This window comes from Ovis canadensis, chromosome 2 (genome assembly GCF_042477335.2).
Source record: "Ovis canadensis isolate MfBH-ARS-UI-01 breed Bighorn chromosome 2, ARS-UI_OviCan_v2, whole genome shotgun sequence".
Classification (NCBI taxonomy): Eukaryota; Metazoa; Chordata; class Mammalia; order Artiodactyla; family Bovidae; genus Ovis; species Ovis canadensis.
Window position 1 is genome coordinate 241,227,322 of NC_091246.1, and position 60,948 is coordinate 241,288,269.

At 57.0% G+C, this 60,948-nt stretch overlaps 1 protein-coding gene across 8 annotated transcripts; it reads left to right on the top strand.

Annotated features, from left to right (window-relative positions):
• Nucleotides 1–7,171: 7,171 nt before the first annotated feature.
• On the top strand, nt 7,172–43,752 carry ADGRB2 (adhesion G protein-coupled receptor B2). Of its 8 annotated transcripts, none has more exons than XR_011254073.1 (30): nt 7,172–7,254; nt 14,051–14,876; nt 26,048–26,131; nt 26,401–26,565; nt 27,764–27,928; nt 28,531–28,695; nt 28,778–28,945; nt 29,020–29,121; nt 29,297–29,403; nt 30,177–30,371; nt 30,549–30,617; nt 30,695–30,803; nt 31,131–31,461; nt 31,842–31,947; nt 32,142–32,185; nt 32,452–32,578; nt 33,041–33,144; nt 33,260–33,362; nt 34,055–34,205; nt 34,417–34,486; nt 34,920–34,986; nt 35,120–35,205; nt 35,511–35,609; nt 37,682–37,853; nt 38,171–38,266; nt 38,619–38,654; nt 39,322–39,941; nt 42,271–42,306; nt 42,573–42,671; nt 43,263–43,752. XR_011254073.1 is itself a non-coding variant. In XM_069574770.1 (30 exons), the coding sequence occupies exons 2-30, from the start codon at nt 14,066–14,068 to the stop codon at nt 43,446–43,448; spliced, it is 4,677 nt and encodes a 1,558-aa protein (XP_069430871.1). In that variant the 5' UTR covers nt 7,172–7,254; nt 14,051–14,065; the 3' UTR covers nt 43,449–43,752. The 8 variants fall into 8 exon arrangements, 5 of the variants coding, with proteins under 5 accessions (XP_069430871.1, XP_069430872.1, XP_069430873.1 ...); XR_011254074.1 differs by having other exon boundaries at nt 42,576–42,671; XM_069574770.1 differs by having other exon boundaries at nt 38,615–38,654.
• The last annotated feature ends 17,196 nt before the right edge of the window (nt 43,753–60,948 follow it).

Consider the following 60,948-nt stretch of genomic DNA (forward strand, 5'->3'; position numbering starts at 1 on the left):
CTCCTGTCAACCTGGGGGGACTGTGTCTGAACGCAGCCTTGATCAGGAGGTGACAGGACTGATAGGTAAGCCAGACAGGTCTCTAATGCACCAGAGAAGTGGAGGAGGTCGCGTCCTGGGGTTGGGTGTGTGTGGTTAATTATATACCTGCGTGCCCTGGGCAAGTGTGTATGTCTGTGTGTCAGTGACTGTGTGTGGATGTAGTTTTTTCTGTATGTGCGTCTGTGTATGTGTATGTTTACAGGGACAAGGATGGCAGAAAAGGAACCAGGTCTTCCAAATAAGGAGAGGAGGTGCTACGGAGAAGTGGATCCGGACTGTTTCTTTACCGGAATCACATGTGCACACTGTCTTGGTCACATGCTGGCTCCAGCCGCCTCCTTCGCTGCAATGATTTTAGCAGATAAGAACTCCGGTTGATATGGGGAAGGTGAGGGGGGCATTGGGAAGGCTTCAAGGCCAGGGCCCCATTTTGTGTCATCTCCATGACCCAGAACTAGAACAGCCCACACCCCAGAGTAAGTCTGAAAGGGGCTCATATTTACACAGATGACACCTCCCCGCATCTGGCACTTTGTCTTTATTGTCTCACATGACTCACATCAGCTGTCTTAGGTTGAGATCATTATTTCCATTTTACAGAAAAGAAAACTGAGGCTCAGAGAGCATAAGTGACTTGGCCAAGGTCGCACAACCAGTGAGGAACAGAGGCAGGAGTCTAGATCTGTGTGATCCCAGGGTCTGAACTCCTTCTGGTTCATCACATGGGGAACTATTAAACACTTGTTTTACTGGGCAAGCATTGATTGAAGATCTCAGAGTGGAAGCTCTTTGAGGGTGGGGTCTATGCTTGTCCTTTCACCATTCATTCCCTCAACATTTATTATCTCCTATGTATCGTGCCCTGCTTATTTAACTTCTGTGCAGAGTACATCATGAGAAACATGGGGCTGGAAGAAGCACAAGCTGGAATCAAGATTGCCGGGAGAAATATCAATAACCTCAGATGTGCAGATGACACCACCTTTATGGCAGAAAGTGAAGAGGAACTAAAAAGCCTCTTGATGAAAGTGAAAGAGGAGAGTGAAAAAGTTGGCTTAAACCTCAACATTCAGAAAACGAAGATCATGGCATCTGGTCCCATCACATCATGGGAAATAGATGGGGAAACAGTGGCAGACTTTATTTTGGGGGGGCTCCAAAATCACTGTAGATGGTGATTGCAGCCATGAAATTAAAAGACTCTTACTCCTTGGAAGGAAAGTTGTGACCAACCTAGATAGCATATTAAAAAGCAGAGACATTACTTTGCCAACAAAGGTCTGTCTAGTCAAGGCTATGGTTTTTCCAGTGGTCATGTATGGATGTGAGAGCTGGACTGTGAAGAAAGCTGAGCACCAAAGAACTGATGCTTCTGAACTGTGGTGTTGAAGAAGACTCTTGAGAGTCCCTTGGACTGCAAGGAGATCCAACCAGTCCATTCTGAAGGAGATCAATCCTGGGTGTTCTTTGGAAGGACTGATGCTACAGCTGAAACTCCAGTACTTTGGCCACCTCATCTGAAGAGTTGACTCATTGGAAAAGACTGTGATGCTGGGAGGGATTGGGGGCAGGAGGAGAAGAGGGCGACAGAGGATGAGATGGCTGGATGGCATCACCGACTCGATGGACATGAGTTTGAGTGAGCTCTGGGAGTTGGTGATGGACAGGGAGGCGTGGCGAGCTGCAATTCATGGGGTCGCAAAGAGTCAGACACAACTGAGCGACTGAACTGAACTGATTTGTGCCAGGATATCCAATGGTGAATGGATGGACAAGGTCCCTGCCTTTATAGGACTCATAATCCAGTGGGGAAAACAGATGACATGTGGGGAAACAGACAACATATTTTCAGAGTAATGAGTGCTAGGAAGGAAATGCAGCAAGGCAATGGTATCAAGCTAATGGAGTAGGGTAGATGGGCCAGGAGGTGGGGGGTGGGGGTTAGGGGAGGGGACCTGCTTTAGAAGTGTCATCACGGAGGCCTCCAGGAGGAGGTGATAATAGAACTGTGATCTTCCTGATGAGGAGTCATCGTGGGAAGTGCTGGGAAGAGGAGAGTTTGGAGTTTTCCAAGAGCAGCAAGGAGGCCTGTGTCACCTGAGCTTTCTGTGGGGGTGAGGTAGTGGCTGTGGAGAGGCTTAAGGGCCAGGTCATGCAGGGCCTGGAAGGTCATGGTGCTCAGGGATGTGGGAAGCCACTGGAGGCTTTAAGAAGGGGTCCCTTGATTTACATGTTAAGAAGATGGCTCAAGGACTTCCTTGGAGGCCCAGTGGTTAAAACGCCATGCTTCCAAAGGATGCATGGGTTTAATCCCTGGTTGGGGAACATGGCCAAAAAAAAAAAAAAAAAAGGTGGTTCGGTGAGCTCCAGAAGAATGAGGAGTAGAAGTGGAAATCTGGAAATTAAATAAGAGAGAGTTCAGGTATCAGATATTGGCAACTTGGACCCTGGTGTTGGCAGTGGGGATGTGAAGAGTGAATAAATAGATCTGAGATGTTCTGGGAGGTAGAAGCAATAGGACTTGCTGATGGTCTGTATCTTGATATCTGAAGTGAAAGTCTTAGTTGTTCAGTTGTCTCTGACTCTGCAGCCCCGTGGACTGTATGTAGCCCGCCAGGCTCCTCTGTCCATGGATTCCCTAGGCAAGAATACTAGAGTGTGTAGCCATTCCCTTCTCCAGGGGATCTTCCTAACCCAGGGATCGAAGCTGGGTCTCCTGCACTGCAAGCAGATTCTTTACCATTGCCACCAGGGAATAATCCCATCTTGGTACCTACTACATAGTAAACACGCAGTAAATATTTGTTGAATGAGTGAAGGCATCTTCTTCATGCCAGGCTCTTGTCCACATCCTCCAGTATAAGACATGTGTGAAGACCCCCCAGGACCCTAACATTCTTCTCCATCCTCTGCCCCAGGGGCTAGAGGCCAGAGAATGCAACCCCAAGGATTGTACACAAACCAGACACTGACCTTCTGGAAAGATTTAGTTGTGCTGAATAAGTTGCTTCAGTTGTGTCTGACTCTTTGTGTCCCCATGGACTGTAGCCTGCCACGCTCCTCTGTCCATAGGATTCTCCAGGCAAGAATACTGGGGTGGATTGCCATTTCCTCCTCCAGGGGGTCTTCCCAACCCAGGGATCGAACCTGCATGTCTTCTATCTCCTGCATTGGCAGGTGAGTTCTTTACCACTAGCACCACCTGGGATTTAGCTAGACAGCAACTAATCCTCCCTTTTCTCCCTAACTTATAGCACCAAGAAAATGACAAACATTCAGCTTGGGTTGCCCCAGGATCCTAACTCTTTTGGCATCTGCAGCAGGAGAGATGGGAGCTAGATATGCAGGACATCTTGCAGGCAGAGAGGGTTGGCCCGTCCCATCTTTTCCAGGATACCCTGCCAGGATCCGTAACAGCCAGAACACTGAGGTATTTGTCACGTGACCTCTGGGACAGATCCTGGTAGAAGACTGTCATATAGAAGTGGGTGTCTTTGGGGACATGTTATGAGCTCCTGATAGGTGTCTGAGGTGGGCGTGGGTGTCTGGAAAGAGACTTTGGTATCCAGAATTCTGGATTGCTGTAGGTGCCTGGCTGGGTGGCAGTGAAGGGCAGAGGCTGAGGGAGGGTTGCTCCTAGGTCCCACCAGCTAGAAGGAAACCTGGCCAGGCTCTGGGCCAAATAAATCATTGGGAAGGGAAGAAGAACATTTTCTCATCTGTTTAAAGGGCAACGAAGCATAGCGGTGGTGGGCCCAGAGGGAGGCAGGGCTGAGACCAAGCACACAAGGCTGGGGTTGTTCCCCCCTCTACCCTCTGTCCCCTCCTGTGCTGTCCCACTAAGGACTGTGCTGTCTTTTGCCTGGGCCACTGGTGATGTTTACTGTTAACAAGGATACAAATTAATTGGTAATCAAAACTATTTTAAAAAGGCCCTCTTCAGGGGCAAAGCTCTTGCTAATCCATGTGTTTAATCCGAGCTCATTTATACCATTTCACAGATAAGGAAACAGAGGCTCAGAAAGCTGAAGGATTTTCTCAAGGGCCTCCAGCGTGGCACTATTAGAGCAGGCAGACTGCTAGATGCCCTTGTGGGATCAGCCCCCTCTATCCCATCAGAGGTCCCAGAAGGGGCCCCCATAGGGCTGAAGGGCTGTAGTCATGGTCCTTGTCAAGTCTGTGGGGTGGGCACCCATGGGAGATGTCTCTTCACCCTCCACAAGCCCTCTGTGCTCAAGCTCTGGCCGATACCCCTTACCTGGCCCAGGTTCTGAGCCAGGTTCCCTGCAGGCCCTCCTGGGGCTAAGACTTGTTCCCACCCCTGCCAGGGCTATTAGAGAAGTAATTTCTCTTCAACCAGCTGGATTTGAATATGGAAACGATTTGTAATTACTCCAAGTCCTCCTGGGTGGCATTATCACCAGCGTGAGTGTAGAAGGGCAGGGGCTCCCGGAAAAGGAGGTGGAAGCCCCAGTGCAGAGAGGCACCTTGAGAGAGCCTTCTGGAGGTTCCACCTAACTCAGCCTGCTTCTGCACAACACCTGGGAGGTCCTGCTCTCTCCACCCTGCTCCCAAAGGCCCTCCTGCCTTGCTGGTTTCCCCACCCTGCCCCAGTGAACCCCCCAAGTATAGGGTACCATCTCTGTCAGTCCCTCTCTCTGTCTGACCACCTGTCTCTCCTACGGCATATGTTTTGGTGGCTGTAAGAATGGGGTCAAGAACTCTGAGGGCTACGAAGCCACAGAGAAATAGACAAAAGCCTGCTGTCTCTCAGGAGCCAGGCCTCCCAATCCCCTGCACCCAGCTGCATCCTAGGGGAAGGGGGAGGGCCTCAGGGATCCAGCTGCATCACATCTGCAAGAGCCCTTCCCTGGGTTTCTCTGGGCTCTGGGGCTTTAGTATACTAATACTGTGAATATTCATAGAGAGGAAGGCAGGCTCTGGGTAGGAGTGAAGGGGCTGGAGCTGTGAAGGACAGGGGCCTTACCTCGTCGTGGGCATCCCGTGTCCTGAGCACTCTCCTTACCTTTGCCCATCTCCTTAGGACCTCAACTCCAGCCACCCCACTGCCCCTCTCAGTGCCCAAGTAAGGAGGCCCAGGATCACCCACTGCCCTTGGGATGGCTCTCAACACACCGTGCAGATGGCAAGGCCCGCTTGGGCATAGCTTTCCTCTCTGCAGCTGAACCTCCAAACCTAGAGACCTGGGGTGTGCTTGAGGGTGCCCAGTAAGAACCCAGGAGCCCTGCCTGCTGGTGCTAGGCCCAAGGCACAGGCCTCCTTGGGCTCTCGCTGGGAAAGGAAAGGTGCCAGCCCTCCTGCCGGCTTCATCCAACCTCATAAATTCCTTTAAGGTGACAGGTGAGATTCCTTCATCACCCCTTATTACCTCCTTCTATTAAAGTTGATAATCTCTCACAAACACTCATAACAAATGTCACGGAGACTGCTGGAGAGGCGAGAGACGGGGGGAGGGAACAGGGGGCTTTTTCTCTGGTACTGTCCCCTGGGAAGAAGTGGTCTTATCCTGCCCCATATCCAGGAGACACAAATTCAAGGTGCTCCCGCAGAGAAGTGGGGTTGGGATTGGGTGCACTGGGGACTTCCTTGCTCTCCAGGTTTGGCCTCCTCCTGGTCAGACAATCTTCAAAAAGTAGAGTTCCTGAAACCATCCCACCCTCACTGCAAAGCTGCCCCCTGCTGGCTACTCCTCTGACCAGAGCCCTCCGATTAACCTACTTGTCTTTGGCGGAAGTGGTGTGTCCCTGGTCTGCCCACCTTCCTGATGGCAACAAGCGCAGGCCACAAACCGCCCCACCAGGGCCCCAAGTGATGGGCATCTCCCTGAGTGCCATCTTTACCGTGTGGGCTCTGGCCCCACCCAACTGTTCCTGGGTGCATTGCCAGGATGGGGAGGGGGCGGGCCTGTAGGTTTCTGCTGCTTTTACACAAACAGATGCAACATGGGGGCGCCCCTGGCACAGGGAAAGGCACTTGAGGGAATAGACAGGCACTCAGGAAAACATGTAGCACACCGCACACGTGTAGCATCCCCGTGCCTAGGGACATGCAACACGGCCCAGTTTACACAAGAGTATGCACCAAACCGAGCACACTGCAGTGAACATGTGTGGCTCCTACATACAAGTGATGCGCAGCATTCAGCACATACGTGGCACTTGGAAGCTTGCACATATATAGCATCCTTACCCACAGGAACAAGCAACATGCATGCAGGACCTGAGCACACGTTAACGCACCGTGCCTGTGTGTGGCGGTTGCATGCAGAGTCAGGCAACATTGCAGGGCACACATAGGGCACCTGTATGCATAAGCATATGCAAAGTTCAGCGCACACGAGTGGCACCTGCATGCACAGGGATATGCAATTTGCAGTGCACACGGGGAAATGGGGGTGGTAACGCTTCAGCCCTCAGGGTCCCAGAGACTCTGGTTGCGCGAGATGCCTCGGGCCCGGGGTATCTCCGGAGTGGTGTCGCGGATCGCCTCATCCTGCGATCCAGGAGGCCGAGGGAGGGGCGGGGGCTTACCCGGGGCTTCTCCCGCGCCGGCGCCTGGGGCCCAGGGCGGGGAGGGGGAAGGTGCGCTTGGCTCGGCTGGCGCTGCTCCCCCTTTAACAGGAGGCGGCGCGCGTCGCCCCCACCCCCCTCACCCCCCTCCCGCCCCTTCTCCCGCGGCTCCTCGCGCCCAGCCCGGCGCGCGCCCCCTCCCGGGCCCGGCCCGCGCAGGCGCCGCGTCCCGCCTCGGCCGTCACTCGGCCCGGCGCGCGCTGCGGGCAGCGGCCGGAGCGGCCGGAGGAACCTGGTTTGGCCGCGGCGGCGCTCGGAGACCGAGGAGGATGCGGCGCCGGTTTTTAGAGCCCTGGGCTGCGGCCGCCGCCCGCGAATAGGAGGCGGCGCGCGGCGCGGGCGGTGCTCAGGGCGGGGGAGCGGGGAGCCGGGGGGTGGGGGGCGGCGTGGCGAGGAGGCGGCGGCAGGAGCCCGCGCCCGGCCCGGCGCCCGCCCGCCCCGCGCGGCTCCGCGGCGCCTTTTCTGCACCCGCCGCTCCGCGGAGCGGGAGCCTCGGCCCTCCGCGCGGCTGCAGCGAGCTGCCCCGCGCCCGGCCAAGCCCCCGCCTTAGGGATGGCAAACTTGCGCCCCGTGGCCGCCTCCGCCAGCGCCGGCCCCCGCTCCTGCTGCTGACGGCGCCCAGGTGAGTGCTCGGCCCCAGACCGCGACCGGGCCCGCACCGAGCCCTCCCGGCGCGGTCCCGATTTCCTCACCGGCCCGGACTAGGGGCGCTCCCCCAACCCACCTCTGCTGAATTCTCCCCCTCCCGAACTGAGTTCGTTCAGCATCTATTTACCCGCTTGCATCTCTTTGGGAACTTACAAGCCTGGGGCCGAGGTCCCCTTCATCTCTGGTGAGTCCCTTTTCTGTCCCCCTCCTCCTTACCCATCTCTGCCAAAGCCCCTCGCCCTCGTCCCCCAGCTCTGACCCAGACCTCCCCCATCGTTGCCTGGAGTCTTTTCCCAATCTGAGCCTCGATCCGGGGTTGCGCCCCCACCCTTCAATAGAATCCCTCTCTCCAACCTGCAACTCGACTGTGTCTCCCCCGTTAATCTCCCCTCCTCGTCTGGGGCTGAAGCCTGCTCCTCCTCTCCACTTCATCTCTGCACAGAGTCCTTCCCGTCCCCCGTCCATGTCTGCCCAGAGTTACTGCCTTTCCCGGCGCCGGTAACCCGACCATGCTTCCCCCTCTTATTTCTGCCCTGATTGCCCCCTCCCCCATATCTGCCCGGGCGTCCCGCTATCCCTCACCAATCTCTGCTGCAAGTCCCCTCCCCCTCAGCCTGGACTTGGGGCCGTGTCCCCCATGTCCCCCTCTGAGCCCCCTCCTCTCCAGCCTGGGATCTCGACTGGCCCCGCATCCCTGCCTCCCTTGTCCATCTTTGGTCAGAGTCGCTCTGTCCATCCCCCATTCCTCTCCTTCCACCCCCAGGGCATAGAGCTGGGCACCAAACGCACCCTCCCGCAGCCCCGGGGGCTGGCACAATGGCGGGGGTGGGGGTGCGGGTTGTAGGCTCTGAAGTTGGCGGCCACTCCCGCAGTCAGCTGGGTCCGAGGGAAGTCCTCCGCGCCACGGCCAGTGCGGAGCGGGCGAAGGGTCTGGTGCCCGTGGGGGGAGGGGCTCCCGGGCCAAGAGATGCTGCCCGCTTGCCCGCCTCGCCAGCTGCCGGCCGGGCCCCTGGGCGTCCTCTGGCGCCCCCTGCCCGCAGTCCTGGCCCCGCCGCCCCTTTTCCTCCCGCGGGCAACCCTAGGTTTCCGCAGCCCGAGCATCAGCGGTGGCTGCGGGACTGGCACTGGGAAGTCCCTGAGGAGAGGAGGTTGGTGGGCGAGGCCGGGTGCTCCCTCGTGCTAGCAGTGCGGGAACAGTCCTAGCTGTCTGGCCATATGCTCTAGGGATGGGGTGTGGGGTGGGCAGGAGGGCTTATCCCAGGAGCCCTGTGAGCCCCCAGGTACAGACCAGCAGGACTGGACCCTGGATTTGAGGTGGTCTGGTTGGGATTGTTTGGGCTTGGGCAGGTGTCCCCGGGGAGCCTCTGTCTGTCTACCCCATGGCAGTACCCACTAGGTGGCAGGGGAGGTGTGCCAAAGGTGGGCTCTGTCTTGGGCCTGAGGTAGGCAGTGGGGGGAATCCACCTGGCCTTGCCTGGGACAGAGAGGGACCTAGGGAGCATCCCTGGAGCTGCCACAGGGGTGAGGGTCAGTGTGGACCCTGCAGGGTGTGCCCTAGTTGGGGGAGAGGGGCTTGAGGGAGGGTCTTCCCTGGACCAAGATTGACAGATTTCTCCCCTCTTCTTCTCTTGTCTGTCTTCCCCTCCCCTTTTCTTTCCCCCTCCCCCATCACTCTTCAGAAGGAGCTAGGTCCAGTCTAGGGTGGGTGTGTGTGGCAGGCATTTCTCTAATCCACAGTGAGGTCCCAGCTAGTCCCTGCCCTCTTCTCTCTCTCCCAACCTCCAGGAAATGGAGCTGAGTAAGTAATTAGAAACTCAGCTTTTGGTTGGGTGGGTGACCTGGGTAAGCTATGTAACCTTTTTGAGTCTCAGTTGGCCCTCCATAAAATGGGTCAGTGATAACTGCCTCATATATCTAATGGTATCTAATGGTATTAGGTAGATTTGTATAGAGTCTAGCACCTAATAATGCTTGACAATGATAGGTGTGTTGGGCTATTTCCTCTTCAAGGCCAAGGTCAAGCCCCTCTCCACTCCACACCACTCCTAATCCCAGAGGAGAAAGGCAGGACAAGTTCTGTGACACTGTTCCAGCCTCCAGGATAATAAAGCCAGAAAACAGCTCCAGGGCCCACCATGATGGGTCCAGGGAGTCAGTGACCATTAGTCTCTCCTACTCCTCACCCATCCTTCAACATCCCTGCTAGACTCCTGTGTGATCAGAGGGGCATCGGTGAAAAGCCAAGGCCTCCGAAATACTGGCTCAAGTGCAGAGGCTAGGGAGGTGGAGGAACCCCAGCCAAGGTCCCCCAAGGTAGGCTGCCTCTTAGTGGGGGCCCACACGGGGAATCAGTCCCAGAGGAGCAAATGGGGGCACAGAAGAGCCACTACCTCCCCCAGAGGGAGGAGAGATGAAATCAGGAACTTTCCAGGGCAGATAGTGCTCCAGGTCAGAGTTAGGGGGCAGCTTGGCTAGAGGGCCCCCAAGAGCTGGAAGAGACCTGGCTTTGGCGGGCAAGGCGCAGAGAGAAGGCTCGAACCCATGACGTTCTGCTGGGCCGGAAGCCCTCTGGGCAGCGTGGCTGGGTCTGGGGCCCACCGGGGAATCGTAGCTTCCCGCCTGCCGGGGCAACCCTGACGTTGGGGAACAAAAGCTTTCGGTTCCTGTAGCAACGGCGGCTCCAGCTGCTGCAAAGTTCCGGGAGGCGGGCGGAGGGCGGCTGAGTCACCGACCCCTCCCCCGCCGCCTCCACGGCACCGCCACCCCCCGCCCGGGGGGCTAGGGGACCTCATCCTAGAGGTGTGCGGGAGGGCCCTGGAGCCCCCGCGTTCTCACACTCTGCCCGCCGAAGAGGGAGGGGCGGCACCGGGGAGGGTCGCCCCTCCCCTGAGTTTGGCCCGTCGGCTCTCGAGGCTGGATGGAGGGTGTGTGCCCTTCCGGGTGCCAGAGCTCCGCGAGAGGGGTCCTTGAAGACCCAGCCCCCGGCCGGGGCCAGGGCGGGGTACCTCGAGGCGCTGCGTGGGGGTCCCCGCCCGCGTGTCGGCCTGGGCTTGGCCGCGCAGCGAGCGCCGGGGAGGCGGAGGGTGAGTGACAGGCAGGCGAATTGGAGCTGCCAGGTGGATAAACGCGACGGATGTGCGCGCGGACGCGCCCCCTCCCCCATCCGCCGCCCCTCCCCCGCCCGCGGCCCGGGGCAGCCGGCTCCCACCACCCAGCGCCCCTGCTTCCAGCCATCGGGAGGTTAGGGGTCGATCCCAGGGATCCCGAAGACCCAGCTCTTTGCCCTGAGGTGCCCCTCCCCGCCGCGCTACCCACCATGCCCCCTCCCGCTCCAGTCTGGTCTTGGTCCTTCCAGCTGCTGGAAAAGCCTCAGATTCCCTCGCTGGTGCAGAAGGGACGCCCAGGCCTGTGGGGTCAGGGAGGAAGCGGGCCTGAGTGTGCTTGGAGAGAGGATGGGATTCTCACGTTTAGGGTGGCAGCAGGGAGCTGGTGGCTGGAGGAGGGGGTCCCTGAAAATGAGATGACTCCAACCAGCTCCTCACCCCTCTCAGCCCAGAGAGGTCTTGAGGGAGGTCTTGAGGGTCTTCAGCTTATCCCCTTGGTCAACCTCCGGACCCGGGAAGTTCTTCCTCAGAGCTGACCTCCATACTCCTCCTGTCCGCCTCTGTGCATGGAAGGTTTGGTGGTCTTCCTGGACTTGCAGGTGGCAAAGCTACCCTGAGATTTAACCCAAAGAGCCTTCAGAGGCAGCAACTCTACTCTCAGCAGGAAAGAGGAGAGACTGAGGTTCTGAGAAGGGCGGTAAAGGGGAAAAAGATGGTGTGAAGGGTCTCCCCCACAGACTGGCTCCAAGTTGGGAACCCCAGGGCAGGGATTGGGTCTCTGCTCCACAGAGGGAGAAACTGAGGCTCAGGGAGGCTACTCACAGCTGGTGACCATCTGAGCTGCCTGTGAGACAGGGGTCCTTCTAGGTCCCTTCCCAGGGGAGGCAATCTCTGACCCAGCTTAGAACTGGGCTCCTGGCCTTGTTTTGTGGGTGGGGAGTGATATAAAGAGGGACCCCTAAAAGGTCTTACGTCACTGCAGGAACAACAGGAGTCGTACACACCCGGGGTGAAATACCAGAATTGATGTGAGGGGAGGTGTCTGAAGGAGACTGACTGGAGTAGGGGGCTTGGGCAGGGTTTAGAGGTGGCTCAGTTCTGGAGAAGCCGGGCTGTGGCTCTGAAGGATAAGAGACGTAGTGCTTTTTAGCAAGTTGGAGCTTACGGAGTCTGCGGGAGCTGGGGAGTCTCAGGAGGGGGGACTGGAGGCCTGAGCCGCTGTTGCAGGAACACCAAGGAAGGAGCAGCAGGTCAGATCCTGCGTGCTACTTAGCTGTCATAGGCTGAGCTTCAAAGAACCAAACACCTGTGTGTGTGTTCACAGTAGAGAGTACATTTGCATCTCTATGCATGTGTATGAGTGTCTGGCTCTTGACAGCCTTGTACATGTGAGTGTGTGCACCTCGTGTGCATTGAGTTCACTCATCTGGGGTTTACGCTGATTTCTGTGCATGTGTTATCTTTTCACATGCAGAATGCCTGGCTAGACATGTGTCTGTGCATCCACGCTTTTGTGTGTATGTCTGCAGGGCACAGGGATGTTGGTGAGTTTGTGCGTGGAGATTCCCTGATCTGCTCTCAGTGGGGGAGACAAGGCCAGTTATAATGAGCCCCCTCCTCCCCTCTACTGAACAGTAGCCATGGCCTGAATTTTGCAGCCTGCTTAAAAATAACTGGGGGCAGCGGGGGGATTGGATGTCACTCACCGTCAGTCGCTGGCTTTTGCTGGGGCCTGGTGCTGCAGCAGGCTGGCTGGGCTGGACGGTTGATTTGGGACAGGCACAATGTGGAGCAAGAAGGCCAGGGGCCTGGTCCCTTTTCTAGCTCTGGGGGCAGGTGGAGTAGAGGCGCAGCCTATCCTGGCTTCTGCTGAATAACTCCAGGAGGGTCTTTGGAGGAGGGTTGGGGTGATTCCTCCCCAATCAATGCTCCTGCCTGGAACCTGCTTCCCCTCCTGTCTGTGGCCCAGGATGGGCAAGTGTGTGTCTGTGGTCGGGGCCTGGGGTCTGGCTCAGAGTGGCAGCACATGGGATCTGGGGCAGTGAGGCGTTCCCTGGAGGCTGCACAGGGTTTGAAGTTCTGGGGTTCTAATTCCTGTCCATAGCCCCCCACCCCCTCACTGCCTCTGGCCACTATTTAGACCCCTGAACAGCCACAGCTCCCTGGGGGAGCAGCTGTGTCCTGGGACAACCTAGCCACACCCTGTGAGTTATCCTAGGTTTGTGTAGAGCTTGGGCCTGAAGCCTGAGTAGCAGGGAAGGGGACAGAGCAGAAGGTTATGGGTGGATGTAGGAGAATCCGGGCTGGGGCCTCAGTTCCTAGACTCCAGTCTCAGCCTGGCTTCTTTGGGGGTGATCTTGAACATACTGCCTCCCCTCTCGGAGCCTCATCTTTTCTCCTCTAATGTGGAACAAGCAGACTCTAGGGGCCTATCCAGTGCTGTGAGCTATGCTTTGGGCATGGAGGAGGGAGGCAGTGTGGATCCCTTCTGGGGGCAGGGCTGGAAGTGGGTCTCAGGCAGCCCAGGTGAAGCCCTCTGCCATCTGGACAGCTGGGGTGGAGGCCGTGGGCAGTGGCTCTGCCTGACCTGGTAGGTGAGAGACACGTGCAGCGCCCCCACATCCCTTGTCCATAAGGGGGTGACTGCTTTGTGTGTCTGTCAACTCGGGTCCTAGTTACCGTCCCGTGCCTGGAGTCCATTCAAAGCTGCTGGGAGCTCAGCTTAGTGCTTTGGGGGGAGGTGGAAATCAACGAACTCTGGTCTCCCCACCTTGAGCTTGAAGTCTCATGAGATGAGCGAGCTAGCCCTAGGGAGACAGCAGGGGACAGTGGTCTCAACTGGATGACGCAGACTTTCAGGAAAGGGCTCTGGCAGCTAAGAGCAGGGAGACAGCTCGGTGGCCTCCCTGGGCCAGGCCCTAGCAGGCCAGAAGCCAGGCCTTGGAGGATAACCCTTGGAGGGGAAGAGGAGTTAGAGAGGAGCAAGGTACCCATTTTGCAGATGCCTCTCCCACTGGTTTCCAGCAGGAAGTCCACACAGCGGTAGTCATGACTTTCATGCCTGCGATGCCCTCCCATGGGCACGGCTCAGGCGGTGCTCAGTCCCTGGCACATGGGCGGTAACTCCTCCCCTTTCTCTCCCACTCAGTAAAGCAGAGTGAGTGAGAATGACATTGTTCCGGGAATAACCTTGATTTGCTCTGATTTATAAAAAAGCAAATCGTTGTCAAACATCGCTACTTTGACAATTACTGCTGGATTGTGTGTGACACGCCTCACAGCCGATCACGACACATTGCGACTCTGAGCAGCGCCGTGCTGGAGAATAATACAAGCTGCGTGGTGGGGCTGGGGCTGGGTCTAAACATCAGCTAAAATGCTGGCGGTGGATGGGACTGATGGAGGAACGGTATAGTCATAGTCACAACTAATGTTTCTTAGGGATGTATGAGATTCCAGACCATCTCCTGTATGCCTTGGTTTAAGAAGTCAGGGAACTGGGGCTCAGAGAGGTCAAGTCTGTTGGCTTAAGATCACACAGGTGGACCTGGGTGACTCAAAAGAACCTAGTCTTTGCCACGAGGCTACAACCTGTAGCAGGCCACAGGGGAGTCAGAGCCCATGCTGGCTGTGCTTGGGGCCACTGACCACTGTCTCTCTCCACAGGGCAAGGGACATAGGATGACCCCAGCCTGTCCCCTCTTACTATCTGTGATTCTGTCCCTGCGCCTGGCCGCTGCCTTCGACCCCGCCCCCAGCGCCTGCTCCGCCCTGGCCTCAGGCGTGCTCTACGGGGCCTTCTCACTGCAGGACCTCTTTCCTACCATCGCCTCGGGCTGCTCCTGGACCCTGGAGAACCCAGACCCGACCAAGTACTCCCTCTACCTGCGCTTCAACCGCCAGGAGCAGGTGTGCACCCACTTCGCCCCTCGCCTGCTGCCCCTGGACCACTACCTGGTCAACTTTACCTGCCTGCGGCCCAGCCCCGAGGAGGCGGAGGCCCAGGCGGGGTCGGAGCTGGGGCGGCCCGAGGAGGAGGAGAAGGAGGAGGAGGAAGCCGCCGGGTTGGAGCTCTGTGGTGGCTCTGGCCCCTTCACCTTCCTGCACTTCGACAAGAACTTCGTGCAGCTGTGCCTGTCGGCCGAGCCCTCCGAGGCCCCGCGCCTGCTGGCGCCCGCGGCCCTGGCCTTCCGCTTCGTCGAGGTCTTGCTCATCAACAACAACAACTCCAGCCAGTTCACCTGTGGGGTCCTCTGCCGCTGGAGTGAAGAGTGCAGCCGCGCGGCCGGCAGGGCCTGTGGCTTCGCCCAGCCGGGCTGCAGCTGCCCCGGTGAGGCGGGGGCCGGCCCTGCCACCACCACCACGCCTCCGGGTCCGCCTGCTGCCCACACCCTGTCCAATGCCCTGGTGCCCGGGGGCCCTGCCCCACCTGCCGAGGCTGATTTGCACTCGGGGAGCAGCAATGACCTGTTCACCACGGAGATGAGATATGGTGAGTCTGAGCAGGGCCCAGGTGAGGCGGGGGTGTCTGGAGGACTGATGATTCCCATCTCAGCAGATCCTGGGGTGTTCATGTGGTTGTCCACCAGTGTGCCCTCTGGGTTCTGCCTTATCCAAGTGTGGGAGTCACCAAAGTGGATTGGGGTGAGGGTCAGACCTCCCTCTGGAGGAGTTTGCAGTCTGGGTGGATGAATGGGGGCACAGATCAAGCAAAGGAGCATGATAAACCCAGGGAGGGGAGCCCCTAGCTGGGCAGTCAGGGAAGGCTTCCTGAAGGAAGGGATACGGGAGCAGAGATGAAAAGGACAAGTGGAAACAAGCCAAGCCAAAGCAGCGGTGAGGGCATTCCAGGCAGAGAGAGGAGCGTGTACAGAGGCTCAAAGCTGGGAATGACCGCAGCAGGCCTTGGCATTGCAGGCGGACAAGGTTGCCTGGAGGCTGGAGTAGGCAGGGTGCAGGGACATCTTCCTGCCCACACGGGTCAGTGAGTTTTGCCTGTGGCCCCAGGGTCAGGGCAGAGGAAGGAGCAGAAGAATGTGAAGAGGCCTAGCTTCTTCGAGGCTGCCTTGGAGGGCTGGCCTGGCTCAGCTCCCAGAATCCCCTGTCTTTCCCCTCTGGGCCCACGTCTTCTGGGACCAAGGCCGCCAGCTTCTGGAGCTTCCTGCTGAGTGGGCAAAAGCTCTCTGAGCCCTTGAGTCCTGCCTGCTGCCCCTCCCACCTCAGCTCCCGCAGCCATAGCCACCTTCTGCCGATTCTCCTTCCTGCAGCTTCAAGGCCCCAAGACCCTCAGCTGGGTCCCATATGTCTGCTGAATGGGTCAGGGACTGGCCAGGGGGCTCAGGACGTGGGGGTGGGAGGGAGGAAGATTTGGGATGTGGTTTCTAGCTCACTAACAAGGAGTTCCCCCACCCCCACCCCTTTCTGGGCCTCAGTTTCCCCATTTGGGATAACAAGTGCTGGTCAACCACTGGGAGGCTTCATGCATGGACAGAAGTCAGAAGGGACCTTCTGGATCAGGCTGAGAATATTGACAGGGAGACGAGGGGTCTTGCACGAGGGCTGCTGGGAGCATTGAAGGAGTAGGACTGTTCCCGTGCCTGCTTTGGAGACAGAGCCCGGAAGTTGGGAGCTGTCTTTGTTACATTGAGTAGATACTGTTTTACTTACATCAGTGTTTTTGGCCGTAAAATGGAAGATAGCCCTGGTTTAATTAGAGATGGTTTATCATGACAATGGCCTCTCCCAGGGCTCTGGGGGAGACGCTTCTCAGCCTCCCCCGTGAGACTTCTGGCATCGTGCCCATCCGTGGCAAGTGCCCAGTGGCCTTGCTCTGGCCTCTCCCCTAGGCCACCTTGGCCTCTCACAGCAGTCGATGAAGCCATCGGAGTGACAGCCAGTCCGTGGGCAGGCTACGAGCCCTGGAGGCTGGCCTGGGATTTAGTGCCTGCAGGAAGAAATTGAATTTCGCTTCTTTGTCGAACATCAGCAGAGAGCGCCAGGCGTATATCAGGAGGCTTATGGCTCCTCCTGCCTGGCCGCCACTGCCTGTCACGGTGTGGGGGCCTCCCCCATTGTGCTCGGCAGAGGGCAGGTTCTTTTGTCTGGCTTTCCCTGTGGTCCATAGGCCCAGTGGTCCGCAGTGGATGGAGAGAGGCTCTGCTCTCCTGGGCGGGCACCATCCGGGCAGGCTGCCATGTGGAGCACAGAGCCAGAAGCAGCCAGCTGGGCTTGGCTGAAGCCGGAAGCAGGAGTTGGTTGGTAGCTGGGGTGTCTTTAGGGGTCAGAGGGGGCCGGTGACGGGAAGGGCACCATTGTTCCCATCATTCTCTGAGCCTCTGCAGGGTCCTCTGGGACTGAGGATGGGTGGAGATTGGATGCTGGTTGTCTCTGGGCATGAAGCCTGATATTTTCTCTGAGTAGGCAACCCTGGGCTTCCAGCTCATGCCCCTTGCCCTGCTTGGCATGTTGCCAGGCTGCTCCATGGGATGGTCTGCAGGCAGGGCTCTCATAGGGAGTTGTATGGGGGAGGGGTGGTGATGTGGCATCAGCTCTAAGTGGACTCACAGGGCACACTGGTGCCCAGAGCTGGGGTGGCACAGCCCCTTTGTCTCTCTTGGTAGGCAAGATATTCTTCCTCTTCACCACCTCTTCCTTTGGGCTTACCCTCTCTGGGTCAAGAGATGATGGGCACTTGATTCAATTGGTTCCATGGGGCGGGGGGCATCTGAGTTGCCCAGCGGCAACATCAGGACCCAGAGCACTCTGTGCCCAGTGGTGGCATCACCTCGGCCAAACCCTTGGCCTCACCTCCATGCTTCCCCTCACCTCCTCCCCACTGGGCCAGGTGGATACTTGGACCAGCTGCAGGAGAACTGGCTGGCACACATGGGGCTCCTGGCTTGAGGACAAGATCAGTGGGATGGTGGTGAACAGAAAGCATGAGATCCCTGTCCCAGCCCCTCCGCCAGGCACCAGGGCAAGGTGAGCAGTGCTCATTTTCTCTGGGGCCTCCCAGGTAGTTTCAACGCAAGGCCAAGCAGGGTGGAGCTGGGTTGGTACTGGGAGAGTGATGAGGCTGGGAGTGGCGTGGCTGGGCCCGCCTCAGAACCGAGTGCATTTGACAAGAGGGTACAGACGCCTGTTAATTTCACGCAAACTGCTTTTGATAGATCTCTTGTTATTTTTGGTGAGTTGAGCCATAAATTTGTGCCATCTTGCTGCCGCAATCTGTTGGGGGGCGGGGGGGGGGGGGGGGGGGGGGGGGGGAGGAAGAAAGGGAAGGCAGGCAGGAAGGAGCTCCGCGGAGGACGGGCACGGAGGCTGGCTGAGGCCAGGGCTGGAAGACGGAGGGTAGAGGTGGTACCCACTGCAGAGCCCAGCTTCCGGGAGCTGGGCATCAACCTGCAGTTCTGCCCACTGATCCTCAACTTGAGGTGTGGCTGCTCCAGGAGACATCTGGGAGGAAGTGTCCTTGCACCCCCTTCCCTCCTCTGCCACACAGCCTGCCTCCCTCCAGGGGCGCTGTCCCACCCTTGGCCGCATGCTGCGGGCAGGCTGTTCCCATCATCCAGGCTCCATTCCAGAGGCATGGCCACCAGGTGAGCCTGAAGTCCCCTGAGTGTTGGGCCTGGGGTGGGCAAGAATGGTTTCAGATCCTGCTCTGCCACTGCTGCTGGGTGACTTGGACAAGGCGTGCCCCACTGGAGCCTCAGGACCCCCAGTTCTCTGTGTGTGTCCCTTCCCTGATTCAGCCCCGGTTAGGGCCTAGACTCCTCGTCCTGGCATTCCAGCCTCGCCCCTGATCCAGCTGACACCCGCTTCCTCTCTAGTTCTCTCTCAGCCTTTCAACCCAGGCTCCTACTGGCCCTGGAACCCTCTGCTTTCTGGCTTCTCTGCCTTCGCTTGGGCTGTTTCCCTCACCTGGAATGCCCTTTACCCTGGGTTATCCTTTGCCCCATCCTTCCAAGCACAGCTCAAGCCCTGTCTGCTCCAGGAAGCTGCCCCTCACCTGCCTAACCCAGTCCTAGATTGGCTTTCTCCTCGACAGTCAGGCCCTGCTGTCTTCCTTTGACAAGCCTGGTCTAGTGTCAGGAAGAGGGACCCTACCTGCCTTTTGGGGTACAGACATGGAGGAGGCAGGGCCTCTCTCAGAGAGAGTAAGGGGGAGGCCCAGCACACATGGTACATTTCCTGGAAGATCCTTCCAGCCAGATCTGTGCTGCTAGAAAGCTGTGTGCTCCCTCATGGGATGGGGAGTGGGACTCAGTCCCTCCACCCCCACCCCAGACATCTCAGAGGGGACCGAGCCCCAGTCCATCCATCACACACGTCTTTGAGTCTTCATCAGAATGCAGTTTGTGCCAGGCCTTGGAGTGGCTCTGAGTGAATGAGATCCAAGGTGAACTGGACAAAACTGCCCTCTGGTGGGGGAGAGTGACCACTAGTTCAGTGGGGGTCAAGGCCACCGGCTGAAGTTGCCAAGCCCTAGGTTCAATCCCCGACACCACCACTGACCAGCTGTGTGATCACGGGCATATTTCCCCATCCCTGTACCATCACCTATAAAATGAGGAGAGTGGAGCTATTGTAAAGAGTGGTGGTGACGATTAAGCAAGAGAATGTGGGTTAATGCTTAGCACAGTGCCTGGCGCATGGTAAACCCCTAATAAATAGGTGTGTGTTGTCAGAACTTAGTGCGATAGGTATAAATATATGTGCTGGATGTCAAGGGAGGAGGAAGAGTGAATGATTAAACCACAAAGGGGTGGGAAGGCTGTCTAAAGAAGGTGATTCTGAGTTGGGTTTTGAGGAGTGAATAGGAATTCACTGGCCTGTGAATTTTTTTCTTTAAATCAAATGGCTTTTTAAATTTAATATAGTAAAAAGAAATATCATCAGTGGAAAAGAAGTATCACTTATCTGAAATAGGAGATAACCAAAGAAAATAAGAGATTCTAGCTTGACGCTCATCCTTTCTCTCGATTTGTTAGAAAAAGAAACCATCAGATACTGGGGATGGTGGTAACGTCTCAGAGTGCACAGACACCTTCTTTCTCATACGTTTGGAAGAATTAAAAGTGACATGAGTCATATAGTTTACCATCTAAACCAGGACATTTTCGAGGTTATAAATGGGGGGAGGGGTACGGTCACTTCCATCAGGGCGGCAGGCCCAAACTGGACTCTCCCCAGCAGATTGGCAAATCATCACTCTGCGGGAAGGAGGCCTGGAAAGGGGCCCAGTGTTATTTTGTGGCACATTTATGCACTTCCCCAAGTCATTGCCCCGGGCAAGGGGAAGGGCTTTCAAGGTAGAGGAAACTGCCCTTGCTGGGGCACGGTGTGTGAACATGCAGGGGACTGGGGGCTATAGTAGACCAGCCTTTACTAGACAGTAGCCCCAGTGGTGGGAGATGGGGGCCGAGGCTCTGACCACTGCCCCCAAACACTGGACCTCATCCTGTTGGTGGAGGGCCTTAAGGAAGCGAGAAGTTAGGCAGCGTGGGGGAAGAGGGATGAGTCAGACGTAGTCCCTGCTCTCCGGGAGCTCCTGACCACGTAGGGGACGTGGCAGAGACCCAGCTAGCTCTGTTGGGAGGCTGGGCAGATAGGCCAACAGCCTGGGGAGGAAGTTGTTGGAGGGGGAACTGGCATTCTGGTGGGGTGTATGTACCCAGTTGCCTTGTACTGCAGAGGTAGGGCCTGGAATTTGTAAGAGCCACCTTCCTCTGCCCTGGCCTTTCCCCCACACCCCCCACCCCCAGATCCTGAAACACTGATGAAATGGGGAGCCATGGAGGGACATGACAGAACTGTGTTTCAGGGGGTCAGTTGGTGCCTACTTGGGGCTCTAGGGCCAGTCTCAGGGAGGATGTAGAGAGCCCTGGGAAGGGAGGACTGCTTTGTAGATTGCACTGCTGTCTTGCTGTGGAAGAGATGATTATCGTGGTTATTTTTAACATGTTCATGACAAAGGAGGCTGAGGGGGCTGCACTGTGTAGTTTGGGGGCAGGGTCTGTGGAGCGTGGAGTAGCAGGTGTGTGTGGTCCTCCTCAGATGGCAGAGCACCCGTGCTTACCCCGCCTGCCAGTACTTGGGGTGAGACTAGAGTGGCCCTGTGTGGCTGGGGTGGAGGAGCCCTCAGGAATATCTGGTGCTTGCTGGATGCCTGTCCTGTGTCTGGCCGTTCAGAGCTGGGCCGTTTGTGTGAGAAAGTCAAGGGAGATTGAGATCCTTCCTCAGGGCCTGGGAGAGAGAGGAGCCCAGGATACTCACAGCTACAGCTGGGGAGAAGGGACCTACACGCCCAAACCTCTGTGTAGTCAGTCTAGGGAGGCTTCCTGGAGGAGGTGGCATTTGGAATCTAGAAACTTTCAACAGATTGAGGTAGAGGAAGGGCATTCCAAGAGGTGAGAACACCATTAACAGATGAGTGGAGGGAGGAACATATTTGCATGTTCAAGGGATACCAAGAAGGGGGTGGCAGCTCCTTTTCTTTAAGAGCTTATTATGCTCTAGGTGGCCCATATCTCTCATCATTTAATTCTCACGATGAATTAGGAAGTGTCATCTCTCTGTTCGGTGGGAAATTCAGAGAGGTGAGGCGACTTGCCCAACGGCACTCAGCAAGACTAGGCATGCTTGGGAATCAGCCCTGTGTCTGTCTGGCTCCCAGATCTGTGTCCTTCCCACCGGCCCACTTGGCCTCACAGTGAGTTTGGCTGCCTGGGGGGAGGGGAAAGCAGGCCCTGACAGGTCAGCAGGGCCAGAGCATGCCAGGCTCAGAGGTTTGTGGTGGCTGTAGCAGTGGGAGGCACTGAAGTTTCCTCAGCAGGGGAGTGTGTGTGGCTGGGCTTCCAGAGGGCCGCTTTGGAGGCTACAGACAAGACTCAAAATTGATGCTTTTGAACTGTGCTGTTGGAGAAGACTCTTGAGAGTCCCTTGGACTGCAAGGAGATCTAACCAGGCCATCCTAAAGGAAATCAGTCCTGAATATTCATTGGAAGGAGCTGAAGCTCCAATCCTTTGGCCACCTGATGCCAAGAACTGACTCACTGGAAAAGACCCAGATGCTGGGAAAGATTGAAGGCAGGAGGAGAAGGGGACGACAGAGGATGAGATGGTTGGATGGCATCACTGACTCAATGGACATGAGTTTGAGCAAGCTCCAGAAATTGGTGATGGACAGGGAGGCCTGGTGTGCTGCAGTCCATGGGGCTGCAAAGAGTCGAACACGACTGAGCAACTGAACAGAGGAGACTCAGGCTCGCCTGGGGGAGGGAGGGGTTGATGAGCAAAGGAATGATTAGGAAGAGGTGTAGAAAAAAAGAGAGCGGAGGCAGTGGTGGGTGAGGGAGTGAATGGGGTCCCACGGGAATTAGGAAAGGTGTCTCTGGGGAGGCCCGAGTTGACCTGTATTTTGTCAGAGCCAGCACAGTTCAGTGGAACGTGGCTGTGGGATGAGGCGGGCCGGAGTTCGAATCCCACACGGGCCTCTGCAGAATGAGACCTTGGAGCCTCATTAGTATCTCATTAGTAAAATGGGCAAATGCGCCCTAATGAGGATTAAATGAGCTGGTGTAGAGCGCACAGTGACTGGCACATAGCAGTGGTGTGGTGAATTACCTACTGCGAAGTTATTCAAAACCAATAGGACAATGGCGAGATTGTTCAGGATTGAGCTGGGAGGTGGGTCTGGCACCTGGGCAGCCAGGTGGGAAAGCTGATCAGTTGTAGGGCGAGGGGCACCCTAGCCCCTGGTCCAGCCAGCTCACGGCACTCACAGTCTGGGGGTGTTCACACCCCTCCCTGGACTGCTCTGTGTCCTCTTGGCCCCGGGTCCTCTCACACCCCGCCCTGGCCTGGGCCCAGAGCCTGCTGGGACCTGCATGTGGCATATGTACAATAAACGTGTGTTTCAGTGGCTGACACCCCTGGTCTTAGCTGCCTTCTTTCCTGGCAGGGAGAACTGGCTTTCTTTGGGGGGGGGGGGGGGCTGTGGTAGGGATGGGGAAGAGAGAGCAGTCAGTGCAGGCCCCGCTGTGTGGCCTTAGGCTTGTCACCTACCCTCTCTGGCCCAACCCAGGAGGCTAGAAGAGGGGCTCAAAAGATGGACCTGGGACATGTTCTGATTTTAAAATGGGGTGGATTCTAGAACCACCAACACCACCTCTGGTTATATGGTGAGGCTGTCCAGCAAATAGGCGGTAAGTGGTTAGTAGAGGATGCAGGCACCATAGGAAGCAGTGTGAGCCCCTGACAAATAAGTCAGGCTGGTCTATCACGTGGTTACGTTTGATGGGCTTGGTGGATGCCAGGTCAGGGATGGGAGGGGGTCACACACAACAGTAATGGCCAAGGCGCTAAAAACAAGCTGGATGAGAGGACTCTCAGCTGGGTTTGCAACAGGTCAAATGGCATTTCCAGAACATTTATTAACAAATGGATGTCAGGCTTGGGGGTGGGCTTGGTGGTGGGGTGCAGGGCAGAGCTGATACTCAGGATTACAAATGACCATTTCCAATGACCCCCATGGAGTGGGAGGATCTAGGAGCAGTGTGTCCATTGGTGTTTACTGCTGTTTCTCTGGGCTGGATTCTGTGCTCATGTTCACTGGTGGTCAGGGAGATGGCTCACCCAGCCTTCCTTCAAAGGGCTCACGGGTCGGGGGAAATTCAGTTACCAGATGGAATCATCTGTGATGGGAGCCCATGTACAAGACAGGGCAGCCAGCTCTGCTAGGGGAGTGAGGAATATGACTTCAAAAACAGGAGGTCATTGGATCTGGGTTTTGAAGGTCAAGTAGGAGTTTTCCAGTTGAAGAAGGTAGGAAACAAACAGGTTTGAGAGGAGATGATGATCCTATTTTGGACATACTGAGTTTGGGAACCCCCCCCATGCCACCCCCCCCCCCCATGGGGGACCTGTTCAGGAGGCAGGAAGCTATACAGGAGTGAAGCACAGAGGGCTTCACTCTGTCTTAGGGGAGACAGTGATGTGGGAGCAACCATTTTGAGGGGGTTAATGAAGCCTGGGGGAGCAGGGAAACAGGACAAAGTGTGGACACCTGATGTGGGAAGCAGCAGGAAGACCAACCCGGTCAAGGAGGCAGGGCAGGGTGAGGAGAAAGCCAGATGAGTCAGGGAGGGAGTGTTTCACGGCTGCAGAGTCTGCGGGGCCAAATATTGCCGAGGAGTCACGTGAGTTGAGGCCTGCAAAGTGTCCTTAGGATTTAGCAACAAGGAGGGCGCTGATGACTCTGTCAAGAACGGTTTCAGCAGAAGAATGTGGTCCGAAGTCAGACTGCAGCAGATTTAAGGTGACATTTGAGGCAGGATGTAAGTGGCAGGTGAGAAACTGGAGTGCCAGCTGCAGACCACTCACTGATGGTGATGAGAAGCCCAGGGCAGTAGCCAGAGAAGCCTGGAGGGTCAAAGGAGGGCTGCCCTCGGAATGGAAGAGGCATAGATCTGCTCCCCGGCTACCACGAGGAGAATGCTGACGAGATGCTGATGGGAGAGACGGCAGGCGGGAGGGATGATAGGCAGCGCGTGGCTGGGGGGCTGGCCTCTGAGAGGACAAGGACTGCAGGAAAGTGGGGAGCTGGAGGGGGGTGGTAAGAAGTCAGGATGTGTGTGTTGGTTGGGGGACTTCCATGTCAAAGCTTCTGCAGTTTCTCAGTAAAGCAGCTTGTTGCAGAGAGGGAGTAGGTGGAGGTGGGCTTGAGGAGAGAGGTTGAGGTCTGGCTCAGCTGCCGAGGTTGGGGACGGGGGAGGCAGGGAGCCCTGCATGCCCAGTGGATGTGCGGCCCTGAATCTGTCGTGGTGCCAGTTGGCACAACTGTGGATTTCTTCAGCAGCCTGGGGGTGGGCGTGGAGAAGGCGGGTTGTCACAGGCTCCAGGGCTGGGGAATGGCTGAGCGGGTGTGGTGGAAGGGCTGGGTGAGGGGATTCAAGAACTTGCCAGACATGGCTCCAGCATCTTCCTGGTGGCCTTGACAGAGACAGGGCCCAAAGTGAGGCCAGGAGGGATGGCAGATGCTGTTCAAAGGGAGGAGGCCCAGGGGGCTGAGGGGTTGGTGAGGGGAGATGGTGAAAATAAGCCAGATAGTAGTGCCTTCTGAGGATTCTCCACGTCCAAGCAGGGTGCTGAGGGCTTCACTGGCCTCCAGTCGGGAAGTCCTCAAGTCAGCCCTCGAAGTAGGGCGTATACTGAGTATTGTTCTCTGGAAGTCAGAAAACAGGATCAGAGAGCCAAAGACAGTTGCCCAAGGTCATGCAGCTGGTCAGTGTCCACACCCCAGTTAGGACCAGAGTTGCCTGACTCTGAAGCTGTCCTGGGGACAGAGGGCCCACAGGTTTCTGAGATGGTGGAGAAGTTTGAGGGATGAGGAAGATCAGCTGCTAGGACTGGTGGCTGAATCGGAGGGAAGGGTCCAGGAGTGGATGAGACCAGAGGCTGGGCTGAGTGGCAGCTCAGGGCTCCTTGGACCTGCAGGTTTGCTCAGAGTGGCCACTTCCGTACCTGGTCAGGAGGAGCTTTCTCTTAGGCTTGGCGGCAGGGGGCAGGAAGAGTATACAACCTTCTTGAATTCCTTCCAACACGGAGTGCCTGTGCTGTGCTGACCTGGCTTTCAGAAATAGGAGGTGGGGGTGGGGGAGAAGAGTACCTTCTAGTTTGGGGACAGCGTGGGCTGAGCCCTGTCCCAGAATTATGTTCGGGTCCCACCTGCCCCAGCAGCCTCTACACGGGCTGGGTCTTTCTCCCCTGTGTTCATGTCTGCCGCCATGCCCGCTACCCAGCCTGTGGGAGGGGGCCTGATGAGCTCATGTCTGAGCAGGAGGGCCTGGCTTTGGAGAAAGGGAGCTCCCAGCCCCTCCTCCAGGGCTGGTGGTGCTTCCCAGGCCTAGACCAGACACATAAATCAGGGCAACCCAGAGCCCAGTGAGGCGGGGCCGGGGAGCAGCCGCAGACCCCAGAGCGCCCGCTGCTCTCCAGCCACAGAGCAGTGGGGCGTTGGGTCTGCTGGATGGAGGCACCTGCCCTAGGCCCTTAGGTCTTGGAGGAGCAGCGTTCTGACCTGTGTCTCCAGATCACAGTCCAGTGCCGCTTGGGCCCCAGGCCCATCGGCAGGACTGGGGGGTGGTCATGGCTGCTCACCTTGGCTGTTTGTCCGCCTTCGGGTCAGCCCTTCAGGTCAGGGGCAAGAGGCTAGACTTCCGGCTTAGCAAGCTGTGTCATCTTGGATGAGGCACTTCCCTTCTCTCCGGTCCTCAGTTTTCTCATCTTTAAACGGTGGTGATGGTCCCTACTTCCCAGGCGAGGAGGGTTTAAGGAGATAGGTAAGGATAGCACTTGGCAGAGAAGCCTCCCAGAGCTCATTAATATGAGCAGCCACTCCCCTGCAGTCTCCCCTAGTCTGGCTGAGGCAAGAGGCAGATAGTTGTGAGGCTATGCGTGAACCCGGTGTGGCCTTCTGAGCCTCAGCTTCCTTATCTGTGAAATGGTGGTGGTGGTGGGGCAGGGGGCAGGACGTGATGCGCTCAGCGTCGCCTGCAGTTGGTTCCAGGCCCTCCGGCTGAAGGCAGGCAGACCCGCTCTGTGCCACTCTGGCAGGACAGAGCTGGCCTCTGCTGAGCCCCTGCCACCACCTCCGTGTTCCAGGTGAGGAGCCGGAAGAGGAACCGAAGGTGAAAACCCAGTGGCCAAGGTCTGCAGATGAGCCTGGGCTGTACATGGCGCAGACAGGTAACTCGGGCCCGCCTCCTTTCCTCTGTGGCGGGGGCCCGACTGTGTGGCGTCTGGTGGCATGTGTGCTTGGCGTGTGCCCGTCTGTGTCTGTGTCCTGGCGCTCAAGTCATGTCTCTCTGCCATGTCTCTCTGCCATGTGACGCCTGTTGGGGCAGGGCGGGGTCGCCTCTTGAAGAGCCTGTCGCTCTGGGGTCAGGGTAAGAGGATTCCTAGGAGACAGTGCTTGGGAGATACCCCCTGCCGCCGACGCTGTCCCTCTCTCGTAGGCGACCCGGCAGCTGAGGAGTGGTCCCCGTGGAGCGTGTGTTCCCTGACGTGTGGGCAGGGTCTGCAGGTGCGGACCCGCTCCTGCGTGTCCTCCCCCTATGGGACCCTGTGCAGCGGGCCCCTGCGGGAGACCCGGCCCTGCAACAATTCAGCCACCTGCCCAGGTATGCCCATCCTCCCCGCCTGGTCTGCCTGCAGGGTCAGGTCCTGCCTAGGACTTGGGCAAGTTCATCTTCCAAAGATGGTTGGTTGCCTCCTTTCATTCAGCAAAACTGACTGTCTGCCCCTGCCACCCCACCACCATGCGTGCCCAGCCCCCACCCAGGGCACTGGGGACACAGATGAATCAGACCAGGGCCTGCAGTAGCGGGCTTGGTTCTGGGCACATCACTCCCCTGATACCTGCATCCTGGTAATCAAGGCGTGTCTTGTTACCCTCACTGTCCTCCTTGTTCCCTGTGCTCTGGCCACACTGGCACCTCTTGCACTTTTCCCACCTCCCTGCACTGGCTTATTCTCATCCTATCTCCTCCACCTCCCCCTGGGCTATTAAAATTCAGCCTGTCCTTCAAGATCTGGGAGAAATGCCACTTTGAAAAAAAAAAAGAAAAGAAACTTTCTCTGACCATCCCCTCTCTCCTCTGACTGCCTGTCCTACTCCCCAGGGAGTCCCCTCTAGACCCTGAAGCCTTCCTTGGTTCAGCATGGAGTTGTTGGGAATGCGCATGCGCCTGAGGGGCCTGGCGGCTTTAGCGGGTCCTGCCCCTTGTGCCTGAGGGAGTGAAGTGGTGCCTAGGCCAGACCGACTCTTGGCTGGGAACTTAGAGTAGGGCTATCCGGGGGAAGGGCGTCTTGGCAACTGGGGGTGTGCAGGAGCTTGCAAAGGGCTGGGGCAAAGCTGTGTTCCGATGTGAGCTCTTTGTGTCAGTGTCCATGTAGAGGGTCATGTCTATTTGTGTGTCCACGTGCTTGGGATTGGGAGGGGCATTCTCTTGCCCCTGCCAGCCTTGTTGGATTCTCGTTCTGGGTCTGGGGTGGGGAGGGGTAGGGATGGGGTAAGGCGGGGTAGATCTTGAGCCCTTTCCTGGGCTTTCCTGTGCCCCCAGGAGAGGAGGACCCCTGGCTCCCCTCCTGGGTTGATTCTAGTCTCCCAGGTCGGGTGTCCACAGGCAGTGTGGCCTGTGTGAGTTGGGACTAGAAGTCTGTGTTTTCTACAGTCACCCTCAAAGGGCGGTGTCCTGGGGCCCAGGACAGAACCAATGAGGAGCGGGGGCAGAGCCGCCGGAGCTCCTGATTGGTGGGCGGATGGCAGTGGGCGGGGCCAAGGTGCCGCCCAGCCACCGGCCACATGCTTCCTTGCAGTGCACGGCGTGTGGGAGGAGTGGGGGTCCTGGAGCCTGTGCTCCCGCAGCTGCGGGCGGGGGTCCCGGAGCCGGATGCGGACCTGCGTGCCCCCCCAGCACGGCGGCAAGGCCTGCGAGGGTCCCGAGCTGCAGACTAAGCTCTGCAGTATGGCCGCCTGCCCGGGTCAGTAGCACCCGTGGGCTTCCAGGCGGGCATTGCCCAGCCAGGGTGGGGGGTCGGGAAAGGGGAGGAAGTCAGGTCCAGTACCCTGCCCCTGGGGGACCCCAGGAACTTTGACCAAGCATGGGGAGACCGGCAAAGTCTACCTGCCAGTGTGGGAAGTGACCTGGCCCAGCACGTACTTGGAGTTGGCGCCCCAGGGACCCCCATCCGAGGGGGCTGCTTGCCCGTGCCCCTTCCCCTGAGCTATGCCTTGTTGTTCACAGCAGTTTGGAGCTCATGGCCAGCTGGGCTCTGAGAGGACCCAAAGCTGGGCTTATATGTGGGCAAAGATCAGAAGGTGGTGGCCCAGGGCCCATTTCCCTAGCCAGAAGAGAGTGTGCGTGCCTCAGTGTTGAGTGGAGAGGGTCCTGTGTTCCTGGAGCTGGTGGCAGGCAGGCCCAGGCCCAGGCACCACCAGCTCCCTCTAGCCCCCCTTCATCCACCCCTCTCCAGTGGGTCTGGCCTCGTTCAAATCTGAATACCATCTCCCTTCAGGGCTTTGCCCCCACCCATCCCTACACCTCTTGCTCAACAGCCACCCCTGCTTGTGTCTCCCCATGCAGTGGAAGGCCAGTGGCTAGAATGGGGTCCCTGGGGCCCATGTTCCACGTCTTGTGCCAACGGGACCCAGCAGCGCAGCCGGAAGTGCAGTGTGGCAGGCCCAGCCTGGGCCACGTGTGCCGGGGCCCTCACTGACACCCGGGAGTGCGGCAACCTTGAGTGCCCGGGTGAGTGTGCGGTGCAGAGGCAGCAGGTGGCAGCCCTGGACCAGGGGGCGCCTGGGGCCACTCACGCCCCCCGTCTCTGCAGCCACAGATGGCAAGTGGGGGCCGTGGAATGCGTGGAGCCTGTGTTCCAAGACATGTGACACAGGCTGGCAGCGTCGTTTCCGCATGTGCCAGGCCACGGGTGCGCAGGGTTACCCCTGCGAGGGCACCGGCGAGGAGGTGAAGCCCTGCAGCGAGAAGAGGTGTCCAGGTATTGCCCACCGGGCCCTGGGGCTTGGGGGGCAAGTGCCTGGGCCTGGCTGAGCCCCGCCGCTGTACCTGCAGCCTTCCATGAGATGTGCAGGGACGAGTACGTGATGCTGATGACATGGAAGAAGGCGGCTGCTGGCGAGATCATCTACAACAAGTGCCCCCCCAATGCCTCAGGTCAGGGGCAGGTGGCTCTCCCTGCAGGCCCCCCACTCTCCCCTCCACCGACACCCACCATCCCTGCTGTTTCCTTCCAAGCCTCCGGCCTCTTTGAGCCTCCATCCTAAAGTGTGGAGTGAAGTGGGTGAGAGCTGAGCCTCCACATCCAGCCCTCTGTCCTGTTCCCCTGCAGGCTCTGCCAGCCGCCGCTGTCTCCTCAGTGCCCAGGGTGTGGCCTACTGGGGGCTGCCCAGCTTTGCCCGCTGCATCTCCCATGAGTACCGCTACCTGTATCTGTCAGTGAGTGCACCCTGCTGGGCTGGGGCGACATAGGGTCTGTCCCAGACTCTGGTGGCGGGTGGAGGGAGCTTGATTCTTGCTCATGCCCATGTGCCTTAGGCTATAGATGCGTGCCCACTTCTGCCCAGCTCTGCCTCTCCTTCTCTGGCAAACTCCTATTCGTCCCTCAATGCTGGACTCTGTTCCCTTAGCCCTAGTGCCTACCTCTGCACCTACAAGCCGCTGAGCTTCTCTGTCATTAGGTGTTGAGTGCTCATCACAGTGTCTGTGTCCTGTGAGTCTGTGAGCTCCTTCAAGACAGGAACAAAGCTGAAATTATTTTTATGTCCCCAGTGCCCAACCCAGGGCTCCCCGTGGGGTAAAAATGGTGTTCGTGAACCTGGCCTGTGTGTACTTATCTGACTGGAGCTGGTATTGTGTTTGTGCTTGGAACTTGTGTTTGAGAGGGAGAGAGCACAGCGCGCTTCAGCATGGATGGACTCCTTTCCATTGGGGAGGTCCCTGGACTGTGTTTATCATCTTTTCTATGTGCATCTGAGCTCCTTCCTTCTCTTGCTACTTCTGTTTCAGTCTTTTTTTTTTTTTAAGTGTCTTTAGGGATTCTCTCTCTGTATGTCTCTTTCTGAGATTCTCTCTCCCCACAGTCCCTCTGACCGTCTCTATCTGACCTTCTCCCTCTGGATGTGCGTGGTGGCTGAACTGCAGTGGGACGGGCCAGGGGCTGGTCCCAGCTCCTGACGCTTCTGTTACAGTGGTCCCCCTGTCACCTGCAGCTTCGGGAGCACCTGGCCAAGGGGCAGCGCATGCTGGCGGGCGAGGGCATGTCTCAGGTGGTGCGCAGCCTGCAGGAGCTCCTGGCCCGGCGCTCCTACTACAGTGGGGACCTGCTTTTCTCCGTGGACATTCTGAGGAACGTCACTGACACCTTCAAGAGAGCCACCTACGTGCCCTCAGCTGATGATGTGCAGGTACCACTCTGCTCTGTCAAGAGGAAGCGGGGCTGAAGGTTCAGAAGCCCTCTTTTGAAGTGGAGGAGGCCAAGCCGCTATAGCTGAGTCTGCAGGCGGTGTTGCAGGTGTGGCTGTGGCAGGGAAGCTACTGTCCCTGGGGTCGTGACCTCCTGACGCCCACTGCTCTCTCCCCAGCGCTTCTTCCAGGTGGTGAGCTTCATGATAGACGCAGAGAACAAGGACAAGTGGGATGATGCTCAGCAGGTGAGGGGCTGGGCTACCAGGCTTCTTGCCCTGTGGCTCACTCCTACCTCGGCCCCTTACACCCTTTCTGTCCCCAGGTGTCCCCAGGCTCTGTGCACCTGCTCCGGGTTGTGGAAGACTTCATTCACCTGGTGGGCGATGCTCTGAAGGCCTTCCAGAGCTCTCTGATTGTCACAGATAACCTGGGTACAAAGAGGCAGGCTGGGGAGGGGCTGCTGGATGGGGCCAAACGCAGGACGCCATAGGGGAGGGGATTGTTTCCAAGGGCTCTTCCTGTTTTCCTCTCCTGTTCTCCGGGTCCTGTCTTCCCTCATTTAACTCCTTAATTGCGTCTGTCTCTCCATGTTTTCTTCCCATTCCCCCATTTCTTTGTTGTTTCTCTGTGTGTCCGCCCCACCTCTGCATCTGTACCAACCTTGACGTCTCCATCTGCAATCCTGCTCTGTCTCCCTCGCATCTGTCTCTTCCCCGTGACGGTTCTCTCTGTCTCTTATCTCTCTCGGTCCATGGCAGTGATCAGCATTCAGCGAGAGCCTGTCTCCGCTGTTTCCAGCGACATCACGTTCCCCATGCGGGGCCGCCGGGGCATGAAGGACTGGGTGCGGTATTCAGAGGACCGCCTCTTCCTACCCAAGGAGGTGCTCAGCCTCTCCTCCCCAGGGAAGCCGGCCACATCTGGGGCAGCAGGCAACCTGGGCAGAGGGAGAGGCCCAGGAACCGTGGCCCCTGGCCCCGGCCACTCCCACCAGCGCCTCCTCCCGGCAGACCCCGAGGATTCCTCCTCCTACTTTGTGATTGGTGCTGTGCTCTACCGCACCCTGGGCCTCATCCTGCCACCGCCCAGGTGAGTCCCTGGGAGGAGGGACGTGGATGGGGCTGCTGTAGATCCCGGCAGGCCCAGGTGAGGCAGGAGGGCTGAGCCTACGCTGGCCACAGAGAGATCCGTCCAGAGCCTCCCGCAGCCTCTTGGACCTTTTGCCAGGCTCTGGACACAGGTGCTTCTCAGAGATGTCCACTGCAGCTCCCAGAGGCTGCAGAGGGGTCTAGGGGGTGTTGGACTGGGTTCTAGACCTCACTCAAAGTCCTCGGCCCCGCTGAACCCTAGGCCTTCCTCTAGCCTTGGCCCCATGGTAGCCTCCTGCCTTTGGTCCAAAGCACCTTCCAGGTTCCCAGCTAGGTGTGCGTGCCTGCTGGCAGGAGCTGACCTCAGCATCTGTCCCCCAGGCCCCCTCTGGCTGTCACATCCAGGGTGATGACAGTGACCGTGAGGCCTCCCACCCAGCCCCTAGCGGAGCCCCTCATCACAGTGGAGCTCTCCTACATCATCAATGTGAGTAGGCACCTGGGCAGGGGACCCTGGGGTAATGCAGCAAGGGCAGCCAAGGGCCTGTCTGATGGGGAGGTGGTGTCCCCCTGACAGTGGACTGAACCTCTGACCGGTGGGGCCCTGCCATGGCAGGGTGGGTGGTGATCGGGGTGGTGAGCGCCTCACTCCATGCTGGACTCAGCTCTTTTGCTCCCCAGGGCACCACGGATCCCCACTGTGCCAGCTGGGACTACTCCAGAGCGTGAGTTGGGCAAGGGCTCAGTGCGGGGAAGGCTGCAGCCACACTACTCCCCCTTGGGTGGGGGTGTCCCACCTGGAAGGCTGGAGGGCAGGTTCCTGGGCACCATCCTTGGCCTAAGGGATCAAGGGCAGACCCCGGGGCTCCGGCTGCCTGCCTCTTGGACGTGGCCTTGCCCTGGGTCTCACCTCTTCTTGGGCAGTGGCCGGCACTGGGGGTGGGACTGCCGAGCCAGCCTGGGGCTCATTCCCCCTCTCCCCGGACCCAAGAGACGCCAGCTCAGGGGACTGGGACACCGAGAGCTGCCAGACGCTGGAGACGCAGGCAGCCCACACCCGCTGCCAGTGCCAGCGCCTGTCCACCTTTGCCGTGCTGGCCCAGCCGCCCAAGGACCTGGTGAGTTGGGAGGGAAGTGCCCAGGCTGGACAGGAGAAGAGGCTCCTGGGTGCCAGGGGCCATCTGTGGCGGTTGGTGGGGGGGGAACCTGGGTGATCCCACATGGCGTCTGAGTAGGTATATTTGTGGGAGGGCACAAGGAAGTCTGTGCCCCTGGGATGGTGCCCGCAACGATGACACACGCCTGGGGGTGTGTGGCAGTGGGTGATTTGCCTGCATGTACACACACGTGTGCATCTGGTTGTGAGCGGAAGAGTGTGGGCGACATAAATACGCGTGTACGTATGTGACTGAGTCTGCTCCGTGCACGTGTGAAGGCAGCAGTGAGCCCCCTCTGTGTGTACGCGTGACCCAGATGGAGGTGCCAGTCTGTCCTAGACAGGAAGCGGGGGAGGGCGAGGGCTCCCCTGCAGCTGCCCCCCACCCCCGTGACGCATCAGACTGTCTGCCCCTCTACCCTAGACCCTGGAGCTGGCGGGGTCCCCCTCGGTCCCCCTTGTGATCGGCTGTGCTGTGTCCTGCATGGCACTGCTCACCCTGCTTGCCATCTACGCCGCCTTCTGGAGGTAGGTGGGATGGTGGTGGGTAGGGGTGGGGAAGGAGGTGTCCGGCCACCCCAGGTTGGGCACGGCAGCTAGCTTTTCTGTCTGTTCCCACTGTGTCCCCCCACGCCACCCCCAGGTTCATAAAATCCGAACGCTCCATCATCTTGCTGAACTTCTGCCTGTCCATCCTGGCATCCAACATCCTGATCCTTGTGGGCCAGTCGCGGGTGCTGAGCAAGGCAGGTGCAGGCTCACAGGGGTGCTGGGGTGTGAGAGTGGGGTGAAGGGGGGGACGGCACACACGTGTGTGTGTATGAAACCGAAGTGTGTAGACTCTCAAGCGGGGGTTGTGTGAGAGTGTGAGTGGGAGCTGGTGTGTGTGAGCATCCATGCAGATGTTGGAGACGGGGGTGTGCGTGTTCCAGGGAGAGATGTCTGTGTACATCTGCAAACGTGGAGGTGAGCTGAGCGAGTGTGTGCACGTGTGTTGGACGTGCCTGCAGGCATGAGGGAGCTCAAGTGAAGCCTCTTGCACCCCTTGCCCACGTCTGATCTGTGCTGGCTGTCCCCCTTGTGCCCCCGCGGCCCTCTCTACCTGTCTCCAGCCCTGCTGGTGCCAGACGTGTAGCCCGCCTGGCCGTGACGTCGCAGGCCCTCCTGTTTGTCCCCCTCCCTGGCAGCCCCGTCTGTGCGTGGGCAGCCCGCCTGCCACCCTCCCGCCCCTGGATGCCGAGCACCGTGTGCGTGTCACTGGGCCCGTGTCGTGCTGTGTGTGGGTGCAGGAAGACGGGGGTGCCTGGCAGGGCTCTGTGGGGGGTGGAGCTCAGGGGGGTGGCCGTGGCAGCGCCCAGCAGCAGCGGGCGTGGGAAGCCCAGCGCCTCCCAGCCTGGTGGCTGCTTGGGGCCACTCCTTGCCCTTGGTCTCCCCGCAGGGCGTGTGCACCATGACCGCCGCCTTCCTGCACTTCTTCTTCCTGTCCTCCTTCTGCTGGGTGCTCACCGAGGCCTGGCAGTCCTACCTGGCTGTCATTGGGCGGATGCGCACCCGCCTCGTCCGCAAGCGCTTCCTCTGCCTGGGCTGGGGTGAGCAGGGCCCGTGCTGGACCCTGTCCCTGGGCCTCGGGGGCAAGGGCAGCTGGAGAGCTTCAGCTTTGGCCCCTGGTCTGCTCTCTGGTGCCACATGTGGCCCCAGCCCTGCTCTCTGGGCACAGGGGTCAGCTGGGCTGGGGGTCTGGGAGGATCAAGGACCCTGAGGATGGGCGGCCGTCTCATTCTGGCTCCCCCGCTCTTCCAGGTCTGCCTGCTCTGGTGGTGGCCGTGTCCGTCGGCTTTACCCGCACGAAAGGATACGGTACATCCAGCTAGTACGTGGGCCTCCCGGGGTGGTCAGTGGGGGTCCATGGGCCTGATAGCGTTCCAGACTTCTTAGACCGCGATCCTGGCCCATGCCTGCTGTGGGCCTTCGGGCTAGTTGTCCCATGTCTGAGCCTCAGTTTCCCTGACTATAAAAGGCCGGGATTGGATGATCTCAGAACCGTTTACTCAGGGATCAGCCTTGTTTGACCCCCGCGGTAGCCCCAGAGCCTTTGTTAGGGGGGTGACCGAGGCTCTGTGAGAGCCAGTGGCTCACTCTCACCCCGTCTGGGTCCTAGCCCCATGTGTGATGTGACCTGGCAGCTCAGGGAGCCCTGAGGGATGGCGTTTGAGGGTGGCGGCAAGCCTCCCTGGGTATCTGATGCCACCCTGGGTATCTGATGCCTCCCTGGGTATCTGATACCCCATTTCCCCCTTCCTCAGCTGCTGGCTTTCTCTGGAGGGTGGCCTGCTCTATGCCTTCGTGGGCCCAGCAGCTGTCATTGTCCTGGTATGTGCCCCTGCAGTGTCTCGGGACGGGCGTGTGGCCCCAGGGGGTCTGCCTCCTCCACCTGGGGGTGTCCCTGCCAGGAGGGCATCTGGTGATCCTGTCTTCCCCCACTCCCACTCCACTGGGCCCCCAGGTGAATATGCTCATCGGAATCATCGTCTTCAACAAGCTCATGGCTCGCGATGGCATCTCAGACAAGTCCAAGAAGCAGAGGGCCGGGTAAGGGGAGGGGGGTTGTCTGTGCCATGGCCTCGTGGGCAGTGCTGTAGGCAGGGTGGGCCGCAGCCACCCTTGGAGACTCAGGGCTTGATGATGTGACTGGGGCTCCCTGGCCTTGGGGCATCAAGGGTGCAGGCAAGGTGGGCACCTGGTGTGCTCAGCTGCAGCCCCTCGCCCACCCTAACCCACCTCTCTCTCTCTCATCTGCCCTCCCCCTCCCACCCTACTCGGGGCTCACACTGCCCCATCTCCTCCCATTTCCTGTGTGTCTCCCCTCCTTCTCCCATGTCTGTGCCGCCCCCGAGGTCGGAGCGGTGCCCCTGGGCCAGCCTGCTCCTCCCCTGCTCAGCGTGTGGAGCGGTCCCCAGCCCCCTGCTCAGCTCAGCCTCGGCCAGGAACGCCATGTTAGTTGTGCCCCCGTGGGAAAGGGGGGTGGGCGGGGGCAAAAGAGTGGGGGGCAGTGCTCGTGGTGGGGGAGGGAGGAGGGATTCAGCCCAGTGCCCTGCCAACTCCTCCCACTCTCAAGGGTGATAGCAAAGGGGCACAGGGAATGAATGTCTGTGCCTTCCAGAATATGCTGGAGTCCTGTGCACCCCCCCACGTTGCTCCCCGCCCCTGCCCCCTACCCCCGGCTTACATTTTATTCAGGCACAGCCACACCCTCCTCCTTACACCCCCACCCTACAGAGGCTCATAGAATCTTCTGCTCTCAGAATTTTTGAGGCCAAAGAACCTTAGAATTAGAATGATAGAATCTTAGAATAAGACAATCAGAAGCTAAGAATGTTCGAATGAGTGAATCAGAGAGTCTTATCATCTGTCATAGAATCTGAGACTTAGAATTTCAGAGGCATTGAATCTCGCAATCAGTTGGAGGACAGAGAAGCTTGGAGGTAGGGAATTATTAGGCTGAGATGTCCTCTGGCAGCTGAGACCCTTAAAATCCCAGCCACACGAGAGTAGAATGAATGAATGAACTCACAAGGGCTTCAGGCCCAACCTTCCACTGAGGCCAGAAAGGCAGCTAACCCTCCCTCGACCAGTGGGGGCCCAGCTCTGGCTTGCTCACCTCCAGGGTCAGGGAGCTCACTGCTGTGGAGGTGGCAGGGACCATCTCCAGGAGCTCCATGTAGTGGAAAGCTCCCTCACTTGGGCTGCCATCTGCTTCTCTGATCCAGTCTCTCAGAACTAAGTCAGAAGCCTGGGCTTCAGAGGCAGCCAAGCTGGGTTTGCATCCTGGCTCTGGCTCTGTCTCTGCCCAGCTGGGCACACTCCAGTTTTCTCATCTGTAAATTGGGATAATAATCCCTGTGCCTGTTTATTAGAGTTGTTTTGGTCACAGTGTGACTCATGTATGTAAAGTATTCAGTGTAGGGCCTGGCGGAGCATTGGTGGTTAATCAATGGCAGCTCTCATGGCTGTGATTAGGCCCTCTCTTTAGCCTTGGCTCTGCCCCCCGGGAGTTGTGGAGGCCACTGTGCCCGCTCCCTGCCAGGGTGAACAACCCTGGACCACTCTTCCTAGGACAGGTTTTGGCCCCCTGCCCATGCTTCTGCCTTGTCCAGAGCCATGCCCACTCCTGCCTGCCTCTCCCACCCCAGTGTTCATGAGGCAGAGTGGGCAGGGTGGCACGGAGGGCAAGACTGCCCCTACTGTGCCCTCATCAACTATTGCTGGTGGGGGCAGGCTGACACTGGTGCCTGGATGCCAGGGACCCTCTGCCTTTTTTCTCTGCCCTCCTTTGTCAAGGAGTCTGGGGACATGTGGGTTTGGCCCTGACCCCCGCCCTCCCCCTCCCACCCCCCCACACCCCCACCCCACCCCCTTCACCCCTGCCAGCTATGGTCTTTCTGCCCAGCTCTGAGCAGGCACCCTAGAGCCTGGCACCTCCTCCTTGGGAAACTGAGGCGGAGGAGCCTCTGCCACCCTGGCCCCCTCATCTCCCCTGAATATCTGTGCTTTGTGATGTCCTCCGTCCTCTCCGCCCGTTTAATCTTCCAGTGTCTCTGCCCATCTCATCCCCGCTCTCACCGTGTCTCGCTTTGTCCCTCTCCCTCTCCTCTCCCTCTCCTCCCCTCCCAGAGTCTCTGGGGATGCGGCCCAGGCCTGTGATTTTGTGCAAATTGGGGCTGAAACTCACAGCATCTGTATCTGTGTCCCTCCTCCTCTTCTGTCCCACTGGTCCTCTCCAGTTTCTCCATCTGCCCCCTGATGCTGCCTCCGGCTCCATCCCCTGTGTCAGTGTGTCTGTCCCTTCCTCCTTCCTGGTCCCCCAGTTTTCTGCTCTTTGTCTTTGTTCCGTTTCTCTGCCCCCAGCTGCTCAGCCCCTCTCTGCCTGGGGACGTGACTGGGGTTGTATCGTTGGGGGCCCCGCCAGTCTCGGGCAGCTCAAGGGCCCCAGGCTGAGTGCAGGCCCAGGCTCAGTCCAGCCTGGCCCCCGGGAGGGTCCCCGACGGACCGTCTGCCTCGTCCTCAGGGCCTCGCTCTGGAGCTCCTGCGTGGTGCTGCCCCTGCTGGCGCTCACCTGGATGTCTGCCGTCCTGGCCATGACAGACCGCCGCTCCGTCCTCTTCCAGGCCCTGTTCGCGGTCTTCAACTCTGCGCAGGGCTTTGTCATCACGGCCGTCCATTGCTTCCTGCGCCGAGAGGTGGGCTGGGCCTCTCCCGGCCCCGTCCACCCCCGCCCGCGATCATGCCGGTCCCTTGCCGCTCCCCATGGTGCAGACGAGCGCAGCTGGGGAGGATTAAGGCCCAGACCAGGCCCCCATTTGGGCAGCTCTTGGTGTGGAAGCTGATAACCTGGGCAGCCTTGGCCCCCCCTGGGGCTCCTTCTACCCACCCCCCTAGGCTGGATACACTGCTTTCCTTCCATGCCCATCTGGGTGCCTGGGGTGGAAGGCACAGCTCGCGGTAGCCAAGGGGCCCTGTGATGGCCTCAGGCCCAGCAGACACCTGCTGTCCCCAGGTCCAGGACGTGGTGAAGTGCCAGATGGGCGTGTGCCGGGCTGATGAGAGTGAAGACTCCCCCGACTCGTGTAAGAATGGGCAGCTGCAGATCCTGGTGAGTGAGGAGGCCCGGGCAGGGCACAGGTCAGTTCTGAGTGCCCCCTGCCCTAGACCCCTCACCTTCCCCTTCCCTCTTCTCTGTTCCCATCTTTCTGGGAACAGAGATCAGGTTTGATTCTGGCTCAGCCGCTGACAGCTGAGTGGCCTTGGGCAAGTCCCCCCTTCAGACATCCCCCCCTCTTGGATGGGGCTGGAGGAGACCACACCAGGGAGCCCCTCTGCTCTGTTGGGCAATGTGCCACGGGCAGACCTTCTGGCTGGGTAGGGAGGGGCCTGAGTTCCCTCCCGCCCTGATACATGGATCCTCTCTCTGCCTGTCTGCTCTCTCCCTCTCTGCCTATAGTCAGACTTTGAAAAAGATGTGGATCTGGCTTGTCAGACTGGTGAGTGTGCCAGGGCAGTGCTGAGAATGGCCCCAGAGAGGGGGATGAACAGGAGGCCCCCAGCCCTACCGTGGGATGCTCCGATGGATTCTGGCTGTGGGGCCCAGCTTTTGAGTCAGGCAGCCCTGAGCTGGAGTCAAGGCTGTGAATACCACCCACTATATGACTTTGCGTGGACAGCTTACTCCTGGAGCCTCACTTATAAAGGAGAGAAATCTGTTCTCCTAAGGCGGATAGGAGCCTTAAATCAATTAGGGGACACCAAATGCCTAGCAGGGTGCTCAGCACAAAATGGCTGTTACGTTATTGTGTCATTTCCATGATTCTTATCAGAATCTCCAAGTTCTGTCACCTAGGGCGGAGCTGCCCAGGGAGCAGGGAGGAACAAGGCCCTTTTGACACCCTTGGGGCTGTGGGGTCAGAGGTCAGGACCTGCACCTGGGCACCGTGGGGGCTGGGGCCTTGGCTTCGTTCCTTGCTCTGCCTGGCTGTGGACCTCGGGGATAGTCACTGTCTTAACCCCTGTGTTTACCACCCAGCCGTCATTCCGGGACTCAGTTGCCTGCACCGTCCAAGCTCAGGGCCTTGGTACCTGCCCAGCCTAGGCAAGGGGACATCTGGGGGCTCATGCTCCCCCGGACTGACTTCCCTCTGCTCCTGCCCCCAGTGCTGTTCAAGGAGGTCAACACTTGCAACCCATCCACCATCACGGGCACGCTGTCCCGCTTGTCTCTGGACGAGGATGAGGAGCCCAAGTCCTGCCTTGTAGGCCCCGAGGGCAGCCTCAGCTTCTCACCGCTGCCTGGCAACATCCTGGTGCCCATGGCAGCCTCGCCAGGGCTGGGGGAGCCACCACCCCCCCAGGAGGCCAACCCCGTGTACATGTGTGGAGAGGGTGGCCTGCGGCAGCTGGACCTCACGTGGCTGCGGCCGGCCGAGCCGGGCTCCGAGGGGGACTACATGGTGCTGCCCCGGAGGACTCTGAGTCTGCAGCCTGGCGGCGGGGCTGGAGGTAGCGAGGATCCCCCGAGGGCCCGGCCTGAGGGCACCCCCCGGCGGGCCTCCAAGTCCCTGGGCCACGCCGAAGCCTACCCCAGCTTCCTGTCTGTGGAACACTCGGGCCTGGGGCTGGGCCCTGCCTATGGCTCTCTACAGAACCCCTATGGGATGACCTTCCAACCGCCACCGCCAACACCCAGCGCCCGCCAGGTGCCAGAGCCGGGGGAGCGCAGCCGGACCATGCCCCGAACCGTGCCTGGCTCCACCATGAAGCTGGGCTCCCTGGAGGTGAGGAGCTGCTGGGCCTGGGGCTGGGGGTCAGAGGCCTGCCCCAGGGCGCCCGTGACTTTGGCAGCAGCCGGGAAGGGACAGCTGGCAGCCTCCCCATACAAAGTCCCAGGAAGTGTGCGTGCTGTGGGTTTCTCCTCCGTTGATGCCCGCGGTGGCTCCAAGGGGATCCTGGCTCCTCTGAGCTCCTCAGATGGGCGTGGTCTCCACACACTGAGGGTGCCCTTCTTGAAGGTGCTCGCATTTGCTTGTGTGCCTGTTTTGGGGTGAACCGGTCAGGGTGGGCCCTCCTTAAAGGGGCCCGTGGCTCGGGCCTGGGGCCTTATTGCTAGGGAAGCCGTATCTAGGAGCTGAGAACCTGGGCCTCCAAGTCCCTGAGTTGAGATCTGAGTGCTGCTGGATCAGCAATGAGATCTGGGGCCCAGTCTCCCCTCCCCGAGACTCACGTAACCTCTCTTCGCCCTAATCTCTCTGAGCCTCAGTCTCCTCATTTGTAAAGTGGGGATAACGTAGCAGCCTCTTGGTAGAGTTGTTGTGAGGACTAATTGACAGATATAAAACATTTATCTCTGTGTGGAGCAGGTAGAAAGTGCTAGATAATTGAGGAGTGCTACTGTTACCATTCCTGAGATCAGCCTCAGGCACTGCCCACAGGCCTATGGTAATTGCCTCGCTCTTTCCCCCCCCCCCCCGAGAAAACAGAAGCCCCTCTCTTTCCCTGCCTATGTGTTTTCTGTGGCTGCCCTGCCTTCTGTCTGGCTCCCTCAGGCCCACTCCCTGCAGGGAATCACTGGCAACAAACAGTTGATGGTGACCCACTGTAGAACTCTAGAACATTCTAGAACCTTCACTGGCAGGATGAGGAAGGTGTGAATGAGAGAAGGGGCAAGAGTCACCACTTGGGCACTGTTGGCTGCTCATGTTTGGGCCCCAGAAACCGGCTTCCCATCCTCCCTACGGAGAAAACTAAGTTAGCAGCTAGAAGGTTCGCAAGTTTAGTTTTTCCTCCCAAAATGTTTCTTGAACATTTGGTGCCTGCTCCTGCCGCAGATGGCAGAAACAGGAAGGCGTCACAAAGACAGAAAACTCTCGACATGGGCAGTGGGGAGGGGAGCGCTCAGCATCACGGCAGGTTTTGTTCTGTGGACACCTGCCCATGCTTGGGTCCCTGAGGAGGGGCCAGCGCTGGGCTCCTTGTGTGGGAGGTAGCTATAAACGTGGCAGAGTCTTAAGGGGTCAGGAATGACGTCCAGAATTCTGGTGTGGGCAACTGCGATGGGGCGGGGGAAGTTAGAGTTTATTCTGTTGGGCGCAGCTGTGTGCACGGTGTCTGTGGACATCAGGGAGCAAGGAGGAATCCCACAGCCTCTGAAAGTGCAGTGTGACCAGAAATGGGGAGGACACGCATGGGCACGTCCATGCACATGGACCGGGGAGAAGGGCCGGGGAGAGTCCAGGGCAGAGTATGGGGGCCTGGAGTTGGAGAAGTCAGGGTGGGTAGCTGAGAAAGAGTAGGCAGGGAGGTGGAAGGACCAGGAGAGGGTGTAAACCAACCCCAGTGGTGGTGAGTGTGTGCAGGCCTGGGACTGGGGAAATCTAGATGGTGATTTTAGCCACATCCTTGAGGACTTGTGGGCAAGTCCCTTCTCCCTGGACCTGTTTCCCTGGTACAACCTGGGAAGGTTGGTCTTGGTCTCATGAATGCTCCCATGCTGACATTCTGAGACACTGAGGACTTCTTGAGTGGCACTGGATGTGGCATAGGCCACTGGGGCTTGAAGGTGGTCTTGGGCAAGTGAGAGCTGGGAGAGGCATGAGGGAGGGAGGCGGGGCCATTTGGCAGGAAAAGGGAACAAAGTGCAATCGAAGGAAGGCTTCTGTGATGCTAAGTCCTGTATCTCCAGCAGGGTGGAGGCTTCCAGGGAGAGGGGAGCCTGTTGGTGTCAGAGAGGATGGGGCGAGATGGGCCAGGACAGGGACTGCCTCCGGGGCACAGAGGAAGGAGGGTCTGCCCTGCAGTCTGGGGTGGGGATCCGTGTCCCTGCCTCGTTGGAAGTCTGCACTGTGGCATCTGGCCGCTGTGTAGGTGCACGTCTACACGTGCCCACCCGCGTGTACCCTCTTGGGGTGGGATCGCACTTCAGTGCTTCATCTCTCATGCCTCCACCCCATTTCCACAACCTCAAGGACTGCCCTTTAAAGGATTCCTAACTCCTGGGCCTAGGCAGGGGGACAGACCCCGAGGGAGCAGACTTCCTGTCTCTAAAGCTCCTGCACTTGGTTAAAAAGTTCTCTTCTCCTTCACTGCCTCCTGGTTGCTCCTTCTCAGCGAAAGAAGTTACGGTATTCAGACCTGGACTTTGAGGTAAGTGCTCAGTGCACGTGTGTTTGAATTGTGTGTGGGGGGATGGGGGGTGACTGGTCATAGAGGGTCCCCTCCTAAAATTAATCCAAGCGCCAGTGCACAGCCTAAGCCCATGACAGTCCCTCTGCTGACCAAGGCCAGAGCTCTGGGGTGAAGACCAAACCAGGCCTTGTCCCAGAGCGGGGCCAGCAGCAGGCAGGGATGTGGGGACCCAGGCGCTGAGTGCCCCGTGGGGAGCACCTCTGCTGACACCCTGTGGCTCCCAGAAGGTGATGCACACCCGGAAACGGCACTCAGAACTCTACCATGAGCTCAACCAGAAGTTCCACACTTTCGACCGCTACCGCAGCCAGTCCACGGCCAAGGTGAGAGCTCCTCCCGCGGCTGCCCCTGCGCAGAGCTGGGGGCCCGACCGGGCACAGTGGCTCCTGCGGTCAGACCCTGAACCATGGTCCCCTGTTGCAGAGGGAGAAGCCGGGTGGGGGTGGGGTGTGTGTGTGTGTGCGCGCGTGCGTGCGTGCGTTCGTCCCTGGGTGGGGCGGCCAAACGGAGCGTGTCCAGCATAAGTACCCCAGGTTGGGTAGGGGTGAGGTGGCCCACGGGGCACTCATTTTCTCCCTGCCCTCCTCCCCAGCCTCAGCCTGCCTCACCAAGGGCCTGCCTGTGGCATAAGCAACAGTCTGGGGTTTTTCGGGAGGTGGCGGGTATCAGTGGGGTCTCCCCCAGGATCTTGAGGAGGATGGGCAGACAGGAGACATGGTCTCAGGGGCCCGCTCTGAGCACAGGAGTCAGGAACCCAGCTCCGGAGCCAGTGGGTCTGGATTTGAACCTCACTTGATTGGTGGTAACGTGAGACATCACCGGCCCTCTCCTTCGGCCTCCTCAGTTGGTTCTTCTGTACAATGGGTGAGAGGGTATTGGCCCATCTCCACTGGCCCTTTTTGCTCCACCCACAGGAGAAGCCCAGTCCAGGGGAGCGTCCCGGTGTGTCCCAACAGCGGCGACATCAGAGCTGGAGCACCTTCAAGTCTATGACGCTGGGCTCGCTGCCCCCCAAGCCCCGAGAGCGGCTGGCCCTGCACCGGGCAGCAGCCTGGGAACCCACAGAACCACCGGATGGCGACTTCCAGACAGAGGTGTGAGTGCCACGCCGGACTGCCCACTGCGTATAAATATTATATATCTCTCTATTTTCACACTCCACTTTGGAACTACCCAGGAGCCAGCGCCCCCTCCCCTCTCCCGAGGGCTGGGCAGGGAGGCACAGTGGACTTGGCCAGGCTGGGGGAGCCAGACATGGTTTGGCTGGGGGGCTGGGGCCCTTCCCTGTTTCTCAGAGGCCCCTCAGCTCCTGGAGCCCCATCTTCACCCCCAGCCTGTCTGTCCCTGTCCCGGGCTGGGGAGGGGGGAGGGGAACTTTGTTGGGAATAAACTTCACTCTGTGGATTTTGCTTCTGAGCTGCTTGTTTCCCCAGGAGAAGGCCCAGCCCTGGGACCCCCAGCTTTGTTCCTCTCTCTGTGATTCACCTCTCTTGGTCTTGACACATTGTGATGGGGTCCAGCTGGGAGGGGGGTGGCCTGGGCTATGACCCCATCTTTGCCCCTGACTCTCTGGGTGACCCTGGACACATCCCTTCCCCTGTTGGGGTATAGGCAGATTGGGAGTGTAGGGTGGGGCCCCTTGAAGCCAGACTTCCTCAGTGGCTGTAATGGGCATGGCTGCCTTTCACTGAGACCCAGAGGCCAGGCAGAGCTTAGTGACCTCAGTTTTCTCATCTGTGAAACGGGGATGGTGACAGTACCTACCTCATAGGGTTGTTATGAGAATGAAACAATGTAACAGATATAAAGAGCTTAGTAAGTGCCTGGCACATTAGCTGTTGTCCGAGATACTTGGTCTCCTGCTATGCTCCATGTTAGGAGCTTCACGCCCTCGGCCTGGACCCCTCACCACAACTTTGCAGGAAGGTTTTAGGCGGCCCATTTTGTGGATAAGAAAATGAAGCCAGAGGTGGGAAATGACTTGCTCAAGGCCACAGTCAGAGGCAGGGCTGGGACTGCATCTTTATCAACACTCTCCTAGTAGGACTGGAAGCTTGAGCTCAACTTGTGGGGACCCAACCTTCATGGTTGCAGGAAACGTCAGGGAGCCGGGTGCTGGGGGAGCCTCAGGTTCCGGGGCTCAGGTGGATGTGGGGAGGAGCGGCCAGGCCGGCTCAGTGCCAGAGGGCAATTTCTGGGGCATAGTCTTTACAGGCCTGAGTGAGTGGACGCTGCTCAGTTCCCAGGAATCTAGAAGTGACCGGATAAAATCAGTGTGGAGATGTGTTGCTTTGGCTCTTCTGTGGTTAAGCAGCCTGGGCAGAGGCCACAGGTACATCTTCTGCTCAGTTAACAGCATGGGCACCTCTGAGACACAGGCGCAGCCCCTTGGGGAGCTGACCATCTCTGGGGTGGACATGTCAGAGGGAGGGATTAGGTGTGGCAGGGGACTGAATGGGAGAGAAGGAAGAAGGGACTGGCTACTGGGGTGGGGGTGGGTGCCACAGATAATGGCCTCCTGGAGCGGCTGGAGGACTAGGGGTCATGATGGTACAGGCTCCCCCAGGCTCCTCTGAATCCTGCCACCTGTGGGCCCAGTCAGAGGAGAGAGCAGACCACCTCCCCCCAGGTGATCGCTCAGCAGCTGGGCTTCCCTCCCCTCCGGCAGCACCAGCACTTCTGGGTGCAAAGCGTTCATTCAGGTACCACCTCACTTGAGTCTTCAAGGTGGGTATTGTGATTCCCCCATTTTACAGACGAGGAAATCAAGGCTCAGAGAGGGGCCAACCCCCCCATGGCTTGTAAGCGGCTATATTGGAACTTGTGGTTGGAAGGAGAAGAGCCCTGGTACCAGCCAGTTTGGGCAGAGGGGACTTTGGTTGAAGTTGCAGCACTGGGGGCAGGGGGTGGGTGGTTAGTCTTGGGCGATGAGAGCCAGGGTCAGGGTGTGGCCAGATCTGCCATCCCTTCCAGCTGCTCTATGTGTCAATGCCATTCTTTCAGGCAAATTCCCTCACTCCCCAGGGCCCCCAGGCTTCCTTCTCCCAGCTCAAATCACTCAACTCTGCCCCCAGAGGGAAAGAAACTTTCTCTTGAATTCCAATCAGAAAACCCTCAAGGCAGGACTCTGATTGGCCCCAGGCAGGGGGTGGGGCACTGTGATTGGCAGCCCCCTTGAGAACCTCAGGGTAGGGGGAGGGGTGTAAGTTTCTAGACGGGAGCCCTAGTCCCAGTTGTGCTTAGTCACTCAGTCGTGTCTGACTCTGCAACCCCATGGACTGTAGCCCATCAGGCTGCTCTGTCCATGGGATTCTCCAGGCAGGAATACTGGAGTGGGTTGCCATGCCCTCCTCCGGGGGATCTTCCCAACCCAGGGAATGAACCCAAGTCTCCTGCATTGCAGGCAGATTCTTTACCATCTGAGCTCTTCCCAGAAGGGGGTTTAAAGGCTCACACAAACAAAGCCCCCTGTCTCTGACCTTGTGCCAGCAGACCCCACCCCTCATGACTGGGCTAGGCTTTCTCTGATGCATCACCTAAAACCCTCTGGGTGCCTTTCCGTTGTTCCTGCCTTCCTCCTTCCCAGTGCTGAGCTCCACTGGCTCCACTAGGATCTCTCCAGTTGAGATACAATGTGCATTCACCCCTGCCCACCCCCCTTGCAGTTTCTTAGTTTCTTGCTTTGTATCTGGTTTGAGGAGGAGGGTTAATATTCACCTGATTGATTCTGCTCCAACAGCAGAGCTGCTGCAGAGGCTCCTGGAGGGCTTTGAGACTCACCATGTCCACGGTCAGGGGCAGAGCTTTCCTGTGTGGAGGGCTGTGCTCCTCTCTGCTCCTGAGTCCCCACTCCCCAGGCACTGATGCACTGTGTCTCCTCAGACAGGGTGCCGGGCCCTGTCTGACTTGGGTTTCCTTATCTATAGTCCTGATTGTCCTTTCATTTGGACTAATATCTAATAACCATTGTGTCTTTCTTTTTCTTTTTTTTTTAGTCTTTATTGAATTTTTGTTACGCATTGCTTCTGTTTTATGATTTAGTTTTTGGCCCCTAGGCATGTGGGATCTTAACTCCCTGACCAGGGATCAAACCTGCAGCCCCTACATTGAAAGGTGAAGTCTTAACCACTGGCCCTCCAGGGATGTCCCCTGTCCTGTCTTTGATCTCACTGTCTTCCTTATTCTTTCTGCCTCCAGTCACTACCTAGCTCTAGTGTGATCTTTCCAAAATGCCGATCTGGCCAGGCCACTGCCGTCCCTACTAAGAAGCCTTCCATCGACCCTGGAATTAGCCTAGAATGCAAGGCCTTTGGTGATGTGGTTGTTGCCTACCTCTCCTGCCTGACCCATCTCTCTCACCTCTGTGCCTTTGCACATACCATTTCTTCTGCCTGGAACTTCTGCTGGATCCCATTGGCAACTTCCCCTTTAGCCTCCCAGATCCAGCCCCAGCGGCCCCCTCTGTGAAGCTGCCCCTGAACTCCCCGCTTCAGCCGTCAGCACTCACTGGGCTCCCACAGCCCTGGCACACATTGCCACTCTTGCATTGTCACTGGCTGTCATCTGTGTCAAGCGGTTTGCATTTGTGCACTCAGCTGAGGGCTCCATGTGGAACTATGGCTCTTTACTGGGAGACCAGAAAGTGAAAGGGTTAGTCACTCAGTCCTGTCCCACTCTGTGGTCCCATGGACTGTAGCCTGCCAGGTTCCTCTGTCTCTGGGATTCTCCAGGCAAGAATACTGCTGTGGTAGCCATTCCCTTCTCCAGGGGATCTTCCTGGCCCAAGGATCAAACCCAGGTCTCCCACACTGCAGGCAGATTCTTTACTAAACCACCAAGGAAGCCCTGAGAGATGGAATGCACAAATCTCTCTAAACAATGGTTTTCTCATCTGCAAAATGGGGATACTGATCATCCTTACCCAGCCTTCCTGTATCCAGAACATGGCTTGAGATTATTCCCAGGGAGAGTTTTGCAGGTGGTATCCATTCCTCCCTCCCCTAATTCCTTTCTAGGCCTCAGTGCTCTTAGGACCCCAGGTGGGAAGCAAGCCCAGATGCTTTCCAGGGTGCTGAAAGAGACTTGCCGCCCTCCCGGGCAATAAGGAGACAACAGCCTGAGCAGCTCACCCAAGCTCACCAGCAGCCTTTCCTTGCCTTTCAGACTGTGGCAAGGTCGTGGGTGAGCAGACCATCCCCACTTTCATAAGATCATACCCTGGGAATGTCCAACAAAAATATAATGCAAACTCTCTCTCACTTTCAAAGTCGCTCAGTCGTGCCTGACTCTTTGCAACCCCATGGACTGTAGCCCGCCGGGCTCCTCTGTCCATAGAATTCTCCTGGCAAGAATACTGGAGTGGGTAGCCATTCTCTTCTCCAGGGGATCTTCCTGACTCAGGGATCAAACCTCAGTCTCCCACATTGCAGGCAGATTCTTAATCTGTCTGAGCCTAATACAAGCTACATATGTGATTTAAAGCTTTCTAGGAGCTATTATTTTAAAAGTAAAAATTAGTGACATTCATTTAAATAATCTAGCCCACTATATCAAGAATGTTATTATTTCAAAAACACATAATCAATATAGAAAATTACTGACGAGCTACTTTACATTCTTTTTCCATACCTAATTCTCTGAAAGTGTGTGCATTACATGTGCAGTACATCTCAGTTCAGAACTGAGGACTCAGTAGCCGCATGTGGTCAGTGGCTATCATATTAGACAGCACAGCTCTAGACAGAATAAAGGCAGTGACCTTGGGCAAATCAATTCAGCGACCTCTGAAAAGGAGGTAGGAATACTACCTGCCTCAAATGGTCATGGGAGGATTCATGGAGGTGATGTTAAAAGGGTTCCCAGCTCAGTGCCAGTACCGAGAAGGTCCGAAGTCGATATTCCTGGGATTTGGGTATTCAGGAGACGCTAGTTGGCAGAGAGGGGGTGTTAGGGATGTAGGAGAAGGTCCTGAGGAGAACTGTGCACTGGCATCAGGCCTACTTATACTACACATCCCCTCCCCTCACCCTCTACAACCACTCTCAAAACCTGTCTTCCTTTTTTCCCGCCTGCAGCCCCAGATCCTGGGATAAGGGAGGCAGGTTAGGAAAGGCACTTGGATCAACATATTAAAACTGAATTGAGTTTAATTCACTTCCATTAGACACCAATTAAAAGAAAATTAGGTGGCCTAGGAGGCCAGAGGGGGAACCTGGGTGGAGGAGGCTGCCAACTCCTGTCTCTCTGGACTCGTTTCCCTTGAGGCTTCTTCTTGCACCCCCTGGGCAGTTCATGGGGTCCAACAGTTGGGGCTTTTTAGAGCCGGTCCCCAGTCCCCCCTATTACTCCTCCTTGCACTCTTCCAAGGACACCAACCCCAGGAACCCCCGTACCTCTCAGGCCCTCGAAGCACTTGCTAAGTGTCCAGGGCAGGGGAGACTCTAATAAGGGTTTTGGTGTTTCAGACTAGTGGAAATCCAAGAAGGGTGTTGGGCAGGGGGTGGCAGGATCAGATTTAATAGGATTTCTCAGGATGGATGGGAAATGGATGGGGGCAGTTACTGAAGAGTGAGATGGATGCGGAGAGACCAATGAAGAGACCACCCATAACAAGGAAACTTAAATTAGGAGGATGCTACAAGAGGGGGCATGGAATCTGAATGTACGCAGCAATGGGATTGTCAGCTCCTGGTATGGGTGTTATCAGAAGGAGCCAAGGGCGACTTGTGGGCTTCTGTCTTAACATGCCTAGATGGATGACCATGCCATTGAATTCGGGGGCCAGGAAGAGAACCAGCTGTGCGGCAGACAATTACAACTTTCACCTTGAGCCTGTTAACACTGCAATACCTTGGAAATAGTCAAGGGGGAATTTTAAGTAGGAAGTAGGTGGTTAGACATACAGGACTAGAATTCAGGAGAAAGGCGGGACTAGAGTCACTGACATGGCAGGAAGCGTACTGGAGCAGGCTGCAGGGTAAGGAAGAGGTGAAGAAATTAAGGCAGGATAGACAATTTCTGAAATGGAGCTAAGAAAATAAGGAAAGAAAGCTCAGGGGCCACTGTTGATTCTGAAGGTGAAGTTACCTGGAGAGGATGATGGAATGTTTCCAAGGATGGAGAGGCCGTCCTTACCCCCTCCCCAAGATCCTACATAATGATAGACCAAAAATAACCAGTCTTACTGTCCTGGGAGGCAGGGTCCTGAGCCCTGGTAATGGATATCATCACAGAGATTGATTCTGCTCATTTGCTGGGCGGCAGGCCAGCCACAGTTCCTGAAGGAGGATGGGGGAGGAGAGGGGTGGGCATTCAACAAAACCTTGGCTCTAAGGTCTTCTGGGAAGAGGGAACTCTGGACTCTACAGAGTAGGGAGCTCCCAGGCACAAGATGGACAGACAAACCCACTGCCTTGGGCTCTCTGCGGCCCTTGTCCCTGTTCCTTCTGACCAGGCAGGAACAGGGGCGAGCTCACCCCACAAGCGTCAGCTGCCCACTGACCCTTCTCCAGGCTGGTATGTCCCCATCCCCAGCGGTGGCACAGCACAGCCCCAGCCATCAATCCAGGCATCCCCAGGGTCAACCAAGAAAGTCAATATTTAATTTGGGCACCATGTTAATGCCATTGATTGCTGACTCCCCTCCTCCACTTCCTCAGACTCATTTGTCACTTCCCACCCATGGGGGGCAGGGTGGGGTGATGCAGTACTGGAACCCAGGGGCAGTGGAGCTCCACCAGCGTCCGCTTGGGAAAACTGGCTGCATGTGGGGATGCTGCCCTTAGCCACCCAGCCTCCCATTCTCCCTGCGAATCACTGATCTGCTTTGTTTGAGTTTCCTGAGCTCTGTCTCCAGTGAGGAGCAGGTGGGGAGGTGTACATTCCTCCCAGGCAGGGACTGAGCCTAACCCCCTGTAGGGTCCGTATACAGAGCAGGTGTGGTTGCAGGTTGAGCAATGAAGGGAAGGACAGAAACCGTGAAGGACCCACCGTGGGACAAAAGTGAGGCCCAGTCCTGAGACCCGGAACCCGAGGGCCGTGTTGGCTCAGGCTTCTGGAGCCCCTCCCAGGCGCCCGCCACTGTGCCCGTGTGATGCTGAGGAACCCACACAGGGACTTTATATGGAGTCCTTCTCTGGGCCCTGGAGGCGGGCTTCGGCGAAAGTTGAGCTTAGAGGCCTCGAGCCCCTCTGAGCAGTGAAAGAGGCTGAGGGGAGGGCAGAGCTCATCCCAAAACTAGGCTGGGACCAGCTCCACCGTGTGTTCTTGTCAGCTGTGTGGATCCAGATATGGGCTGGGGGGCTGTGCCTCTGCATGCAGCCCAGCCCACTCACCCTCAGGAAGGGCATGGAGTCTGCTTTACAGGCCAGTTGTGCTCAAACCACAACTCTGATCGACCTTGGGTAAATTAAATAACCTCTCTGAGCCTTAGATTCCTCTTCTGAGAAGTTTCTTAGGGCCTGGATCATTTTTTATAGTTTTAGAGGGTCAGGGATGGGCAGGGGCAAACCTTGGTGGCCCAAGGGGGTATTACGAGAGTTCTCACACCGAGCAGTTGCAGCCTTGAGAACCTGCTGGCAACGATGCTCTGAGGCTGCTCACTATCAGTTAGGCCTGGGCCACTGTGGCCCCCTTGGTGTTCCTCATTATGCAGAGCTCAAGAGCCAAGACTGTGTCACCATGGGGACAGTCAGGTCAGGCCGGCCATGTGGCACTGGGTGTGACCCAACAGGCAGTCCAGCTTGGGGCACCAGCAAGGCAGCAACAACATAGGTACACACACACATACACACACACACACACACGCACGTGTGTGTGTGTGAAGAAATACTGCTTCGATGAACTTGCCCAGAGTTTTGTGATTGAAAAATCCACAAAGAAGTTGTTTTCATTTCAGCAGACATGTAAGTATTATGCCTTGTGGGTTACTGTTATTTCTGTTATGAATCATGTATGGGGAGTATGAGGATATCTAAATGTCTTAGTCTGGCCCAGATGACTCCCATTCTGAGCTGCCGAAACTTCACAGCAGCCCAGCTGGCCCACTCAGAGCCACTCAGTCAAGCCTAAAGCCAGAAGAGCCTGGCTTGGTCATTCATTTATTCAGTAAACACTGGCTGATGCCAAGTTGTGCCAGACCCTGAGCTGGGCACTAACAATGTAAAGATGAGGAAGACATACTTTTTAAGAAGGACATAGAAGAAGAGGGAAGCAGGACAAAGGGATGGATTTTGTTTCCTCTGCCCAAAACCTTCCAGGGGCCTCTTGTTTCTCTTAGAATAAAGTTACATTTCCTTCCTGTGGCCCCTGCCCATCTCTCTTGACAGAGCTACAGTCACGTGGCCTCCTTTGTGCTCTTTGAACAGGTTTCTCCCACCCCAGGACCTTTGCATATGCTATACCCGCCACTTGAAAGGTTCTTCCCTGGTTATCTGCTTTGCTGGCTTCTCATCTTTTGATTGAAGCTCTAATGCACCTCCTGCATACCCCTTGCCCTTCTGGACCATTTTTAATCACATCACCCTAATTCTTCCACAGTACCGCTCTCCTGGTGAAATTATGGCACCTATCTTCTGTTTGGGTTTCCCTGGTGGCTCAGATGGTGAAGAATCTGCCTGCAGTGTGGGAGACCTGGGTTCAGTCCCTGGGTTGGGAAGATTCCCTGGAGGAGGGTTGTCTCCTCCACCAGACTGTAAGCCTGTGAGGGGGCAAAACAGGGTGAGTCTCTGACATTCACACCATTGCCTGGCACATGATAGGAACTTCATAGCTAATATGGAATGAATGAGTGAATGAATGTGGAGTTGAAGGTTCCCATTGGGGATCAAGAGACAAGTATCCAGAAAGCTGGTAGAGCTAAGGCTCTGGCCCTTGTTTCCCTACCGCAGACCAACTGCGTCTGCGTCTAGACTTGGGAGTGGAGGGAGGGTGTTGCGTGTGCGGGCTTGGAAGGGGAGAGCCCCAGAGAACACCAGCCTTCGAGCATGCATATTGCATATTAACTTGCTGCTGGACTGGCAGCTCCAGCTGCTAATTAACTATTTAGTGTTAGGGCCAACGGTTGATTGGGGATGAAGGGCACGTCCACTTGTGTGTGAGAGGGTTATGTGCAGCTATTTAGGCAGGGGTTTGCTCCCAGGTGGTCCCTGGGTGCTAGCACGTGCAGCTACGTGTCTGAGTGGGCTCTGCCCTTAGCTGGCCGACAGCACGCATGGGTGATTGATGTTTTACATGCCATCACTTCCAGTCCCAACCCAGGGAAGGAAGGGTCCTTAGAAACCATGAGTTTCACTCCCCCCCTCTCCACATTGTGCAGGCCCACAGAGGGGAGAGATTGCTCAACATTACACCAGGAGTCCATGGAGGGGAGAGTCAGGACTAGAGCAGAGTGGACACTGAGCATTTATGGAGAACTATGGTGAACCTGGCGCTGCTCTGGGCACTGGGGACTCATCACACGAGGGAAGCTCACAATCCAGGAAAATGAGCCTGGGAAGAGGGAGTCAGAACTGGGCATGAGCAATAGGCGTCTCCTTTGCCGTTAGGGGGAGGGTGTCAGGGGAGGCACTTAAAGAAGACCACACTTGTACAGAGCTTTGAAGACTGACTGAAAACTCAGCAGGCAAAGAAAAGGGAAAGGACGCTGCTGGTGGAGGGTGCCACGTAAGCAAATGCACGGAGGCATGAAACAACCTGGAAAGTTTGGAAAATTGCAAATCATGAGGTTTGGGTGGAGAGGAAAGTGTGAGGAGGATGGGCTGCAGAGATGAGGTGGCGAAGGGAGGCAGGTTCCGATGGCAGTGGGCCTTGTGGGCCACAATAGGGGTTTGGATTTTATTCTGAGGACTCCTGGCAAATCACTGGAACAGACTTGGGCTTTAGAAAGATTTCTGTAGCTCCCAAGGGAAAATGAATTCAACAAATACATTTTGAATGCATCCTTACAGTGTGCCAGGCACCGCGCTGGGTCCTAAGAATTCAGTTCTGAATGAGGCACACCTAGTCTCAGTCCTGCAGTTGGAAGCACAGACAGGTGGAGCAGGTGGGACTGTTGGCACACGGACTCAAGAAACACCCTATTTTTGTATTCTCATTAAATCAGCTCCACTCTGACTCTCACTCCAAGCCTTTTCCTACATGTTGGCAGAAGATTCAATCTCAACCATCCTTGGGGCTGCCTGTCACTTTCCCTATAGGCTTGTGCGAGGACCTGCTTTCCCACCTGGGGTCTAAACATGGAGTCCTGATTCTGGGTACACTGGTTATACAGAGATAGATGCTCATTGTACTAGTCCATGGGGTCCCTTGAGCTTTGGCAACTCAGCTGTTCCTCTGCCACCCAGAGGCATTGAGGTTGGTACCCTAGTGCTTGGGCTCTGGCCTCCCCAGGTGTTCCACCCGTCCCCTCAGTTCCCATTATCTGTTGGGGGAGGGGCTACAGGACCCCAATCTCCACCATTCAGACGACCCCTGCTTCTGAATCCACTGCAGCTAGCTGCGTGCTCTCCTTTCTCTGCCCTCGTTGGCTGCCCTCTTCTCCCCATCCCTTGGGAACACCTAGCGCAGTCACTTCCAGAAGGTTAGCTTTTTCAAAAGTCAGGATGAGCCATCAGACTTCAAGCAGCTTTTGTGTTCAACCCCTCATAAGTTCCCCGAGGCTAGAAAAATCAAAGGGCTCATATACCAGCTTGGAACTGGGAAGGGAGCAAAATAATTAACATCTCAATAAAATATACTGCCACAAAAGTGGATAGGTGATGACAGACCCAGGTACTGGGTCCTGTGGGAGCTCAGACAAGAGGTACCTAACTCATGCCAGAAGGTCAGGAATAGCCTCCCAAGGAGGGGACTTTTTTTTTTTTTTTTCCAGACAGAGTCCTGAAGACAGTAAGGAAAATCATTCTGGGAGGAGGGAACAGCAGGTATGAAGGCCTCGAGGTGACAGCCCCCAGGGGTGTGTGATGAACTGATAATTGCTCTGTGAGAATAGCTGGGATTGAAGGAGGTGAATCTGGGTGATGAAGAGCCTCCCAAGTCCCAAGCCAAGATTTGGAATTCATCTGACCACGAGAAGCCGCGGAAAAAAATTAATCAAGGAAGTGACCCAAGCAGAGGTCTGGTTCAGAAACATTTAGTTGACTAGTAGTAGAAGAATGAATGGGGAGAGGGTAAAATTGGAGGCAGGGAAGGTAGTTGCCAGGAACTGCAGGGATCCAGGCAAAGGATGGTGGCTGCCTGGACCCCTGATGGTGGCAGTGATAAACAGAAGAGGGCATTATCCATAAGTAATGAGGGAAGAGGGACAGGTTTTGGGGGTAGGGGGAGGGTGGATCTTCGAATGACTATCAGGGGTGAGTCCTTGAGACGGGGCAGAGCAGGATGTTGGTGTGAAGGTGTCAGCACAAAATCTAGGGAGAAGAAGGAAGGGTTTGGGGTGCAATGGACCCCTCCCCGCACCCCATCTCTGCATCCCGCGATTCTCAAACTTCCCACTAGATGGAGGGCTGGTGCTGGGAGACCGGCTCCGCCTCTCATCGTCTGCCCCTCACCCTCAGTGGGCTGGGCCTCCACTTGAGCTTCTCCAAACCCCGTGTGTCCCTGAACTCGACCCAGAGCGCATGTATCAATATTTGGGGTCATCAGCTGTCCCCACTCCCTAGGACTCTGTTCTCAGACTCGAGGGCCCAGTAGTAAGGGCCCTCTGCCCCAGGTTCCCTCGGTGTAGAGCTCTGTGTCCAGGTATACAGGAGTGTTTACGTGCTGGGGGCTGCCTCCACCCCTTCAGCCTCCAAAACTGCCTGGCTCCCACAGATAGGTCCCCAGCCTAGAGGCATCCCCATCAATGGCGCCATTGTTGCCGTCGATGCTCTCCTTCTCCCGACCTCACGCTGCGGGAGGAGGCCCCATCCCTCTCACTTTTGCCCCAGCCCCCAAAGACGGGCCCAGTTCCGGTGCCAGGCTGTTAAGGAGAATGGCATCTAAGCCTTCCTGGACTTTGGGAACAGGATACGCGCTTGGCTGTGGGCGGAGCTAGTTAGGAGGCGGGGCCCAAGGTGGAGTCAGGGATACCACCCGGGCCGTGGGTGTGGCCCAAGGCGGGCTAGGGGCGTGGCCTATGGCGGGGTGGGGTTGGGATCTCCCGAAACTGGAGGCTTCCTCCGCGCTCTCCCAGCACTCCCCACCTCCCAGCCCCTGCGGTCGCGCGGGAGTCCTGCCCGCTCTGGCTTTCAGTCCAATAGCCAGACAGACGGACGGTCGGGAGGCTCCTGGCCCCACTTAACAGAGGTCGTTTCTCAGGAGGCCGCGCCCAGCTCCCTGAAATTGCCAGGCCTTGAGAAGCCGAAGGGGAAAGGGGAGGTACATTTTCTGGGCGCGCACCTCCCCCACCCCCTACACCCCAAGTCTTTCCGTTCTTTGCTAGACAGACAGCTGGAGGTCCTGGGGCTTACGTCCTGAGCTGGAGAAGCTGGTCAGGCGCCTGCACTCCCATGAACCTCCCCCCGCCGCCCCTCGACGCTCGGGCCTGGAGCCGGCTCTAAAAATAGATCGAGGCCCGGGAGCGTGCCTACGCAGGAGGGGGTCTGGGAGGCCTGAGTCACCCTGCCGGCAGGGCCTTCCCGCGTCTCGGGAGCCGAGGCCGCCTTGACGGCTGGGCATCGCTCCGATCCTGTTGGCCCGACTCTGCACTTTTGGCTGTGCCATGTCCCCCTCCCAGGCCCGGGGAGCCAGCCAGGCGATGGCGGACCCGGCCGCGTGAGCAGTAGCAGCCACAGCCGGGAAGGATTAGGAGTCCCCCGGTCCTGATTTATTTAGTTGTTTTTGTGTGCCTGCCGGCAGCGCCCCCATCCCCCACCCGCCCGCGGGGCAGTCGTGTCTACACCTGCCCTTCTCTCCTGCCCAGGCCCACAGAGATGTTCTAGGCTTCTGGGTGGGGACCTGGCCTCCGGGCAGCAAGAAGTCCCAACTTGGATCTTCGAGGTTCCAGAGTTAGCATTCCCATTCAACAGATGAGAAAGCTGAGTCCAGGAGAGAGGAAGGGGCCTATCACACAGAAGATTGTGCTGTGATATTCCTGGGTTCAAATCCCAGCTCTGACTCCTAGCCAGCCACTTCTCCCTGCCTGTTTCCTTACAGTAAAGTGCTCGAGTTGAAGATGACACCCATTCACCTGTAAAATTGGAATAAGTATAGGTACTTAGGATTGTCCAGACCATTAAAATTATTCTTTAAAAAGCAGCAGTGACCTGCTGGGTGTTACATGTGGGTTTAGTTCCAGCTCAGCAAGTCAGTTATCTCTGTCACCTATTTTTCTAGCTTCTGGATGTACAGAGGAGGATTAATGAGTGTGGTGCGGTAAGCCCCACCTCCTACCCGCAGGGGCTCAGCCAAGATGACTGGGGCCTGGTCAGGGCGCTTAAGTGAATGTGGAACGCTTGGGTCAGAGTGGAGGGAGGAAGGGCAGCATCCTGGCTTTGCATGGGTCTGGTTCACCTGGCTCAGATGGTAAAGAATCCACCTGCAATGAGGGAGACCCGGGTTCAATCCCTGGGTTGGGAAGATCCCCTGGAGAAAGAAATGGCAACCCACTCCAGTATTCTTGCCTGGAAAATCCCATGGACGGAGGAGCCTGGTGGTTACAGTCCATGGGATCCCAAAGAATGGGACATGACTGAGCAACTAACGTTGGTTCCCGTTCTGAGGAGGGGGCATGTTTGGGTCATTACAGGTTTAAGAGCCTCAGGCTCAGGGAACAAAGGGGCTCAAGAGTCTCTAAGATCATCTTTTCCTTGTTGGCAAAGGGCGCAGGCCCTGAATCCAGGTCTCCTGTCCCAGGCTCTTTCTCCCTACCTTCCAACCACCTGTCCTCTGTCATCCAGACACCAATATCAAGCCTATTCTGAATGATCAAGTCTGACAATACCCCAGTTGGTTTTATTTCTTTATAATATATTATTTAGGCCACTTCATGGAAAAAAATTGTCTGATATCTGTTGGAAATATCATTGACCTTTCAAGGCTACATGAAATCAGCTTTGTAAATAGGAAGGCAGGTGGGGTGGGGAGGGACTGCCAGTGATGAACATGGGTGTAAGATGCAGAGCAAGAGTGCCTGGTGAATTAGCAGCCCTCCCCAGTACTAATGATGTTAATAATTAACATTGTTAGCATTTACTATGGACTTGGCTTAGCTTCATGTATTATCTCATTTAATCCTCCCAACAGTTCCGTGTGGTTAGGTGCTATCCTTATCACCCCATTTTACAGATATGGAAACTAAGGGCTTAGAGAGGTGAAGGAAGAGAACGAAGCCAGGAAGTAGCAGAGCCAGGAACAAACCTTCTCTGAGCTTAGATTTTATTTCCTGCCTTGATGAAAAAGTTGGATTTTCACCCTGAAAATCTACTCCCTCAGCCTCCCTTTCTAGCTAGGTTGTCAGGACTCCCCACCCCAGGCCCGGGCACTACTGGGAGGAGGTGGGGCTGGGCAGCAGCCAGTTTCTCTCCACCCAGAGTTCCAGGATTCAAAGAATTTATGAGTCCAACTGTCTGAGGCTCTTGCATGCAAAGACAGAATCTGGGAGTCCCCAAGTGCTCCTCTCCCCACCATGCCTCACCCAGGAGACTCCTTGGCTTGCTCTCCACCAAAGGGAGTTTGTCCTGGGCCCTGTTTCATTCCTGCTGCCAGTATTTATAAAGGGCCTAGTCTCTGTCACATGCTCTAGGGATAAATGGTAGCAAAAACAGGGCTTTCGGCATGGCTTACAGTCTAACAGGCTGATAATTAATTACACCCCTCCCTCTTCCAAGCTTCTGCTCAGATCTGCCCTTTCTGGGAGACTGTTCCCAATTGCCTTCCTCAGCCCCTTTGGGAAGGAAGGTGAAGATAGTCTCAAAGCTAAACATGGGAAGGGCAGGTGGGAAGGGAAGGCAGCCAACAGACTGTGTTTGTTGTGGTGGTAAGGTTACACTCTCTCATCGTGTGTATGGAATAGCTAGCATCTATTGAGTTTCAGGAGCTGTGCACAGCACTTGAAATGTCTCATCTCAGGGAACTCTCACAGCATCCCTGTGAGCTGTGGACAATTCCATTTTACCAACAAGGAAACTGAAGCTCTCTCCAGGAGATGAAGGGATTTGTCAAAAGTCACACAGCTCGTAAGTGGTAGGAGTGAGGTTTGAACCCGATTATTCTGAGGCTGTATCCCCCACCCTTAACACTATGCTGAGTTCTTGCTTGACTTTTAGGTAAAGAAACTAAGACCTAGGACTTCTTGGTGGTCCAGTGGTTAAGAATCTGCCTGCCAGTACAGGAGATACAGGTTCTATACCTGGTCTGGGATGATTCCACAGGCCGTGGGGCAACTAAGCCCGTGCACCTCAACTACTGAGCCCATGCGCTGCAACTACTGAGGTCTGTGCACCCTAACTAGAGCCTACGCTCAGCAACAAAAGAAGCCACTGCAATGAGAAGCCCGTGCACCAAAACAGAGCAGCCTCGGCTTACTGCAACTGGAGAAAGTCTGCGCGCAGCAACAAAGACCCAGCGCAGCCAAAATAAGTAAATAAATAAATAAAAATTTAAAAGAAAGAAACTGAGACTTAGAAAGGCCTAGCAATTGGCTAAAGATCATACAGCAAAACAGGGCTGTGAGTTGAGTTGGCTGGTACCCAAAATGATGCTTGGGTGAAGGTATACAAGCTATCCTGCTAGGGCCTTGGGAAGCCAACTGTCACACCAGAAGGGATTACTGGGAATGGGGCAGGGCCTGGAGGAAGACTGGTGGGGGGCAGGTCTCTCTGAGGGTCTTCAGTGCTGCTTGGGCTGCACCCTCATCCCTGCCCCACAGGCTCTGTGCTATGGGGCAAAGGACCTTGGGATGTCCCGGCAGAGGCACTGTCCCTTCCATGTGTGTTCTGAGATGTCCTCTCTGTGTCCTGCTCTGTGCAGGCCTGGGGAGGTGGCTGGTAGACAGGAGAAAAGGATGTTTAAGTCCTTCACTGAGTCCTTCACCACCCTGGGGGCTTCCAGTCTGTCTGGAGAGGAGGGAGGTGCCCTTGTTGGGAACAGTGATGCTGGTGAGCCTTTATAAGCATATTTGATAGGTGCTGACACCAGGAGAGCACCTTCCCCTTCTCTCTCCCATAATCCTTTCAGCAAACCCTAAGTGACAGATACTGTATCTCTGTATACTGATTCTGCATACAGATGCTGTATTTCTGTTTATCCGAGGAAGAGGTGAAGTGATGCCACCAAATTACAGAGCCATGATTTGGACCCAGATATAAGTAATCTAACACTGTACTCTTCTGCAGGGCTTCTCACATGTGGTTCCTGGGCCCCAGCACCAGCATTGCTTGGGAAGTTATTTGAAAAGCAAACTGCTGAGTCAGAAACTCTGGGGGTGAGGGGCTGACAGTCTGTGTTTAACAAGTCCTCCAAGCTCCCAACTTCTGCTCTCCTGCCTTATAGGCCCTGGGTGAGAGTGGGGCAGGGTGCAGGTGACCCATCTAAGATCATGGGCCCTGGAGTCAGACAGAGCTGAGTTCAGGCAGAACTAAGTTCAAATCTCTGCTCCATCAATTTCCAGCCCTATGACTTTGAGACTTTAATCATGAATCCTTGCTTTCCTAGCCTGTGAAGTGAAGGTGATAACAGTGCCTCACCTCCTAGAATTGTTGCTGGTTAAAGATGGAAATGGCAACCCACTCCAGTGTTCTTGCCTGGGGAATCCTGTGGACGGAGGAGCCTGGTGGGCTGCTGTCCATGGAGTCGCACAGAGCTGGACACAACTGAAGTGACTTAGCAGCAGCAAAGATCTCATTTGACAGATGAAAAAAATGGCAACTCTGGGATCTCCTTGGGGGTCCAGTGGTTAAGAATCTGCCTGGAAATGCAGAGGTTGCAGGTTCAATCCCTGGTTGGGGGACTAAGATACCATATGCCGAGCTGCAACTACTGAGCCTTCATGCCACAGCTAGAAAGTCTGTGTGCCACAATGAAAGATCCTGCATACCACAACTAAGACCCAACACAGCCAAATATTTTACAAAAAAGAAAAGAAAAAACGGTGACGCAGAGAGGGAAAGGGACTTCCCAGACCCCTGCTGTGTGAGCTTCTTTCCAGAGAGGACTCTGCCCTGTGGGTCTGTCCCAAAGTGACCGTTTCCCATCCAGCTCCATCCTGGCTAGCTGTGTAACCTTGAGCTGATTACTCATGTTCTTTCTGCCTGTCTCCTCAGGCTTAGAGTGGGGATCATAACAGTGCCTGGGCTTCCCGCCGTTGTGGCGAGACTAAAATGAGTTTCTCCGTGCGTGGTGCCGGCCAGCAACTTGAAAAGGGCTCAATAAATGTTAGCTGCTGTTATTGAAGGCAGAGGCAGGAGCAACCCCTGTGTCTTCTAATGGCCCCCAGCCCTGGTCAGAGCATGATTAAGAGTTTAAAGGAGGTCAGAGAGCGTGGGAAATCTGAGGGGCGGAATCTTCCCCTTGGAGGAGAGCATTCTGGACAGGATCATTCTGTATTGTGAGAGACCGTGTTGTGCCCTGTACGATGTTTAGCAGCGTCCTGTGGCCTCTACCGTCTAGATGTTAGGAGGTCCC

What these genes read in the sequence shown, in the direction of transcription:
- ADGRB2 (XM_069574770.1), top strand. Translation starts at nt 14,066, where the DNA reads ATGACCCCAGCCTGTCCCCTCTTACTATCTGTGATTCTGTCCCTGCGC. An exon ending in ATTGCTTCCTGCGCCGAGAG is followed by an intron (nt 37,854 to 38,170) that starts GTGGGCTGGGCC and finishes TGCTGTCCCCAG; the next exon opens with GTCCAGGACGTGGTGAAGTG. An exon ending in TGAAGCTGGGCTCCCTGGAG is followed by an intron (nt 39,942 to 42,270) that starts GTGAGGAGCTGC and finishes GCTCCTTCTCAG; the next exon opens with CGAAAGAAGTTACGGTATTC.